General features: G+C 55.6%; 3 protein-coding genes and 1 long non-coding RNA gene across 4 annotated transcripts; all 4 read right to left on the bottom strand.

Moving 5' to 3' along the window:
- Positions 1-2,714: 2,714 nt before the first annotated feature.
- Positions 2,715-5,836, bottom strand: LOC135977991 (formin-2-like). The gene is made up of 3 exons (XM_065579114.1): positions 5,747-5,836; positions 5,448-5,600; positions 2,715-4,555 (listed from the first exon to the last, which is right to left on the bottom strand). The coding sequence occupies exons 2-3, from the start codon at positions 5,535-5,537 to the stop codon at positions 4,067-4,069; spliced, it is 579 nt and encodes a 192-aa protein (XP_065435186.1). The 5' UTR covers positions 5,538-5,600; positions 5,747-5,836; the 3' UTR covers positions 2,715-4,066.
- A 3,787-nt stretch (positions 5,837-9,623) lies between these two features.
- On the bottom strand, positions 9,624-64,954 carry LOC135977999 (trichohyalin-like). The gene is made up of 7 exons (XM_065579121.1): positions 64,212-64,954; positions 63,810-64,022; positions 30,990-31,070; positions 30,580-30,792; positions 16,824-16,913; positions 11,424-16,634; positions 9,624-10,138 (listed from the first exon to the last, which is right to left on the bottom strand). Exons 1-6 carry the CDS (start codon positions 64,299-64,301, stop codon positions 16,245-16,247), a joined length of 1,077 nt encoding a protein of 358 aa, XP_065435193.1. The 5' UTR covers positions 64,302-64,954; the 3' UTR covers positions 9,624-10,138; positions 11,424-16,244.
- Positions 46,476-49,342, bottom strand: LOC135977993 (uncharacterized). Its single transcript, XR_010595429.1, has 3 exons — positions 48,539-49,342; positions 47,892-48,063; positions 46,476-47,738 (listed from the first exon to the last, which is right to left on the bottom strand). It is a non-coding gene; the product is annotated as an uncharacterized LOC135977993 (long non-coding RNA).
- Positions 51,292-53,325, bottom strand: LOC135977992 (formin-2-like). Its single transcript, XM_065579116.1, has 3 exons — positions 53,222-53,325; positions 52,923-53,075; positions 51,292-52,000 (listed from the first exon to the last, which is right to left on the bottom strand). The coding sequence occupies exons 2-3, from the start codon at positions 53,010-53,012 to the stop codon at positions 51,512-51,514; spliced, it is 579 nt and encodes a 192-aa protein (XP_065435188.1). The 5' UTR covers positions 53,013-53,075; positions 53,222-53,325; the 3' UTR covers positions 51,292-51,511.
- Positions 64,955-69,032: the final 4,078 nt, after the last annotated feature.

Raw genomic sequence — 69,032 nt, 5'->3', positions numbered from 1 at the left:
GGTGTTCAGTCAGCTTCGTGTTCCTGCTGCTGTCTTACGCAGGGCCAGGGGGCCAGTGAGCTTTCCTGGGACTCCTCCAATAGGACCTCAGGAGTGGAGCCTCAAACTGGGGCTGAACTTCATGGGTCCGAGGTAAGCAATTTTCAGCAGGCTTCCAGGTGGAGGGTTGGAGTGTGGCTGCTCCCATGAACCCTGCAGACCCGGGTTGGAGACCCCTGGGTCGTGACAGTGAGTGATCTCTCCCTGCTCAAACCTCCTGCAGCAGGAAACAGTCTCCAGGATCCTGGACACTGCCTCTGAGAATAAAATGAGGATATCATGATGAGAAATAGTGCTCTGTACCAGGGCTGGGATCCAGGGACAGGGAAAGCTCCCAGACAGGCTATGCATCGGGGATGCCATTTCTCCCCCAAGAGACCCACACGCCCCAAGAAGTAAATGGCTCTTACCTCCATGAGGGACTGGGGTCTTCCATCTAAGCCTCTTTGAGAGCCGGCATTGCTGGGACGAGGTGACCTGTCCCCACTGCTCCCTGACGTGGCTCAGCTACAGGAAGCGCCCGTCTGGGAGGCTGTGCCAGATCCCAGGGCCTGAAAGACAGCTGGAAGGAGGCTCCTATTCCTGTGACACCCAGAGACCCCATAGAAGGGCCAAGGGGAGAATAAAGGGCAGAAGGTGAAGCTAGCCCTGAGCCTCTGTCCCACCCCCACCTCCTCAAAAGTGGAGCTTTCCGAGCCCCAGTGGGGCTGTGGCCCTGACACAAGGGCTTTTCTGCACCATATGGGGCAGGGAGAGCTCTGCCTGGGCGCAGCGGGAATGAGCGGGGGTAGACCAAGGATAGGGAGGAGGGGAGTGGGTGCAAGGGAAAGAGGTCCTGCCCCATATGAAGGAATTTGGGGGGCAGAGGGAAGAACCCTGCTCCACAGAGAGGGGAGAAAGTTTCTGTGAGTGCCAGGAGGCTCCATTTCCCCTTCTCACTCTCCCAATCAGAGGAAGAGGGCCACTCCAGCTGGCCCAGTCTGGTCCTGACCAGAGTCTGCAGGGTAGCAGTGGGCCCACAATAGGGCTGGGCGGTTTTGACAGGGTTGGGACTCACCAGCATCGCGCCTCCCGCTGGTCGCTCTGGGAATGAGCTCAGTCCATGGGGAACGCCCTCTGCTGGCAGCGTCCCATCCGTCTCTTGTCCTCCCTTGGCATCTGGAGCCGCGTTGCTCACCGCTTGACACTGCCTCCAGCAGTGCCCACTAGTCCATCCTCACCCCATTCCAGGGGCAGGGGTTAGCAACAGGCCTTGCACCTGCCTTGATGGCCAACTGCAACCCCCAAAGTCTAGCCCCTTGTGTCAAGGGCCGGTTACAATTTGTCTCGGCCATCGGATGGCCAGATGCAGTACTGTCCAGCCCGAGATGCTGGTCTCCTGCTCTGGAGACAGACCTTCCCCCATGAAATTCTGGGGGACACTACCTGCTGCTCTCCTGGGCAGCCATTATATAGGGCCTAGCCTAGCCCTGATTGGCTGGCTCTAATCTCGGCCCTGATTGGCTCTCAGTAGGCCCTTCCCTGATTGGAAGACGGCTTGCACAGCCATTCTGGCCTACTCTAGTTCCCTCTCACATGGGGGTGGGGCAGCCGTCCCACCACAAACCCTCCCCCTTAAAAAATGCTCACGGGGGAGGGGAGGAAAGGGGTCCCTATAACCCCAGCTTCCTTCGTAGTGGGGCCTGCAGGGCATCCCTTTCCTCTCACAGGCCCGCCAAAGTCTGGAGTCAGCAGCTTCCCAGCTATAGGGTCTGGGTTCGCACTGTTGAACGCCCTGGTCCTACGTGGGTTCCTACTTCTGTTTGGGTTCCCACATGGGCCCTCCTGGCTCCTATGTGGGTTCCCTCATTTCGGTGGGGCCTCTCTGCCCCAGCCCCTTTCTCTCTAGGGGCCTCCGTCTTCACCACCTCTTCTCTGTGGCTAGTCTCTGACCGAGCCCTTGTCTCAGACACTCCCCCTTTCTGCCTCAGGGGGCAGTGCCTCTTTAGATGTCCCCGTTGGTGGCAGTGGAAGCACTTTCTGGGTCTTCCCCCGCCACATCCCTACTCCTGCTTGTTTGGGCCCTAGCCCTTCCTTCTGGGCTGGCCTGGGCCTTGGGAGTCCTGTAGGGGCACTCTCTCTTCAGGTGCCCTGGCTCCCCACAGACCCAACAAGCTGGGGGCCGCCCTGTTACTCTCACAGGGGGTGCCTTTTCTAGGTGGGGTCTCTCTGCCCCATCCCAGGAGGGACACTCCCTCCTTTAGTGTCCCTGTCACCTACAGGCGAAGCAGTTCAGCGTTCCTGGCCTCTCGCCCTCGGTGACGGATCTCTTGTTTGGTCTGGGTGCCGACCTCCCCAGCAGCCAGAACAACTCCCTCTGCTGTTCGGCAAGCCGAGCCACCCAGGCCCTCCAATAGAAGTCTCTTTTCTCCACCATTTTGGACTCTCCATGTGGCACAATCTGCCTAGTCCGCTTGATGGTGTCCTTCTTCAGGCCACTTCCCTCCAGCAGTGCCCCCTAATCCATCCTCATCTCCTTCCGGCGGGGAGGAGGAAGCAGGTTAGCAACAGTCCTTGCACATGCCTCAGCGGCCAACCAAAACCCCCAAAGTCTAGCCCTTGTCTCAAGGGAGGTTGCAGTTTGACTCAATGACCACATGGCCAGGTGCAGTACAAGAGGGAACAGGGGGACCCAGGCCCACCAACTATCCTGGGTCCAAACCCAGGGATCCTCTAGTGGCAGTCTCCCTGCTCTCCCCTTGTCCAACTGTCCCTGGGCCACTTCTCCTCTTGGCCCTCTAGGCCCTTTCTATCAGGGCCCGCAGTCTGGCAGGTCTTGGGCCGGAGCTGTAGTATGCTCCCTTCAGCCTGCCCAGCACTGCTCTTTTGGAGATGCTGGTCTACTGCTCTGAAGACAGACCTTCTCCCATCAAGGTCTGGGGGATACTGCCTGCTGCTCGCCTGGGCAGCCTTTATATAGGGCCTAGCTTAGTCCTGATTGGCTGGCTCTAATCTCGGCCCTGATTGGCTCTCAGTTGGCCCTTCTCTGATTGGCTACCAGCCTCTGCAGCCGCTCTGGCCTACTCTAGCGCCCTCTTGCATGGGGGTGGAGCAGCCGCCCCACCTCAGCGATCAGCTGTCGCAACCAGGCTGTGGCCTGGGCTGCGGGGCTGGCTCCAGGCACCAGCGGAGGAAGCACATGCCTGGGGCGGCATTCCGTCCATTCTTGGGGCAGCACAGGCCGGGCGACTTTTTTGTTTTTTGCACTTCAGCAGTTCGGGTGGCGGCAGTCCGAGCTTTGTTGTTGTTGGTTTTTTTTCTGCTTCGGCAGTTCGGGTGGCAGCAGTCCAAGTGGTTGGGAGTTTTTTGGTTTTCTTTTTGCTCACTTTGGCAGTCCAAGCGCTGTTGTATTTTTTTTTTTTTTGCTTGGGGCAGCAAAAATGGTAGAGCCGGCGCTGCTGGGCTGAGGTCGCTCAAGTGGTCAGCCCCTCAACACACTGTATCGGGGGTGGCTCAGGTCTGGGCGGGGCCCAAGCACCCCACAAACAACCAGACTTCAAGGGCGGGCCCTGGCCTGGGTGGGGACCCGGTGGCCAGCCAACAAACAGTTCCTGTCCTGGCCTAGAGCCCCCTTGCACCGTGTAGGGGGTCAGCCACCCGGGGTGGAGTGGCAGGGGGACGCGGTCCCACCCTCCTCCCCCGCGTCCCAGCCCAAGGCGCTGGCAGGGGCAGGATTGGTTGCCCCTGCGTCGGCGGGGATCCAGCCGCAACACGCCGACTGAGCCGCGCCGGGCTCTGCAGCCAGCAGCTCCCGGGCTGCCCCTGGGCTACTTCCTGCCTCCCCGGGGTTTGGTATCTGCGGCCTCCAGGCCTCTTCCGGCTCCTTGGGGTAAACCGCAGCGGGTACTCCGGGCCAGTCCTCGTCCATGTCTGGGGTTAGGGTTAGGGGACTCTGGAGAACAGGCCAAGTGTCCTCCTCTGTTGCGGGCTGTCCCCCAACTGTGGTGAAGGGCCGGCCTTTTATATTTCCGACCCCACGCCCCGGTCCTTATGGCGAGGGGGGCGGGGCGATATAGGCTCCGCCCTCCAAGGGGCGTGTAGGGCAGCCCTCGCTCTCCCGCTCGGAGGGAGGCCGCTCAGTTGCAACAGCGTCTACCAGAGGCCCCGGTGGCCAGCCAACAGGCGAGGGGGGTGGGGCGATATAGGCTCTGCCGTCCAAGGGGCGTGTAGAGGGGCCCTCGCTCTCCTGCTCGGAGGGAGGCCGCTCAGTTGCAACAGCGTCTACCAGAGGCCTCGGTGGCCAGCCAACAGGCAAGGTGGGTGGGGTGATATAGGCTCTGCCCTCCAAGGGGCGTGTAGAGGGGCCCTCGCTCTCCTGCTCGGAGGGAGGCCACTCAGTCTCACTACACTCCCCGTTTAGAGGGAGTAGGAGTTGCTGGTGGCCTTGGAGGCAGAATTCCTGCAGCGCCTCCGGCACTTGGCGCAAGTGCCGGATGATGTGAAGTTGATTCATTATGTTGGCCGTGACGACCTCCTGCTGCAAGGGAACGAGGACCTGTCAGAGACTCAGATGCCCCCGTGGAATCAGGGGGAATTAAGGGCACCTGGGACCAGCAGCAATTCCACCCAGCACCCGCGCACCTCTGAGGGATGAAGTCCCCCTCCTGACCCCCAGAATGGAGTCTTGTTTTCCTTTTAAGGGACCTCCAGTGCCAACAACCTCCTTGTAGGGGGAGCTCCTGCCACCTCCCACCCAGTGCCCCTGACAGCTGTTCCACCTCCAATCCACAGCTCAAGTTCTCTGACCCCTCTCCTCCACCCCCACCCAGGTTGGGCAGGGAGGGGGCTCTAGCGGGGCAGAGGGATTCTGGCAGCAGTGAAGTGGGATGTGGGCAGCTTGAGACCTTTCCCCAAGTCATCCCAGCCACTGAGGCTGTGAATGGGGCAGATCAGCAGCCCCTGCTGACTGAATCCTCCCGTTCTCTCTAGAGCGAGTCCAGCCCTGCCGGCAGCAGGACGAGCTTCCCCCGCCCATGTGCCTCAGAACTGCCCGCTCAGTCGCCATCACCCCTCAGTCCTTGGCCTCCCAGGCTGCCAGTGATGGGAACAACTCTGGGTGGTGGCACGGGTGACAGGAGAGGCACGCAGAAGGCACGTAGAGGACTCTGCTGCCCTTCCCAAGAACAGAAGTCCGTGCTGAGGCAATGCTTGTCAATCATTAGCCTTGCTAACGAGCTGGGCTGGAGCTGCTCCGGGAACAAGCTGGCTCCCTCCTGCTCATGGAGGTGAATTCATCTCCCTTCCCAGGAGCACCTGCTCTCACTCTCATTCCCCACCGGTCGCCTTGCTGCCAGGCCGGCGAATGGCCAGAGGATGGGAATGAGGCCTGGGCCCCGCCCCAATCTCCTGAGTCTAATGCAGCTGCTCACCTTGCTCCCCATCAGCTGCTCGGCTTGCCCCAGGAGGGAGTAAGTGAGGAGCAGCCCAGCCTGGCTGACACGCAGCTGGGGGTCGTGCATGGCCAGCACTGTTGTCTGCAGGAAGAAGCTTCTCTGCCCCTCCGAGAACAATTTGGCAAAAACCTGAAACCAACCAGATGTGAGGCTTCAGCAGATTGCCCTGAACCAGGCTCCAAATCCTGGCCTAGAACGGCAACTCTGTTGCGTGGCTCCAGGAGGCAGTCACCTGCCCTGCAGAGCTGTGCCATGCCCTGGCAGAGCGTCCTTACCTCCCCCACCCTGGCTGTGTTCTTATAGCCGAGGAGCCTGTTGTCCTGGTGCCAGTCCCAGCACCAAAGGTATTCGACCTCATGGATGTTCAGGTCTGGGAAAGAGAGAGACACATACACATTGGTCATTCTGGTTGCAGGGCTTGTGTCCTTCCAATCCCATATGTGGCTGCACAGTGGGCAGAGCCCAACAGAACTGCGGGGGTAGTGGAGAACACAGAAAGAGATAGAGAGAGACTGATCCGCCAGCCGGGGTCACTCGGAGAGAAATTGGCTGGGGTCCCAGTCTCACTCGTCTAGCCGGGTTCCTTACCCGTCTGGCGCAGCAGGAGCTGGTAGAGCCGGTAAACCCCCTCCCTGGCCTGCTGGCTGATGTCCTCGTCTGGGTCACCTACGAACAGAGCCAGCTGTGCCACGTGGTGGCCCATCCTGGGGAATTCGGCTGAGTTCTAATGGAAGGGAGAGGGAGAGGGGACTCCATCAGCATTTTCCTGTCAGCTCCCAGTCCCCGCCTGGGCCAGGACTCTCCTTCCCCTCAACCCCTCTGCAGGAGATGCTAGAGGACAGGAGCTAGAGCTGGATCCTTAGTTATCTCTGCCCGCAAGGGAGCCCGGAGAACAGGGATGTGGGCAGGGCCCTCCAGGAGGATTTGCTTCCCCAGCTGCTCCAGGATGACAAGAAGGCAAGAACCTGGAGCATGGTCTCCTTACAAGCGAGAGTCGCCACTTAACCAGGACAAGAAGAACTTGTCTCAAGCCAGGCTCATTCTCTGCTCTGACTCTGCCTCCCCAAGAGGAACACTCCTAGCCCACAGCCCCTGCAGCAGCAGATCCTCCAGCCCGTTGGATCCAGCCCACCTACGCCTGGAGTCAGGAAGCTGGGCTCAGAGGCCACTTACGTCAAAGTCAGGGAGGGAGATGACGGACGTGAGCAGGGCTGCGCTGCTCCTGATGGCCCTGGCTCTCTCTCGTGGCACCCTGGACACGGTCCAGTAGTTAATGTGCTGTGGGGAAAGGAGGCAGCTCAGGATTGATGAGGGGGTGCATGTGTAGTGCTAATGGCCCCCCCCCATCCCAAGGGGGCTGAGACATTGCATGCGGTGAGGGTGGAATATCAGATTCATTGACTGCAGAGCTTTAGAAGGGGACTCTTGCCCCCAGGACGATGCTTGTATCCTGCAGGTCACAACTTGTCATTGTCTCTCTAGATTGGGACAATGCTCAGTGTTGGGGCTGGTCCCATCCTCCCTGAACACCTGATTCCTGAACAGCTCCCCAGGAAGGAGACAGACCCCTCCCCCCTCCCTGGCTCTCAAGTCCTTGGCTGGGTGAAGGGACTGAGTGTGAGCACAATCCCCCCAGGAATCTCGGGGCCCGTCAGAGACAAGGGCTGATTCTCTGGGGCCCTCCTGTTTCTCCAGGAATGAGGCTGTGGCTCTTCTCTGAGGACCATCTTCTGGATCTCCCAGGAGGGGTTCAGACTCTCACTCCTCAAGCCAGCCGGGGGCCCTGTGGTCAGTGCTCAACACAAGCAGGCAGAGCTCTGGCTTGAAGTCCCAGCTCCTTCCTCTGTCCTTCAAGGAGGAAAGGCCTGACCCTGCATTGCACTGACTGCCCTGACCAAGGATGGCCACTGGGGGCCCAGCTAGGAGGACAGACTGGAAAATGGATCTAAGAGTTAAGGTAAAATTGCCCCCACCCTCTCACCAGACTCACCTGCAAGATGTAGTGGAGCTTGTCCGTGTCTGGGGTCTTTGCCAGCAGGTTCCCCAGCATGGCGTCCAGGAGGTCTGGTATGACCCTATGCAGATCCTGCAAAGCAAGGGAGAGCCATGGGTCAGAGTTAGGGAAAGTGGGGCTACACCTGCCACAGGATGGGAAGAGGGGTCTCTGGGAAGCACTGGTGAGACCCCCAAACACATATCCTGGCCTCTCTCATTCACATCCCACTGCAGGCAATTAGCAAGGATTCGGGCAGGATAACAGCTGGCTGATCTACCTGGACTTGGTTGATGTCCGTCTGCGTGCCCAGGGTGAAGACGGCGTGCAGAGTGGCTCGGAGGAGGTGGGTCTCCAGCTCCGGCTCCAGGGCAGGTGTTATGGTGCTGGCAAGAGAGAGGAGCCGGTATTAGACTGTGCAGTGCGGGGGTGGGACTGGCACCAACACGGACGTGAAACTGCAGGGAAATAGGCAGAGGCTGGCGAGAATGGAAACTGAGGCACTGAGCCAGGGAATGATAAGGCCAAGGTTTCCCAGACCGACAGTGGCAGGGCAGGAATGGCGCCTGTTCCCTGGACCCTGCTGCCTCTCCTGTATCTGATCCTGGGAGTCAGCCTCTCCCCAAAGCCATTGCAATGTGACTGGAGTGAAAAGAAAAGAGCAGCCAGGAGAGGGAGTGACCCTTCCTGCCACCTCTGCCAGAGGAGCCCCCCTTGAGGGGTGAGCTGGGAGTGGGAGGGGCAGTGACTCCCAGCCATGGGCCTGAGCAGCACCGGGGTTAGGAGAACCGGGCGGGAGGGTCTCGGTACCTGAGGTTGGCCACAGCAATGAGGGAGTTGGCCAGGACGGCGTCAGGTGGAGAGTTAGGAGGAATCTCCTCAATGAGCTCCTGTGAGACGCAAAGGAGACAAAGGAGCGGGTGAGATTCGGGCCTCACTGACACTCCCCAAGGAGGAGATTACACAGCCAGCAGGATCCCCCCAGCTGCCTCCCGCTCCTCCGATTCCTGCCCACTAGTTCTCCCGTCTCCTCTCCCCAATCTTCAGCCCCAGCAATCCCTGCCCTCAGCTGCCCTCCAGCACCAGCCATCCCCCAACCCTCGGCCCGGGGAGACCCCTGCCCCTCCCATGTCTCTGTCCACCCTCCAGCTCCCGGGCGCCGTGTCTTACTCACCACAATCCTCTCCACCACAGCCGCCTTCGAGCAGTGTGGCTCCATTGTGTAGTCCCCTCTCTGCTGGGCAGCGAGGCACGCGGGGTAGATGGCGTGCAGGAACTCGAGCTGCTGCGCCTCGTCCTGCGCCCACCAGGAGTGGGGTTAGGGGAGAGAGAGCCAGTTAGCCAGGGACCTCCCTGCCCCAGCCACACCAGCTGCAGGACATAGGCCTGAATGGGGGATAGTGGGGACCTGCCTATTGTTCAAATCACCCACGACTCCTCCACAATCAGGGTCAGGAACTGGGACAGTGCCTGTGGGGGGAGGAGACCCCGGCTGGTGTGTGACAAACACCCCCATCTTGGGGGTCCCAGATCATGAAGGAGAAAGGTCCCCATTAGAGCCAAGACCTTCTGCAGGGGGTCGGGATGCTGGGAAGGAGCAGGAGAATCTCAGTTCCAGCACAGCTGGGGAACGTTTGTACCTTTTCTCGGGCATGGAGCTGCTCTCGGATGTTCATGAGAGCAGCCTCCTCTGTTACCAAGTCTACCCGGTCTTCTTTCTCCTCGTCGTCCTCGGAGTCCCTGGCGGACGCTGCACCAGGGAGAGAAGGGGACAAGGTGACTGCTGCTGCCACTCGGGGGAAGGACAGGGGCATGGTGGGACAATGTGTCCCCTTCCCACCTCCGGGACATAGGGCAGATTGGGCCCCACACTCCCCCCTCTCAGTGATGGCATCAGCCCCCAACTCCTTCAGGAGCCCATAGCAAAGAGATCCTCCCCACTGTCCTGGACTCCCTTGGAGGTGCCTCCCCCCAGCCCCGCCCAATGGAGCACCAAGGACCAAAGTGGCAGCATCTAGTGTCCGTGGAGTTCACATGGCTCAGGCCAGACACCTGGGCTGGAGACCCGCCCCCATAGCACTGCTTGAGGGCCTGGGCCCAGGGTGTTCACAGCCCCCTCCTCACCCCTCCCCGAGCCCAGCCTGGATCCTCACCTAGAACAAAGCAGAAGCGTCCGTCGGCCACGCTGCTAGCCGAGTCGCAGGCGCTGCTGCTGTCGGATAGGGAGCGGCCCGAGCTGCTGGGGCTGGCAGAGGGATCCTCCACCTCCTGCCCTGAGGAGGCTGGAAGGTCCTCACTGACCGGGCAGGGCGATGGCCCCTGTTGGAAGTTGGGGCTGGGCGCCTGGGGCCGCTGCTGCCCACACAACAACAAGCCCCAGAGCCACCCTGCCCGGTTCCGCCCCTGGGCTGGGTCCTGCCTGCCCAGCCGCAGCCTGGCCCAGCTCCATTTTGGCCTGGGAGGTGATGCTCCCACCTCGGCGCCTGTGCCGGGAGTGGGTTTCCTCCGCCAGAAGGCTGGGCGCTTCCACCTCCTGGCGCGGCCGGAAGCTTCTTCCCCTCCAGCGGGGACGGAGAGGCCGCTTCGCTCCTGGGGAAGATGTTGTCTGCTTCCCTCAGGCTCTGGGGCCACCTGCACAGCCTTCTTCCCGAACATCCTCAGGAGCCTGGCCATCCTGGAACCCAGGGGGAAGCAGGCATGAGTCTGGGGTCAAGGCAGCCTCTCACTAACCAGCCTGTTTGGTCCCTCCCCATCCCTGCCCCAGCCAGAGCAGCTCCTGCTCCCCCCACAGGGGTGCAGGGAGGGCAAGCTACCCGCACTGGCAGGAGTTCATTGTATGATCTGCTCCCCCTCAACGCTCCCCCTCGTCATCGCTGGGGCTGCAAGAACTGGGGAGTCTCGTCCTTTTCGAACACTGGGGTCAGTCACAAAGACACTGGTCACTTTGGACAAGCAGCTCCCTCCTGCCACCCCAGACCACACTCACACCCCCCCACCCTCCGCCCAGGCTAGAGAAGGAACAGAACCCAGGCAGGGCAGGCTTTAGGCCGATTTGCCCGATTCCCCAGAATTGGGCCCCGTGCATAAGAGGGCCTCTCGCACTCACCCCAGCGGCATTCGTCTTCGGGGGCCCCGCTCCCCTGGCCAGAGCGCCGGCCGGAGCGCGGCAGCCCCGCGGCCCCACTCTCCCGGCTGGAGCTCCGGCGGAGCGTGGCAGCCCCGTGGCCCCGCGACCCAGGCCGGAGCGCGGCAGCCCTGTGACCCCGTGACCCCGGCTGGAGCTCCGGCGGAGCACGGCAGCTCCGCGAGCCCGGCTGGAGCTCCGGCCAGAACATGGCTGCCCCATGGCCCTGCGACCCTGGCTGCAGCTCCGGCCAGCCCCGTGGCCCCGCAGCCCCAGCCGGACCGCAACAGCCCTGCAGCTCCACGACCCCGGCCAGACCGCCGGCCGGACCGCGGCAAGCCCCGTGGCGCTGCATTCCTGGCCAGAGCGCCGTCCAGAGTGTGGCAGCCCCGCGGGGCCACCTCCCCCAGCCAGCAATCCGAAGTGCCGCCCCAGGAATCGGGCCCCGCACTTGCTAAACCTGGCCCTGAACCCAGGAGTCTGGACTTCTCCTGGGAAACCATTCCCCACTTCAAAGTCCCTAGGCATAGCAAGGCCAGGGCCCCCTCGGTTCCCATTGATTTCCATGCTCAGCAGCTCACTGGGTCTGGCCCAGCTCACAGACTCTCAGCCTGGGGAACAGTCTCCCACAAGGGAAGGGCTGGGAGCCCCATTGCTGGGACCTTGCCAAACACACTGGAGACGGCTCTGGAGAAGCCCTTTCCCGGTCTGAGAGCGAGGGGGTCCTGGGGGCTGTTTGCAAATCCAATCTCCTTTGGGAGAGATTCTCTCCCCCTCTTTCTGCCTCTCCCCAGACAGACAGGGGACGCCCCCGAGGAACCCTAATGCCACTCACTTGCTCTGGTGACGGAGAGATGGTTGGAGGATGTTCAGGGTCGTCCCTCGCCCTTCTCCTCACTCTCCAAGCCCAAGGCAGGCTGGAGAGGGTGGTGGTGAGCTGAGGAGGTCCCTGCCCAGGAAGCAGGCAGGGTGATGGCACGGGGCGATCGGCTGGCTGTGAAAACAAGAGTCTGTCTTATTGCCAAGGGACAGAGAAACTCGGCCAGCAGCAGGGGGTGCAGAACACCGCCCTAGTGCAGGGGTGACAGCGCCTCTGGGATCCCGACATCCCTGCACTTTACACACCTTCCTGGAGCCTCCCAACCCCCCTGGGCTGTCGGGACTGCGACCCCAACCCCACTGATGAGAACCAGGCCTGGGAGGGGAAGCTACTGGCACAGGGTCACACCAAGTGTCAGAAGAATGGATGGGACCCAGCAGGCCTTCTTTCCAGGCCCCTTCGCTAACCACTGCTGCACACTCCCTCCCACAGCTGGCAATTACAACCAGGCCCCCATGTCCACTCCCCCGGCTTTGAGAGGGAGTGTGCTCCGCTGGAGTGACTGGACCAGGGGACTGAGAACCAGGACTCCAGAGTTCCATTGCTGGGTTTCCTGTTGGTTCCACTGCTGGTTGTTTTCCTTTTCCTGTGGGACTTTGGGCAAGTTGCTCCCCCGTCTCTGGCTCTGTCCCCAGCAGTCAAACGGGGATTTCATACTTTCCCACTATTGGAAAGTGCTGGGAGAATTGCTCGGCCAAGAACCACGCCGGCCCCGGCCCCCGGTGCAGCATCGCGCTGGCCCCCGGCCAAGCACCGCGCCAGCCCCCGGCACGGCTCCCTGCCGAGCACCGCGCCAGGCCCCAGCCAAGTGTCCACACCGCCGGCCCAGCACCGCGCCGGCCCCCCGGCCCCGCGCCCCCGGCACGGCCCCTGGCGCAGCACCGCACTGGCCCCCGGCCGTGCACCGCGCCAGCCCCCGGCACGGCTCCCTGCCGAGCACCGCGCCAGCCCCCAGCCAAGTGTCCACACCGCTGGCCCAGCACCGCGCCGGCCCCTGGCCGAGCACCGTGCCGGCCCACGGCCCGGCCCACGGCCCAGCACCGCGCCGGCACCGGCCCCCGGCCCCCGGACAAGTGCCTGCGCACCCGGCCCCAGCTCCGGCCGAACACCACGCCGGCCCCCCGGCCAAGTGCCCCCGCCCCCGGCCGAGCACCGCACCGGTCCCCCGGCCAGCACTGCACCGGCCCCCGGCCAGCACCGCACCGGCCCCCGGCCGAGCACCGCGCCAGCCCCCGGCACGGCTCCCGGCCGAGCACCACACCAGCCCCCGGCATGGCTCCCGGCTGAGCACCGCGCCAGCCCCCAGCCAAGTGTCTGCACCGTCGGCCCAGCACCGCGCCGGCCCCCGGCCCCGCGCCCCCGGCACGGCCCCCAGCCCAGCACCGCGCCGGCACCGGCCCCCGGCCCAGCACCGTACAAGCCCCCGGCCGAGCCCTGCGCTGGCCCCCGCCCAGCACCGTGCCGGCCCCCGGCTGAGCACCACACCGGCCCCTGGCGTGGCCCCCGGCCTAGCACCGCACCGGCCCCTGGCCAAGTGCCCGAACCGCCGGCATAGCTCCGCGCCGGCCCCCGGCCGAGCACCGCGCCGGCCCCCGCCCGGCTCCCGGCCGAGCACCACGCTGGCCCCCAGCCAAGTGCTCGCACCGCCGGCCCAGCTCCGCGCCGGCCCCCGGCCGAGCACTGCGCCGGCCCCCGGCCCGGCCCCCGGTGCAGCACCGCGCCGTCCCCTGTCCAGCACCATGCCGGCCCCGGCCCCTGGCTGAGCACCACACCGGCTACTGGCCCGGCCCCCGGCCGAGCACCACGCCAGCCTCCGGCCAAGTGCCCGCACTGCCGGCCCAGCACCGCGCCGGCCCCCGGCCAAGTGCCCGCACCGCCAGCCCAGCACTGCGCCGGCCCCCGGCCGAGCACTGCGCCGGCCTCTGGCCCGGCACCCGGCCCAGCACCGCACTGGCCCCCGGCCGAGCACCGCACCGGCCCCGGCCCCCGGCTGAGCACCGCCCCCGGCCCCGGCCCTCATCCGAGCACCGCGCCAGCCCCCGGCCAAGTGCCCGTACCGCTGGCCCAGCACCGCGCCAGCCCCCGGCCCCGCGCCCCCGGCCCCAGCCCCTGCCGAGCACCGCGCCTAGACAGCAAGGCGGTGGCAGAGCCAGAAAGAGAAGCCACCAGTCCTGACTCCTGTTCTAATGGACAACAAACAGCCCAGAAGCACGGCAGAGGGGAAAGTAAACCAGTCCGGTCCGGTACAGCGGAGCGGCAAGAGCCAGTACGCCATGCCGGACTGGACCGGCTTCCGCGGCGGAGATTTAAAGGGCCCAGGGCTCCAGCCGCTGTGGGGAGCCCTGGGCCCTTTAAAGCGCCGCTGGAGCTCCGGCAGCCGGTCTCCCGCGGTGATTTAAAGGGCCCAGAGCTCCGCGGTGGCTGGAGCCCCGGGCCCTTTAATTCGCCCTTGAACCCCGCGGCTCCCAGCCGCCTCTGCAACTGGTAGCTCCGGGGTGATTTAAAGGCCCTGGGGCTCCCAGCCACAGCCGGAGCCCCTGGGCCTTTAAATCTTGAAAGGCCCCGCCTCTTCCGGTTGAGGCTACACCCCCGCTCAGGACTCCGGCGTAATGGTAAATCCTTTAAGTTCCTTTCACCCCTGGGCAGGGATAGAGCCCTGGAATCAAGATGGTGGGGAAATTTCATTGAAACCGTTTCTGTCAGAAAATCCCATTCAGACTAAACCAGTTTGTTTCTTGAACTCATAACAAGTGGGATGAAAGTTCTTTGCAAAAAGATTTTCTTGCAAAACAAAAGCATCTCCTGTTTGTCACAGTGTGTTAAATTGTCTCCTCGCACACCAAGAGGAGACACTTAGATCTCGAAAATTAGATAAGATGCTTCAGTCTGAGCTAAGTAGTTGCTGCTCTTATCAATTTCAAAATAAAAAAATACAAATAAAATCAACTATTTCAGCTATTCTATTATGTCACACTCTGATCTGAGTAAATGTGATAGGACACCTCATATTATGCACTCCTCCTAGTGACACTCTCCAATGGATCTCCATCCTCCACCCACTGTGAGGTAAGTAGGAGCGGATCATTATTATCCCTACTTGAAAGAGGGAGAAGCTAAGGTTGAGAAAGGAGAATTGACTTGTCTTAGGTCACACAGCCAGTCAGTGGCAGAGTTGGGAATAGGACCCAAGAGCCCTGATTTTCAAACTAACCATCGGATCTTGAATTTGCGTGCAGGAGGTCAGCGCCTGACAGGGAAGGCCAAGCTTCAGAGCAGAGCGTGGGCCCCGCCCGCTGGCGCCATGGTAACCCCTGACTAAGGCGCCACTTTTGGAAAATGTGCTGAGGGGAAGTGGCTGCTTCCCCTGCACCGCCCTTAGCTACGCTACTGGTGGGGATCACTGCCGGGGCACTATTTCAGCCCCACATTTTCGGGTGGACCTCCCACCGTGGGAGCTGCAGAGCACTCCCCCGCGACACACAAACACACACACCCTGGTGTTGGGGAGGGGAACAGGGGAAAGGACAAAAGAAGCAAGAGAAGAAAAGAAAGGAGGGAGGGCTGGAGGAAAAGGTGAAACAAAAAAGACAAACCCCAATGTCCCCAATGATTCTAAGGGACAAAATCCCAGGTGCGGAATAAAATTCTGCCTCATTAGGCTCGTGTTTTCCATGCCTAGAATTCAACTCTCACCCGATGGATCAGACTGAACAGGTTTCAAACCTCGAGGAGGCTCTTACCTTCTACACAGGGACGTCTGCTTTCTAGTACAAATCACTAAAAGGGAAGGAGAAAACTCAACAGAGGTTCCTCCTGCCGCTCACGTACGTGAACTCGAATGTTCTCTCAGTCCTCAAAGAGAGACCTCGAGACAGAGACTTGCTGAAGCAAAGCCACAGGAGTCTCTGAGGTTTCCCGGGCCACTCGCCTCTGTCCTGCCTGGCTGATGTCAGCATCTCTCTGTGAGGTCACCACCTTTGACCAATAGTCTGAGGTCCTGCAAAAGGCCTTTGTGATGTCACTGCCACGCCCCTCCCTTGCTGTGCTAATGTCCTGCCCCTGGCCAGGCACCTGGGAGCTTTGAGCTACTCCCTGTGGATCACCCCACTCAAGGCGTGTTCATTCTAGGAAGCAAGCCGACTAGACAGTAAAACCTCAGACGCTGCTCCCAATGCTACACTCAGTTTTTCAGAAATTAGTAGACTTGATGGCCAGAAGAGACCATTAGAGCATGTAATCTGACCCCCTGCATGTCACAGGCCTCCTGTATGACACCATAGCTACTTTGGGGGCAAACACATTCCAGAAAGGCATCTAGTCTTCATTAAATGACAGCAAGAGAGGGCGAATTCACCACTTTCCTTGGTAGCTTGTTCCTGTGGTGAATCATTCTCGCTGTTGCAGGGGGTGCAGCAGGGGCTGGCTGCAGGCAGCGGGTGCCGGGCTGGCTGCAGGCAGGGGCTGGCTGGAGATGGGCTGGTGGGGGCAGGGGGTGCGGGGCTGGAGGCAGGGCAGGGGGTGCAGCAGGGGCTGGCTGCAGGTAGGGCAGGGGCCCCCCTGCTTCTACCACCTTGGCCCTTTAAATAGCTGCCGGAGCCCTGGGGAAGCTGCGGGGCTCTCGCGGCTATTTAGAGGACCGAGGCAGCAGAGGTAGCTGGAGCCCCGGCACTTTAAATAGCCCCCGGAGCCCCCTGCTACCCCAGGGCTCTGGTCCAACCACTAGACCCCCCCCATAAGCGCCACAGCTCCCTCTTCTCCTCCACTGGGTACATAAAACTACAAGTCCCAGAATCTCTTGCTTCCCCCGTCCCATCTCCTGAAGGGGCAGCCAATGGGCCGGAGCCGTTTGCTGATTGGCAGGTGCGCGGGCCAGTGGGGGGGAGCCCGTGCCCGGCGCGAGTTGGCAGCTGGCGATGGCCCAATGTACAGGCCCAACCACTCGGCCTTCTTCACTTTAAAGCGCTGCCCGTAGGCCGACAGGAACTCGTCCATCTGCTTGTCCAGCTCCTGCTTCAGCTCCTCCAGGGCCGCCTGTTTCTGGGGGTCCTCGCCCCGCAGCTCCCCCCGGCAGCGCTCCAGCAGCTCCTGGCGTTTCCCCTCCTGGCGTCGCTTCATCTCCAGGGGCTTCACTCTCAGACAGCTGCTCATGCTCTGGTGGCCACGGTCCTGCCGGGAGGGGGGCGAGATCGTCCATGAGGGACGGGAACTAGCATTACCCAGCCACAGGGGGAACTTCTGCCTCACACACCTGTAGCCCCCTCAACTCCAACCTACAGCCCCCTGCTAGCCCAGCCCTGCCCCCCGTCAGTCCTGTCGGTGCCCCTCACTCCCAACCCGCAGCCCCTCTGCACTCACCAGCTGCTGCACAAATTGTTCATATTCCCTCCTGGCAGCTTCTACTGCTTTTCTGTTTGCCTTCTCTCTCATCTCTGCCATCTCCGCCATCTGTGGTGGGAGAGGGAAAAGGGTAGGGGTGGGGATGGGATCCCCTCTGAACTGGGAGCCCCCCTTCCCCCACTCACCACCTTCTCCTAATTCCTCCAGGACCCTGCTTGCTGCTGTCACCCCCCCACTGGTGCCCCACTGGTGCCCCCTTTGTGGTGCCCCCTCCTGGCCCCCTAGTGCAATTGGCCAATGGCGGGTGGACCTGGGCTGAGAATGAACTGAAAACTGTCGGACTGGGATTTGGGCTTTCAGACCTCCCTAACCCCTTTGTATTGTTTTCAAATCAGTGGGGAAATGAGGGGAATCACCCAAAATTGTCCCCTCTACACATACGGACTGTATCAGGGGAGGAGAAAATCTTTAAAACAAACACAAAATATGAAAATCAATTTTTCTCCTACTTGTTGAAAATGAAAGCCAATGAAATTTCTCACTGAGCGATGCAGGGGGTAGCTCGGGGCGCAGGGGCCAGGACCGGGTTATTTATTGACTGACGTCGATGGGGTCGGGGCTGGATTCTGATCTCGGTGACCCCGCTGTAAATCAATCAACCTATGTGTCCTTTTGGACACTCACCTTCTCCCCATTCTTCCCAATACACCACCTCTATCTAATCTTATCTATCTATCTATCTATCCCCACACACCCCCTCTATCTATCGATCTATCTATCTATCCCCACACACCCCCTCTATCTATCTATCCCCACACACCTCATCATCTATCTATCTATCCATCCATCTATCCCCCTACACTCCCTCATATCTATCTATCTATCTATCCCCACACAACCTTCTTATCTATTGTGGAAGCAGAGAAAGAACTGACAGGAAGGGGATTGCACTGCATGACAGTTTGTTAGCAAGAGTTAGGCTAACTGTAACTTTAATAACGTGAGATTTGTAGACGCGAGGATTGTGTGAGGCGAGTGGGAAAGAACTGTGTGAGAAGTTGTTGCGACCTTGTGTAGATAATGTGTAGAAAATATTGTATGTAGACTAGAGTTAAAACAAGTGAGAAAAATAAGATATTAAAATGGCCTATGTATAAACAAAATGCAGCTGTTGCTTATTATTGTTTGTAATGAAAGGTATAAAGGTTTGCTGTAATTGTTTACCTGTAGAGAGACCTGTTTAGCTCTTTCCCTCTATGCAATTGTTAAAGAAAATAAAGTATCTGACTTGCTATACCCAAACAAAAAGTGAGAACTCTGTTATTCTCCGACAATTCTCCGACAATCGCCAGCTGAGCGGCGAACAGCAGAGGCTAACAGCGGGAGTTTGCCTGGGAGCTGTCCGAGAGGAGGTATGCTAAGTGCTGCATTGGGGGGGGTGTTGGTGGGCCTTGAGTGGGCCTGACTGGTATATAAGGGCAGTCAGCAGCGAACCAGCTGAGCGGCGAACAGCAGAGGCTAACAGCGGGAGTTTGCCTGGGAGCTGTCCAAGAGGAGGTACGCTAAGTGCTGCATTAGGGGGGCTGTGTTGGTGGGCCTCGAGTGGGCCTGACTGGTATATAAGGGCAGTCAGCAGCGAACCAGCTGAGCGGCGAACAGCAGAGGCTAACAGCGGGAGTTTGCCTGGGAGCTGTCCAAGAGGAGGTACGCTAAGTGCTGCATTAGGGGGGCTGTGTTGGTGAGTATCTGAGTGCCTGCTGCTGGGACAGTTGGTCAGTTTGACCGTGTGCTTGATTGCTTGCTTGTTTGTTTGAAAAGTGTGAATTGGGAGTGCTTTGTTCCAGGTGGGCCTTGAGTGGGCCTGACTGGTATATAAGGGCAGTCAGCAGCGAACCAGCTGAGCGGCGAACAGCAGAGGCTAACAGCGGGAGTTTGCCTGGGATTTCGTGTGGGGAGAGCGCACTGAGGCTTCCATCTGCAGGTTTCTCTGAGTAGTTCCCGCAACAGTTGAGGAAGCTCTTACGAGGACGGTGATATGGAAGGTGAGCGATCAGCTGTTGTAACCTGCACAGGTTGTGCCATGTTTGTCTTTCTTCCACAGGACAGAAGCGACTTTGTCTGTACAAAGTGCAAGCTGGTCTCCATGTTGGAAGAGAAGGTTCGAGGGCTGGAGAAACGAGTGTCGACTCTGTGTTGCATAAGGGAAAATGAAGATTTCCTGGACAGACGTCAGGAGATACTTCTACGGCCACAATGTTCTGAAGATTCAGAGCAGGCGCAGCAGGGACAGAAGGATTGTGAGGAGGTTTGGCAGCATGTGACCTCCAGAAGGAGAAAGAGGAGCGTCCATGCACCAGCAATGGAGATACAGGTGAGCAATCGTTTCCATGTTCTCTCTACAGGTACTAATGCGGAGAGTGGACTAGATGACCCATCTGAGGGAAGGGAGCAGAAGGAGACTCCACCAATTGGAAGGCAAAAGATGCACTGTCCTAGGGATGGGGGTTCCACGACCACCACTCCCAAGAGGAGGAGGAGGGTGGTGGTGGTCGGGGATTCCCTCCTCAGGGGGGACTGAGTCATCTATCTGCCGCCCCGACCGGGAAAACCGAGAGGTCTGCTGCTTGCCAGGAGCTAGGATACACGATGTGACTGAGAGACTGCCGAGACTCATGAAGCCCTCGGATCGCTACCCCTTCCTGCTTCTCCACGTGGGCACCAATGATACTGCCAAGAATGACCTTGAGCGGATCACTGCAGACTACGTGGCTCTGGGAAGAAGGATAAAGGATTTGAGGCACAAGTGGTGTTCTCGTCCATCCTCCCTGTGCAAGGAAAAGGCCGGGGTAGAGACCGTCGAATCGTGGAAGTCAACGAATGGCTACGCAGGTGGTGTCGGAGAGAAGGCTTTGATTCTTCGACCATGGGATGGTGTTCCAAGAAGAAGGAGTGCTAGGCAGAGACGGGCTCCCCCTCTCCACGAAGAGAGGGAAGAGCATCTTCACCAGCAGGCTGGCTAACCTAGTGAGGAGGGCTTTAAACTAGGTTCACCGGGGGAAGGAGACCAAAGCCCTGAGGTAAGTGGGGAAATGGGATCCTGGGAGGAAGCACAAGCAGGAGAGCGCAGGGGAGGACTCCTGTCTCATGCTGAGAAAGAGGGACGATCAAGGAGTTATCTTAAGTGCCTATACACAAATGCAAGAAGCCTGGGAAACAAGCAGGGAGAACTGGAAGTCCTGGCACAGTCAGGGAACTATGATGTGATTGGAATAACAGAGACTTGGTGGGACAACTCACATGACTGGAGTACTGTCATGGATGGATATAAACTGTTCAGGAAGGACAGGCAGGGCAGAAAAGGTGGGGGAGTTGCGTTGTATATAAGAGAGGAGTATGACTGCTCAGAGCTCCGGTATGAAACTACAGAAAAACCTGAGAGTCTCTGGATAAAGTTGAGAAGTGGGAGCAACAAGGGTGATGTCGTGGTTGTAGTCTGCTATAGACCACCAGACCAGGGGGATGAGGTGGATGAGGCTTTCTTCTGGCAACTAGCAGAAGTTGCTAGATCGCAGGCCCTGGTTCTCATGGGAGACTTTAATCACCCTGATATCCGCTGGGAGAGCAATACAGCGGTGCACAGGCAATCCAGGAAATTTTTGGAAAGTGTAGGGGACAATTTCCTGGTGCAAGTGCTGGAGGAACCAACTAGGGGCAAAGCTTTTCTTGACCTGCTGCTCACAAACAGGGAAGAACTAGTAGGGGAAGCAAAAGTGGATGGGAACCTGGGAGGCAGTGACCATGAGATGGTCGAGTTCAGGATCCTGACACAAGGAAGAAAGGAGAGCAGCAGAATACGGACCCTGGACTTCAGAAAAGCAGACTTTGACTCCCTCAGGGAACAGATGGGCAGGATCCCCTGGGAGAATAACATGAAGGGCAAAGGGGTCCAGGGAGAGCTGGCTGTATTTTAAAGAATCCTTATTGAGGTTGCAGGAACAAACCATCCCGATGTGTAGAAAGAATAGTAAATATGGCAGGCGACCAGCTTGGCTAAACAGTGAAATCCTTGCTGATCTTAAACGCAAAAAAGAAGCTTACAAGAAGTGGAAGATTGGACAAATGACCAGGGAGGAGTATAAAAATATTGCTCAGGCGTGCAGGAGTGAAATCAGGAAGGCCAAATCACACTTGGAGTTGCAGTTAGCAAGAGATGTTAAGAGTAACAAGAAGGGTTTCTTCAGGTATGTTAGCAACAAGAAGAAAATCAAGGAAAGTGTGGGCCCCTTACTGAATAAGGGAGGCAACCTAGTGACCGAGGATGTGGAAAAAGCTAATGTACTCAATGATTTTTTTGCCTCTGTCTTCACGCACAAGGTCAGCTCCCAGATTGCTGCACTGGGCAGTACAGCATGGGGAGAAGGTGACCAACCCTCTGTGGAGAAAGAAGTGTTTCGGGACTATTTAGAAAAACTGGACGTGCACAAGTCCATGGGGCCGGATGCGCTGCATCCGAGGGTGCTAAAGGAGTTGGCGGGTGAGATTGCAGAGCCATTAGCCATTATTTTTGAAAACTCATGGCGATCGGGGGAGGTCCCAGATGACTGGAAAAAGGCTAATGTAGTGCCCATCTTTAAAAAAGGGAAGAAGGAGGATCCGGGGAACTACAGGCCAGTCAGCCTCACCTCAGTCCCTGGAAAAATCATGGAGCAGGTCCTCAAGGAATCAATTATGAAACATTTAGAGGAGAGGAAAGTGATCAGGAACAGTCAGCATGGATTCACGAAGGGGAAGTCGTGCCTGACTAACCTAATTGCCTTCTATGATGAGATAACTGGCTCTGTGGATGAGGGGAAAGCAGTGGATGTGTTATTCCTTGACTTTAGCAAAGCTTTTGATACGGTTTCCCACAGTATTCTTGCCGCCAAGTTAAAGAAGTATGGGCTGGATGAATGGACTGTAAGGTGGATAGAAAGCTGGCTAGATCGTCGGGCTCAACGGGTAGTGATCAATGGCTCCATGTCTAGTTGGCAGCCGGTTTCAAGTGGAGTGCCCCAAGGGTCGGTCCTGGGGCCGGTTTTGTTTAATATCTTTATTAATGATCTGGAGGATGGTGTGGACTGCACTCTCAGCAAGTTTGCAGATGACACTAAACTAGGAGGCATGGTAGATACACTAGAGGGTAGGGATCGGATACAGAGGGACCTAGACAAATTAGAGGATTGGGCTGAAAAAAACCTGATGAGGTTCAACAAGGACAATTGCAGAGTCCTGCACTTAGGACGGAAGAATCCCATGCACTGCTACAGACTAGGGACCGAATGGCTAGGTAGCAGTTCTGCAGAAAAGGACCTAGGGGACACAGTGGACGAGAAGCTAGATATGAGTCAACAGTGTGCTCTTGTTGCCAAGAAGGCTAACGGCATTTTGGGCTGTATAAGTAGGGGCATTGCCAGCAGATCGAGGAACGTGATCGTTCCCCTTTATTCGACATTGGTGAGGCCTCATCTGGAATACTGTGTCCAGTTTTGGGCCCCACACTACAAGAAGGATGTGGAAAAATTGGAAAGAGTCCAGCGGAGGGCAACAAAAATGATTAGGGGTCTGGAGCACATGACTTATGAGGAGAGGCTGAGGGAACTGGGATTGTTTAGTCTCCAGAAAAGAAGAATGAGGGGGGATTTGATAGCAGCCTTCAACTACCTGAAGGGGGGTTCCAAAGAGGATGGAGCTCGGCTGTTCTCAGTGGTGGCAGACGACAGAACAAGGAGCAATGGTCTCAAGTTGCAGTGGGGGAGGTCCAGGTTGGAAATCAGGAAAAACTATTTCACTAGGAGGGTGGTGAAACACTGGAATGCGTTACCTAGGGAGGTGGTGGAGTCTCCTTCCTTGGAGGTTTTTAAGGCCCGGCTTGACAAAGCCCTGGCTGGGATGATTTAGCTGGGAATTGGTCCTGCTTTGAGTAGGGGGTTGGACTAGATGACCTCTTGAGGTCCCTTCCAACTCTGATATTCTATGATTCTATGAATTTGGGGGCTCGTCCGGGATGACAACGCCTGCAGAGGTACCGGCAGCTGCTACGGATCGTTCCCCTTCGAACCCCATGGCGCCACAATAGAGGTAAGAGACCTTTTAAAATCTCTATTGGGGTGTCAAGGAAGGACTGTCCGTGGAGCCGTCTGTCCCTGTTGGGCTCACGCCATCCGAACTTATTGACTGTGCAGCAAGATCTGATGCAGAGCGGTTCTGGGGCATTGTTTTGCCGCCCCCAATAAGGTAGTTGTATGTGGTTCTGGGACCTGTTAGTTTGGCCGACCCCATATGCATATAAAAAATGCATAGGTATGCACCTGTGCTGAGGGGTTGTTACCGCCTCAAGAGGGGTTGTTACCGCCTCATAGTGTATTGAGTCTGGACATAAGGTACAGATGCATCGTGGTATTTGGAAATAGAGGCCTTGGGTGTGTGTGTGTGTGTGTGTGTGTGTGTGTGTGTGTGTGTGTGTGTGTGTAAACACCAGTGCGAATTGAGAGTTACCAGAAGATGCCCAGAGTACTCTGCGAAGTCTTTTGGCTCGTGACCAGAACTACTCTAACACAAGCCCGGTAACTAGAGGATCTTTTAGGAGATCTGACTCACGGTGGGCTGACTCGGCCTGGCATCGTCCGGCAAGGAAGCTACCTGGGTCTAGGAGTGTGTGAACCCATCTTCCCTCCCCTTTCCTCTCTGTGTGAGCCACTGACAGTCTGATCATCTCGCTGGATGCAAAGAGAATGAGCGGCGCCGTCTCTCTGAGACTAGCCGACGCTCTTTGCTGAAGGGAGGTGTAGGAGGGTTGTGGTCATCCTCGTTAGCCTCTCCTGTGAGAGTATTCTATAGGGAGTTGTGACAATGCGGTTCTGGCGGGACCCAACCGAGAGTGCCAACTCAGGACAAATTGCTCAAACAGGGCAGTTACAGCCCAAGGCCGGGGTTCTTCCACCTCTAAGGCAAACCAAACCAGCCAGACTAAAACTTCGGTCTCATCCCACTGGCTAACCGCAAGTCTCACAAGCAATCTCCTTAGACACTCCAGTTTCCCAGTATTACCACCAGTGCCACTCGTTATGGGGACAAATGGTTATGAAAACCAATACCCCAGTAAAAGAAAAAGGTTCTCCTGATCCCAAAGGACCAAGCCCCAGACCCAGGTCAATATACAAATCAGATCTTACCCACAAATCACGCTGTTGCCAATCCTTTAGAATCTAAAATCTAAAGGTTTATTCATAAAAGGAAAAAGACAGAGATGAGAGTTAGAATTGGTTAAATGGAATCAATTACATACAGTAATGGCAAAGTTCTTGGTTCAGGCTTGCAGCAGCGATGGAATAAACTGCAGGTTCAAATCAAGTCTCTGGAATACATCCCCAGCCGGGATGGGTCCTCAGTCCTTTGTTCAGAGCTTCAGTTTGTAGCAAAGTTCCTCCAGAAGTAAGAAGCAGGATTGAAGACCAGATGGAGATGAGGCATCAGCCTTATATAGTCTCTTCCAGGTGTAAGAACACCTCTTTGTTCTTACTGTGGAAAATTACAGCAAAATGGAGTCTGGAGTCACATGGGCCAGTCCCTGCATACTTTGCTGAGTTACAAGGCGTATCTGCCTTCTCTCAATGGGTCCATTGTATAGCTGATGGTCCTTAATGGGCCATCAAGCAGGCTAGGCAGAGCTAATCTCAGCTTGTCTGGGATGTCACCCAGAAGCATAGCATAAGTTTGCCATACAGACAGTATAGAGCCAATATTTATAACTTCAACTACAAAATTGATACACACATATAGACAGCATAATCATAACCAGTAAACCATAACCTTGTCCTAGGCACCCCATTTGACCCCCTTTATACAAGATTTGCGTGCCACTACAGGACCTTGGTTGCAACAATGATCTATACGGTCCCAGTTTATGTCAATAACGTCACACCCCCAACGCAAAATTGATGTAGGAAGGGATGACACAAACATCACTGACTGCATCCCAAGAGCTCCCCATCCTGGGTTCTGTCTCACTACAGCTAGTATTGGGGTAGGAGCCATACCAGTGTGTAACAGAAATGGTTTATCAAAATCATGTTCAACCACATGATTGAACCTCTTTACAAACTCAAGGTAAAACTTAGTTAGAACAATAGTGGATTGGATCTGCTCTGGCAGCATGGTTCCTGTATGTGTCATGTGATCTTGCCAAGAGCTAAAGAAAACAGCTACTTTATCCATACAAGCTCGGGCAAATGTTTGGAACCCAATTAACATCGAATAAATGCAGATATTAATGTTCTTCATAGTACAGGAATCTTGGCATTTAGCCATGAAAGCAATATGGTAGTGTGCCTCAGTCTTCCTTTTCATACAGCACATTAGGTCTGGAATGCCTTTTCCCTTGTGAAAAGTTCCCATATTGTTTATAGGCATTAACTGTGAAACCCCAGTGTAACAAGGCCTTTTAACATAACGTGTGTTCTCATGTATTCCTTTTAACATGTTCAAGGGATTCTCCAAAAGATTAGGCAGATTGTATATTTTTACAGTTTGTGGCAATAGCAACACATTCATTACAAAATTTAGCAATAACAACAAGTTCATTGCAAGTGTCCATCTACAATCATGTTTGTCATGCCACACCTTTGGCTCAATACCATTGGAGTTTGGGCATTTTAGGGTTAACCTGTGGCTTCCCTTTGCAAAATTCAGTTTTCTCTTTCCTCCTTGTCCTGCAGGATCAAACCCTGATTTCTCTTGCTTAACAGAATTCACTGGCTGATGGGGTGGGCCCTCTGTGCTAACAGCTATTACCAAGTCCTCCCTTTCCCAGCCAGGCAAGTAATTTGCACTACCCCAGACCACAGCCAGTCCACCAGTTTTCACATCCTTAACTGCTATCATTTCCAAGGCTGGACTCTGCCTTAAAGAGATACCACACAAATCCAAAGAGTCTGCGGGTGAGACTTTGCTCGCTCTCCCCCGCATCCTCAAGCATTCAGCCATAAAACTGCTCTGCTCTGACACATCAGTAACCAAATCTGTCCTCAAACCCTGAAGCACAAACTGCTCATTTAAAGAATCAGAAAGGAGACATTCCTGTTCCAACACCATTGTCTCCCCAACAGGTTGGCCCCACACAGGCACTTGGTTATAGGGCTGCCTCAATTCCTTAACAACTTTTACTTCCTCTGAGACCTTCTCAAAGCTACCCACACTGGATCTTTTAAAAGGAAAGTCAGTGGATCCATTCACAACAGACAATTTTTGGCTGCTAGGAACTGAAACTTCCTTGATTAAATCACTCTCACACCCTTCAGTTGCAGGGAACTGCTTGCACCGAATACCATGAGGATTCCTTTCTCCAGGAGCTTTTCTAAGCAGCAATTCACCCCTCACAGAAATTCTGCCCTTACCCTCTTCACCTAGGGCTTGCTCTAAAGGAACACTTTCCTGAGCAACAACAGACTCTGTCTGGGTCTTACTTACATTCAGGATCACCTTTGGCCCATCAGGCAGATCTCTACACAATCCCCTTTCAGGCGAACCCATAGACTTCCTTGATAAAAGGTTAGAAATATTTCCCTTCTCTTTGCCACACACAAGCTTAGGAATTTTTTCCTTTTTGCTACAAGTTGTTAAACTGTCCGTAGGTACCACAACCAAATTACCTTTCTGCTCTCCTTGTGCCCTGGCTAGGGTATCACCCTGATCAGACAGAGTTGTTACACCCTTCTCCAACCACACATGAGCAACAGGCCAAATACAAGCACCAGAATTGTCTGGTCTCTGGGATTTTGCTAAGACACTAACTGGATGCAACCTAGTTACGGTGCCATTCTCCCCAGCAGATGCAAACTTAGGACCATTCCCTTCCTGGGCTTTAGTTAAATCCAGAACCAACTCTGAGACAACTAAATTACTCTCAACCATCACAGGCCGAAAGGCACCTTCTGTCTGCTCCACAGACAAAAAAGAGTTGGCGACGCATTTTCCTTTACTAGACATACAGTTTGGGATTTCATTTCCCTTGTCCCAGCACACCCGGCTGTTCACAGACAACTGCTTGGAGACTGGGGTAGCTTCCTCCATAGGCAAGTCAATACCCCTGACAGACACAGGCACATTTCCTTCACTGTCACTATTCTTCGCACAGGAAACAGATAAGGTATAGGGACACTCATCTTCCACTCTCCTTGCCTTCCCAAACTGCTGACTAGATAAAGCCATCAGCTCACAAGACTGCCTAGGCTCATCCAAAATCTCCTTGTTCTCCTCTCCCTTCGCTTGATCTAATTCCAGGTTTACTTCTGAGACATTAGATAGACATTCAGAAACTTCATTCACAGCCAAACAGCTACTTTCCAAAGACAAACTTTTGGAGAAACCCTCCATAGGCATAACCTTAGGATCAATCCTCTCTTGTGCCTGGTTTGTATTAACTTGACTGACCATAGCTTTAATATCATTTCCAATCATAATATCCTTAGGGATTATGTCTTTTACTCCCACAACCATGGTGCCCTCCAATCCCTTCCATTTCAGGTGGATTTTAGCCAAAGGCACCCCGACAAAATACTTGGATAAGGCTACAACAGTTACATCTTCACCTGGCAAATAATCTTCCTTCCTGACAAGACTTGCTTTAACCAGAGTAATATCTGCTGCGGTGTCCCTCCATGCCATACACCTCACTCCATTCACTTCTGCACTGCTAATAAACTCTGCGTTATTTCCCCCATATTTAGCTTTAATGTGAGTTTTAAGGTCAAATTCTTCAGAGACCACAGAAACAGCATTTGCACACAGGGCACCAATGCTGGGCTCTGTGTGGCTTGCCTGTGAGTTTACAACAACAGGGTTAGCATTGGCTGTGGCATTTGGGGTTGCTGGTTTTGGGCTGCCCTTCAGTGTCGGGCAGTCTGGTCTCATGTGGCCCAGCATACCACAGCGATAGCATGTAACCTGTTCCGTCCTGGGATGTGAGTTCCTACCCTCTGGGCCCCCTTGAACTCTTTTAGAAGAGTCAGGTTTATTTTTAAATCCTTCCCTCCTCTTGAACTGGGGAGAATGGTGATCAGTTTTCCCCGGGGTTTTACACCCTTCTCGAGCCCTGTTTTGGGTATGGGCATCCGCAATCTCTGCTGCCCGTAGGACTGACTCAGGGTCCCTGTCACACACAGCTGCTCTCACATTGTCAGGCACAATGTCTAAGAACTGTTCCAAAGTTATTAAATCCAGCAGTTTTTCAAAACTCCCATGCGCCTTAGCTCCCATAACCCACTATGTCACAGGAGTGATCCTTAATTTCTGAGCCGCTAGCGCGGACAGGGCATCCTCCCTGTGTGTGTAATTAAAAAAATGGGTGGGGAACAGTCTAAGCATTTCCTCTCACCCCCTAAGGGTACCCCAGCTTATTTCATGTACGTACATTATGGTCCGAAAACCTGCAGGTATTTAGAGAATTGAAATCTTTACACGCGTGCAAATCTATCTAAACAATGGCCACTAGAAGGTACCTTCAATTTAAATAAACTTACATATCTCAGAAAAACCCTGGCTTCGCCAAAAGCCTCTGATACTCAGTGGGAGCAATTTGTCTATTGGTAAAAGAAAGCGACAAAGAGACTCCATGAGTCTCGGGTGCGGAGTCTAAAAGTGATATATTAAATATCACTAAGGCTAAAAAGGCATTGCAGTAAAATCTAGCAAGTTCAAAAATTCAGAATTTCCTAAATAACCAGCTAATGGCCATTCAAAATGATCTTGAGCATCAGGCTTGGCCCACTGCCCTTACAGACACATCAGAAGTACCATCTAATCTGTGGCCATAAAAACATACTTGGAGACTTTCTGGGTGAAAGTGCGGACGTTCTCAGTGCTCCTTCCAAGCATATGAACCGGTTAGGGGGGTGTGGGCTCCCACATACCGAATCCTGCCGGGTCCATGAAAAAAATGCATGTGGAATTGGGTAATTCACCAAAACATCTAAAAAATTAAACTACCTGGTATGCCCAATCAATTTTTAGTCAGTGCTCCTAAAATTACACCTGACATTTAAATAAAGTTAGAAAGTCAATGGACATTTTGGCCGTTAAAACCCCCACAGCTTCAGTGTATACGTAAACTAAAACCAAAAAAAGTTGTCACTGTTCATAATTACGTTTGCTAAAAAAATAAAAAACAAAAAACTACCCTAACAAAACATTTACTTTTCCAAGCTAATAATAACTGTGTGTATATTAATGCCACCACATTGCACGACATATATTTTAATCTCACTACCACTGCAGCAATCATATTATCTACTGGCCTGCAAATAAAGTTTTGCAAATAGCCCTTAAGTTCCAAAGACCCTTTAATTAAACTAGTTTAATACCAAAATCAATTTCAAAATTTGCTTTCACTGTTACCAAAGGTTCAAAAAATCTCTAAAGTACAAAAGCAAATTCACATGCTTCAAAATATATATCAAGTTAAAAAGTATGTCTTTCATACAGCTTATAAAATGTCCACCTTATGTACTAAATATAATATATTATGTTTTATAACTAAAAATGTACAACAACCCCATCATATTCTCGCTATAAAAATGTTATTGCTTGCATTGTTGTTAGCTAGTGTAAAAGTATGTTATTATTATTGTAGAAAACATAATAATAATAATACCTTTCATGTCCATGCTCATCATGCATTATCATTACATCCAATCAAACCCTCTAAGATTAAAGCATCCAATGTAAAATCTAAATTCCAAAACTTAATGCAAATAAAAATTGAAAAATATTGGTTGTACTAGTAGTACAAAAGTGGGGGTTGTGGAAGCAGAGAAAAAACTGACAGGAAGGGGATTGCAAAGCATGACAGTTTGTTAGCAAGAGTCAGGCTAACTGTAACCCTAATAACGTGAGATTTGTAGACGCGAGGATTGTGTGAGGCGAGTGGGAAAGAACTGTGTGAGAAGTTCTTGCGATCTTGTGTAGATAATGTGTAGAAAATATTGTATGTAGACTAGAGTCAAAACAAGTGAGAAAAATAAGATATCAAGATGGCCTATGTATAAACAAAATGCAGCTGTTGCTTATTATTGTCTGTAATGAAAGGTATAAAGGTTTGCTGTAACTGTTTACCACTAGAGAGACCTGTTTAGCTCTCTCCCTCTACGCAATTGTTAGAGAAAATAAAGTATCTGACTTGCTGTACCCAAACAAAAAGTGAGAACTCTGTTATTCTCCAACACTATCTATCTATCTATCTATCTATCTATCTATCTATCTATCTATCTATCTATCTATCGCCACACACCCCATCTATCTATCTATCTATCCCCACACGCCCCATCTATCTATCTATCAATCTACCTATCTATCCCCTTGCATACAGAGGTTCCCAGTGCTGAGTGCTGGGACAGACCCTTTACCCGAGTGAGGTGTGATGGTTCCTTCCCGCTGTGTGTCCCTCCACAGAAGGGGCTCCTGATCTGAACACCCTGCCCTGCTCTCCCGCTCATCCCCCTGACCTAGGGTGTTGGTGCCTGTCTTGCTCGAGGCCACCTACCATCCAAACTGGGGCCCACCCAGCTGCCGAACCCTCCCCCGCATCTGGCCAAAGCCCCCAGCCAGAACCCCAATGGCCACTGCTTCCTCCAGCTCCACTACAACTACACTCGCCCTGATGCCTACTCCGATAGCCGCACCCACCACTGCCAGGAACCACCCCCCGACCCATGGCCAGGCCCAACCACTCGGCCTTCTTCACTTTAAAGCGCTGCCCGTAGGCCGTCAGGAACTCGTCCATCTGCTTGTCCAGCTCCTCCTTCAGCTCCTCCAGGGCCGCCTGTTTCTGGGGGTCCTCACCCCGCAGCTCCCCCCGGCAGCGCTCCAGCAGCTCCTGGCGTTTCCCCTCCAGGCGTCGCTGCATTTCCGCAGGCTTCACACTCAGGCAGCGGCGCATGCTCTGGTGGCCACGGTCCTGTGGGGAGCGGGAGAGATTGGCCATTAGGGACGGGTTCTAGTGTTTCCCAGCCACAGGGGGCACCACTATGTCATGCACCCACAGCCCCTTCAATTCCGAACCACCACAGCCCCGTGCTATCCCATCCTTGCCCCTCCGCCCCCCCAGCTCTGCCGGTGACCCTCACTCCCGACCCGCAGCCCTTCTGTGATCACCAACAGCTGCACAAATTGTTCATATTTCCTCCTGGAGGCTTCTACTGCTTTTCTGTTTTCCTCCTCCATCATCGCTGCCATCTGTGGTGGGATGGGAAAAAGGGTGGGGGATGGGGATGGAACCATCTCTGAACTGGGAACCCCTCTCCCCCCACTCACCATTTCCACATTCCTCCAGGGCTCTGCTCGCTACTGTCATCTCCCCACTGCCCCCTGACCCCCCACATTCCCCCAGAGCCAGGGACAGCCCCCTAATGATTCATAGATTCATAGATTCATAGATTCTAGGACTGGAAGGGACCTCGAGAGGTCATCGAGTCCAGTCCCCTGCCCGCATGGCAGGACCAAATACTGTCTAGATCATCCCTGATAGACATTTATCTAACCTACTCTTAAATATCTCCAGAGATGGAGATTCCACCACCTCCCTAGGCAATTTATTCCAGTGTTTAACCACCCTAACAGTTAGGAACTTTTTCCTAATGTCCAACCTAGACCTCCCTTGCTGCAGTTTAAACCCATTGCTTCTGGTTCTATCCTTAGAGGCTAAGGTGAACAAGTTTTCTCCCTCCTCCTTATGACAGCCTTTTAAATACCTGAAAATTGCTATCATGTCCCCTCTCAGTCTTCTCTTTTCCAAACTAAACAAACCCAATTCTTTCAGCCTTCCTTCATAGGTCATGTTCTCAAGACCTTTAATCATTCTTGTTGCTCTTCTCTGGACCCGCTCCAATTTCTCCACATCTTTTTTAAAATGCGGTGCCCAGAACTGGACACAATACTCCAGCTGAGGCCTAACCAGAGCAGAGTAGAGCGGAAGAATGACTTCTCGTGTCTTGCTCACAACACACCTGTTAATACATCCCAGAATCATGTTTGCTTTTTTTGCAACAGCATCACACTGTTGACTCATATTTAGCTTGTGGTCCACTATAACCCCTAGATCCCTTTCTGCCGTACTCCTTCCTAGACAGTCTCTTCCCATTCTGTATGTGTGAAACTGATTTTTCCTTCCTAGGTGGAGCACTTTGCATTTGTCTTTGTTAAACTTCATCCTGTTTACCTCAGCCCATTTCTCCAATTTGTCCAGATCATTTTGAATTATGACCCTGTCCTCCAAAGCAGTTGCAATCCCTCCCAGTTTGGTATCATCCGCAAACTTAATAAGCGTACTTTCTATGCCAATATCTAAGTCGTTGATGAAGATATTGAACAGCGCCGGTCCCAAAACAGACCCCTGCGGTACCCCACTCGTTATGCCTTTCCAGCAGGATTGGGAACCATTAATAACAACTCTCTGAGTACGGTTATCCAGCCAGTTATGCACCCACCTTATAGTAGCCCCATCTAAATTGTATTTGCCTAGTTTATCGATAAGAATATCATGCGAGACTGTATCAAATGCCTTACTAAAGTCTAGGTATACCACATCCACAGCTTCACCCTTATCCACAAGGCTCGTTATCCTATCAAAGAAAGTTATCAGATTGGTTTGGCATGATTTGTTCTTCACAAATCCATGCTGGCTGTTCCCTATCACCTTACCACCTTCCAAGTGTTTGCAGATGATTTCCTTAATTACTTGCTCCATTATCTTCCCTGGCACAGAAGTTAAACTAACTGGTCTGTAGTTTCCTGGGTTGTTTTTATTTCCCTTTTTATAGATGGGCACTATATTTGCCCTTTTCCAGTCTTCTGGAATCTCTCCCGTCTCCCATGATTTTCCAAAGATAATAGCTAGAGGCTCAGATACCTCCTCTATTAGCTCCTTGAGTATTCTAGGATGCATTTCATCAGGCCCTGGTGACTTGCAGGCATCTAACTTTTCTAAGTGATTTTTAACTTGTTCTTTGTTTATTTTATCTGCTAAACCTACCCCCTTCCCATTAGCATTCACTATGTTAGGCATTCCTTCAGACTTCTCGGTGAAGACCGAAACAAAGAAGTCATTAAGCATCTCTGCCATTTCCAAGTTTCCTGTTACTGTTTCTCCCTCTTCACTAAGCAGTGGGCCTACCCTGTCTTTGGTTTTCCTCTTGCTTCTAATGTATTGATAAAAAGTCTTCTTGTTTCCCTTTATTCCCGTAGCTAGTTTGAGCTCATTTTGTGCCTTTGCCTTTCTAATCTTGCCCCTGCAAGTTGTTTGTGTGTTGTTTGCCTATATTCATCCTTTGTAATCTGTCCTAGTTTCCATTTTTTATATGACTCCTTTTTATTTTTTAGATCATGCAAGATCTCGTGGTTAAGCCAAGGTGGTCTTTTGCCACATTTTCTATCTTTCCTAACCAGCGGAATAGCTTGCTTTTGGGCCCTTAATAGTGTCCCTTTGAAAAACTGCCAACTCTCCTCAGTTGTTTTTCCCCTCAGTCTTGATTCCCATGGGACCTTACCTATCAGCTCTCTGAGCTTACCAAAATCTGCCTTCCTGAAATCCATTGTCTCTATTTTGCTGTTCTCCCTTCTACCCTTCCTTAGAATTGCAAACTCTATGATTTCATGATCACTTTCACCCAGGTTGCCTTCTACTTTCAAATTCTCAACGAGTTCCTCCCTATTTGTTAAAATCAAGTCTAGAACAGCTTCCCCCCAGTAGCTTTTTCAACCTTCTGGAATAAAAAGTTGTCTCCAATGCAGTCCAAGAATTTGTTGGATAGTCTGTGCCCCGCTGTGTTATTTTCCCAACATATATCCGGATAGTTGAAGTCCCCCAACATCACAGCAAGGGCCACATTAGCATCACCCCTGTGGAGGGGGCTGGTTCTCCGGCTGGGTCTCTGGGGGTTCCCTTATCTCTCAGGGGCTGGGGTCAGGGAGCCCCAATCAGGACATTTTGCAGGGGCTGTGGTGGTGCCCCCTCCTGGCCTACTGCAACTGGCTAATGGCAGGAGGATCTGGGGTGAGAATAAACTGAAACTGTTGGTTTGGGATTTGGGGGTGTTCTAACCTCCCTAACCTCTTAGGATTGTTTTAAAATCAGTGGGGAAATGAGAGGAAATGCCCCCAAATTGTCCCCTCTACACACGCACTGAATCAGGGGAGGAGAAAATATTTAAAACAAACATAAAGTATGAAAATCAATTTTTCTTCCACTTGTTGAAAATGAAAACCAAAAAAACTTGTGACCGAGGGATGCAGGGGGTGGCTCGGAGCACAGGATCTACGCCCATGTTATTTATCTACTGAGGTCGATGGGATCTGGGCTGGATTCTGATCTCGGTGACCCGGCTGTAAATCGGTCAACCTCTGTGTCCTTTTGTAATCTCGCAAAATTACCTGTTGTAAGTTTGTTTTTATCTATCCCCAAACATCCTCATATCTATCTATCCCCTGCATACAGAGGTTCCCAGTGCTGACGGCTGGGACAGACCCTTACCCAGAGTGAGGTGTGATGGTTTCTTCCCACTATCTGCCCCCCGCAGCAGGGGCTCCTAATCTGAACACCCTGCCCTCCTCTCCAGCTCATTCCCCTGACCTGGGGTATTGGTGCCTGTCTTGTTCTGGGCCATCTTCAGTCCAAACCAGGCCCACGGCCAGTGCCCAACCCCCCCAATCAGGCCAAAGACCCCGGCCCCAATCCCAATGGCCACTGCTTCCTGAGAGGGGAGAAGATGAGGGTCTCTTACCATCTGGCGTCCCTGCCCTGCTCCTGGTGAACTGAGTGCCAGGGTGGGGCAATAGATAGCACCGGGTGCCGCTCGCCCTCAGGGCTTCCAACACCAGGGGCTGCTCAGCAGAGACCTCCAGGTCCTGCGGGAGTCAAAGCAACATTTGTGGCCGTCAGCAGGGAATCAGACCCGCTTTGGAAACGTTCAGCTCCGCCCCAAAGTTTGCTGTTTCCATGAACACACGTGGTATCTGATCATTACCTGTGTGATTTCTCCAAGATACTCCTGCCCCGTGTCCGCGCTGTAGGCTCCAGAGAGCTGCCAGTCTCGCACCAACAGGTCCAGGTGCTGCAACAGAGAGCACAGGAGAAGGGTCACACTGGGGCTGGGGGCACAGAGAAGAGACCAGAGCTGGAGGCTGTTGTCCAACCCAGCCACGGACACTGAGACCCTGGACATGATGTGGGCGTGGAGGGAGAACAATGGACTGGCTGTTTCTTTGTCCAGCATCTGACACAATGGGGTCTGGGTCTAGGACGGGGGCTCTGAGGTGCTCTGGCAATAGAGACAGTAAATAGGAATAGTAAGAATCAGGTGGGATAACAGGACTGGTGGGGGGTGGAACAAGCATTATATCCTCATATGGGGGGTGATGGGAAACAAGGATCCACCTGGATTGGGGCCAGATTGCAGGTCCCTCCAACCTCCTTCGCAACCTGAATAAACATCTGAGATGCAGAAAGAGAAAGAGAAAGAGAGAGAGAGAGAGAGCGAGCAACATTTTTCCATCTTGAACAAACCATCCCCGCACATGTGACCAATCAAGATTGGCAATGCAAAATAAATGAGTGAAATAAATGCCACTGAAACTAAAGGGATCCCAGACAACATTCAGTGGAAACTGATCATTGAAGAGAGAAAAATTGACAAAATGAAGAGAGAAAACATCATTTCAAACAACAATAACTCAACACCAGTAATCAAAGATATAAAAGCAATAACTGAATTCAGAAAACCCAATAGTTGGTTCTAGAAAAGTAGTCACAGAAGACACAGAAAGCCAAAAATCAAACTCATCAGCCAACAATTGGAGACCAAAAAGAAATAATGAAAAGAAGAAAACTAGTCATTGGAATCAGAAAACCAATGATTGAAACCAGAAAAGCAGTGAAATAAATCACACAATCACTTAACAAAATCAACACACTAATAATTAATGCCAAAAACCAATGGTCAAAAATAGAAAACCAGCATTTATCAAAGTCAGAAAAACAGTAATCAAAGCAAGTTATGGGGAATTAACGTCTGAAAGCCAACAATAAAAAATAAGTATTTGAAATAAGAAAACCAGTAGTCAAAGAGTCAAAACCAGCAATGCAAGTCAGAAAACCAGATATCAAAGTCAAAATACTGTACCCCAAAGTGAAAGAGAGAAAACCAGTAATCAATATCAGAAAAGCAATAACTGAATGCAGAAGTCCAATCATCAAAGCCAGAAAAGTGGTCATGAAAATCAGAAAACCAATAGCCAAACCAGAAAACCAATAATTGAAGTATGAAAACCAGATCAAGGTCACAAAACCAAGTCAAAGTTAGAAAATGAATAGTCAAAGACAGAAACCAATAGCATAAAGAAGCAATAAGTGAACAGCAGAAATGAAAAAAAAGTTTAAACACTCCAAATATATCAAGAAAAATTAAAAGCCGGTAATCAGTAGAGAGACACTAATAAATGAAGCTCTGTAAACAAACACTGAAATCTTGTAACCAATAAACAAAAAGCAGAAAACCAATAATGAACCGCTCCCCTCAAACCAGTGAGATCAAAATCTGACAATCAAAGAATGAAACCCAATAAATGAAATGGGAGTGGTGATAACTAAAGCCACAAAACTGACAAGCATGGACCAAAACACAATGAACGAGAACTGAAAACCAAAGGCTGAAAATCATAGATCGAAACCTGAGAAACAATGAGTGGAACCCAAAAACGTGCAGAGAGAAACCCAAGAAATGCTAACATTTGGCTGTTCTTTGAAAGTGGAAATTGGCATGAAAACATGCTGATTTTGTCAGCTTTCCATTTGTCAACAAAACTTTTATTTTCCATCTCCCCACATGGTCACTATGAAATCAACTGACAACTAATGGTGGGTACGAAATAACAAACAGCTAATAGCCAGTAGTGACTCACAAATAATCAATAACTGGCAGCTATTAATGAATATAAAATAACCAATTATACAAGTTAGTTAATTGGCTAAGTGAAGTAAAAGGCCTAAAAGACAACCGGATGGCATTTCTCTTTGTCTGTCTGTATCGTGATCACTTTTTGAGACCACATCTGGCCCCTTCACCCCGCTCCCCACAGCACGGCACCCCCTGCAGAGCCCTCAGTCCCGTCCCCCGCAGCACGGCTCCCCCACCCAGTAGGAGCTGAGCAATATGCCCAACACGGAGAGCTTGATGCTGGTCTCCATGCGGCGCTTCAGGTCCAGGGAGCCCTAGGTGTCCACCAGGAAGACGGCCCCCTGCAGGGACAGATCCACCGGCCACAGCGAGGAGTTCCCTGCACTGATGCCACCCTTGCCCCTGCCCAGCCCTGGCTCCTCCGCTGCCCGGCTCCCTGGGGCCGGCCCTGGGCTGGAGACAGGCTCTGGGGGAGGAGGTTCAAGCTGTGAACACCCCCCACCCCCAACTCCATCCCAGTGTGTCTGTAGGGAACTACAGGGCTGGGACCTTATCCCCATCTGCCCATTTCTTTCCCCCCTCCTCCAGCCCCTCCCGTCCCCCTGCCCCTGCACAGGACTTTACCCGCTCCAGACTCCTCCATTCCCCTCCCCCGCACTACTCCAGACCCCTGCTCCCCTTAGAATCTTCCCCCCACCCACCAGGCTCCGGAGCCGGCGCAGCAGGCAGTTCATCAGGAAGGATTTTCCCCGGCGCTGCTCCCCGATGATGGACACCAGGCAGACGGGGGCGTCCCCCACCCCACCCTGCTCCAGGCAGAGGCTCAGGGCCTCCTCGTACAGGATCAGGCTGCCTTTGTCATCCAGACGAACCAGCTGCGCCGGGCGCCCCGGCTCTGGCTGAGCCCCCGGCCCCTGCTGCAGGGACAGAGCAGGGTCAGAGCTCGGACCCCATCCCAGAGCCAGCCAGTCCCTGCTTCTGGATGAGAGCCCCGTGCCCCATTCCCATCCCCTGAACCAACTAGTCCCTGCCCCTCAGATCAGATCCTCTTGAGCCATTTCCACCCGCCGTGAGCCATCCAGTCCCCTGCCCTCCAAATCAGAGGTTGTGCCCCCTAGAGAGGAAAGGCCCCGTGTCCCATTCCCCCCCCCCCCCCCGATCCAGCCAGTCCCCGCCCTGCGTCCCTTTCCCCTGATTCAGCCTGTCTGGTCTCACCAGCTCCATCTCTTCCCGCAGGGGCTCTGTGATTTTCTTCACCAGGGCTCTCAGCCACATGTCTGGGGTCATCCTGTCCCTGGAACAGGGAGTCCGGCACTCGGGGCACTGGTAGCCCTGGGCCGAGACCCCGCGCCAGTGAGCCACGAGGCAGCCCTGGCAGAAGTTGTGGCTGCACTCAATGGAGACGGGGTCGTCCAAGACATCCAGGCAGATGGAGCAGGTGACGTCCTCCCGGAGTTGATCCATCTCTCTAGACCCACTGAATGGGGGGAACCTACTGGGTCAGGACCTGGCACCCGGAGCAGTAGGGCTCTGCTGGAGGATGGCTGATCTCTAGCCCAGGTGTGTCCCTTCCTGGCAGCAGGAGTCTGGGGAGGAGCGAGAGAACATGGGAATATTTCTGTGAACAAGCTGTGTGACTCAGTTTACCTGCCCACTTTGTGTCCCTGTCCACCGGGCAGCACCAGAGCGAGAAGATGGATTCCAAGAAGTCATGGCGGAGATTGGTAGATTCCCAGGCCAGGAGGGAGCCAGGAGCTCCTGGATAACAGGCCAGAGAACTGCCCCCAGTTAATTCCTGTTTGAACGAGAGCAGATCTCTTAGAAACACATCCCACCTCGAGGGAGAATCCACCGCACTCCTTGGTACATTGTTCCCATGGTTAATTCCCCTCCCTGGTAAACGCAGATATCTTCTTTCCAGGCTGAAAGTGTCCAGCTTCAACTTCCAGCCGTGTGGTCACGTTAGAGCTTTCTCTGCTAGCCTGAAGAGCCCATTATTAAATATTTGATCCCCGTGTAGGTGCTTCTAGACTGGAGCAAGTCACCCTGGGAGGTGGGAGCTTCTCTTTGCTAAGCTAAACAGCTTGAGCTCCTGGGGTCTATCACTCCAGGCCACGTTTTGTAATCCTTTAACCATTCGCGTGGCCCCCCTTCTGCCCCCTCTCCAATATATTCACATCCTTCTTGGACTGCTCCGGAACTGGACACAGGACCCCAGCAGCGGTCGCACCAGCGCCAAATCCAGAGGTAAACTGACCTCTCTGCTCCTACGCACGATTCCCCTGTTTGGGCATCCTTAGCGCCTTTGACCACACTGTCGCACGGGGGCTCACGTCCAGCTGATTATCCCCAATGGCCCCCTGCACTCTGTCAGCGTCTCTGCGTCCCTGGAGAGACACCCACCCCTCCACCCCCCACCGGGCTGGGAGCATGGCCGACGCTCTTTGGCTGTATCACAGCACGTGTTGTTGGCTTGTGCCCAGCCTACCCTAGCGCTGGGGCTGTTGGTGACACTGGACTTTTCTCTGCTGCCTACGGCCTGGCAGACCCCATGTGCCAGGGGTTAATCACTGGCAGTGCCACGCCTGGCAGGGGCACAAGCCTCTGAGAGGAGTTTGATCTCAGTCAGACTCGCTGCCGAGGGCAGCTGGGGAGACACAGGGGCTCCTGGAGCCCGAGTCCGGGAGGCACCGAGCTCAGCCTTAGGAAAGGCCACGCTCAGGGCCTAACAAGGAAATAGCTTCCTTCCCATCATGCAGTGAGCTGGGTGCTGACTGGCCGAGCTTTCCTCCAGCTGGCATGAGAGCAAATTCACCCTCTCACCCCCACAGAGCCCTGGGCATTGGGTGGGGGAAACTGAGGCACAGAAAGGGGATAGAACATGCCCTGGCCCAACCCCACTCCCCTAACGCTGGGCTCTAGTCCTGGAGCACCAAAGTCTCCTCTTTTTCTGCTGGAGACTCCCCAGTTTCCCACCCTGGGATCCCTCCCAGCCACCGATGGGCCCCAAAGGGGACCGGCTCTATCTGTCCTACCATCAGTGATGTCTCCTGAGCAAGCACCAGGGCCGGCCCAATTCGTTTTTTCATCCTAAGTGGACACCCCTCTCCCCCCATCAAGATAGAAAATGGGAATTTTGTTTCCCTCCCTCTTTGGACGAAATCTATAAGGATTTCATCCTCCGAAAAGTTGCCAGATTCACAGGGCAGTTGGGGTTTTGCTGCAATCCCCAGCTGCTGGAGGCATGGGATTGCTGCGCTGTGATAAGGCAAAGCAGTGCGCATCACAGGCACAAACTAACCCACGGAAAGAGCCAGCCCCCTAAAAAAGAGGGGTTCTATATATTTGCTTGCTGGTCTTTGTGGCAAGGGCTGGAAAAGCGTCTCCAAAGACCAGCAAGCAAATATATAGAACCCCTCGTTTTTGTGTGTGTGTGGAGGGGGGGGGGTGAACATCTGAGGGGCCGGCTCTCCTTCCATAGATTAGCTTGTGCCTGTAAATGTCCCGATCGCGGCTAACGCAAAACAAGCCACTGTTCTGGGGGATTCCACAGGCCAAGGGTTTGCCCGGGTTTTAGCTGGTTGAACTGGTCAGAGTTTGACAGTGTTTCAAATCACGCCATGAGCCAGACCCAGCGTTGGGGGTAGATTAGCCGCTGTCTGAGCCTATCTTTCTGCTGGACAGAGGGCAAGGTCCGAACTGACCCTGTCCCACCCCGCCACCCCCAGCTGCAGGGAATTTCCGCCCCACAGAGAGCCAGGACTTATCATGTGACTTGGCAATGCCCTAGCACAGTTAGGGAGGGTGAAACATGGGGAACAAGCATGGATGATCCTGCCCCATGGGTGGGGAATAGACTGCGGGGGGACAATCCTGCAACCTGGGGGAATAGAGCAGAGGAGACGATCCTGCCCCTTGGCGGGGGAGGGGGGAGGGGGATAGAGTGGGGGGGACAATCTTGCTCCTTGGGGGGGTGTGACGTTATTGATATAATCTGGGACCATATAAATCATTATTGCAACCAAGGTCCTGTAGTGGCACGCAAATCTTGTATAAAGGGGGTCAAATGGGGTGTCTAAGACAAGGTTATGGTTTACTGGTTATGAATATGCTGTCTATATGTGTGTATCACTTTTGTAGTTGAAGTTATGAATATTGGCACTATACTGTCTGTATTTCAAATTTATGCTATGCTGCTGGGTGACATCCCAGACAAACTGGTGTTAGCTCTGCCTAGCCTGCTTGATGGCCCATTAAGGACCATCAGCTATACAGTGGACCCATTGAGAGAAGGCAGATATGCCTTGAGACTCAGCAAAGTATGCAGGGACTGGCCCATGTGACTCCAGACTCCATTTTGCTGTAATTTTCCACAGTAAGAACAAAGAGGTGTTCTTACACCTGGAAAAGACTATATAAGGCTGATGCCTCATCTCCATCTGGTCTTCAATCCTGCTTCTTACCTCTGGAGGAACTTTGCTACAAGCTGAAGCTTTGAACAAAGGACTGAGGACCCATCCCAGCGGGGGATGTATTCCAGAGACTTGATTTGAACCTGCAGTTTATTCCATCGCTGCTGCAAGCCTGAACCAAGAACTTTGCCATTACTGTATGTAATTGATTCCATTTAACCAATTCTAACTCTCATCTCTATCTTTTTCCTTTTATGAATAAACCTTTAGATTTTAGATTCTAAAGGATTGGCAACAGCGTGATTTGTGGGTAAGACTTGATTTGTATATTGACCTGGGTCTGGGGCTTGGTCCTTTGGGATCAGGAGAACCTTTTTCTTTTACTTTGGTATTGGTTTTCATAACCATTTGTCCCCATAACGAGTGGCACTGATGGGAATACTGGGAAACTGGAGTGTCTAAGGAGATTGCTTGTGAGACTTGCGGTTAGCCAGTGGGGTGAGACCGAAGTCCTCCTAGTCTGGCTGGTTTGGTTTGCCTTAGAGGTGGAAAAAACCCCAGCCTTGGGCTGTAACGGCCCTATTTGAGCAATTTGTCTTGAGTTGGCACTCTCAGTTGGGTTCCGCCAGAACCGCATTGTCACAGGGGGGATGGGCTAGATTGGGGCAAACACCCTCCACATGCCCTCCGCCTCTTGCTCTTAGCCGGCCAAATCTCCGCTTCTCTCTGTGCAGGCAAAATTTTGTCTGAGAAACAAAAGCGTAACTCCCTGTGTCTTATCCTTCCAGCAGCCCAGCTGGCGGGGGTTTGAAGGTGGGTGGGGCGGCCCTGCTCTCACATTGTAGTGCGAGGGGGTGGGAGGCAGAGTGCGTGTGGGAGGGGAGCACAGAGAGACCCAGAGAGATGGGGCCAGGCTGGAAAAGCAAGTGACAGAGACTGGAGGGTGCAGAGAATCTTCATTCCCCAGATCCCCCCACGGGCTCTTTGGAGCAGCAGGGTCTGGAAGTGGACGTGCTTTAAAAGGCACTGAAAGTGCCAGGAACTGTGATCAACTTGGGGGGCTGGACAGCTTGGCCAGAGATACACCCCCCTAGTGAATTTCTGGATGTGACCACTGCCTCTCCGTCCAGAAATGACATCCCAACTGCCTCTTCTCAGAAATGAGACATTTCTTAGAACTGAAAACAAAAACCCTTAGCAAATATTGAACTCTTTCCACTGCTGGGTAATGGTCACCTGGGGCTGAGATGCAGTCACCTCTGGGGTGGAACAGCTGAGGAACAGCAGCACAGCAACACTACATGGGGATGGCTCGCCCAGCGCTGAGATGCAGCTGTCTCTGGGGTGGCTTCTTCAGATAACATGATCTTATGAATGGGTCCTTTTGTCTTTGGAACTCACTGCCACATGAGCCCTGCTATGTATCCTGGAGCTCTTTGCTGAGGCTTTTTACTGCTTTTTACTCCTGTTTGATGGTCTCCTGTCTGGTATTTCCCAGGTTTTGGTTCTTTAGATTAAGGGTGAACCACTCAATAAGACTCATAGACGTTAAGGTCAGAAGGTCATCTAGTCTGACCTCCTGTACATTGAAGGCCACAGAACCTCACCACCCACTGCTGTAATAGACCCCGAACCTCTGGCTGAGTTACTGAAGTCCTCCAGTCATGGTTTAAGGACTTCAAGTTATAGAGAATCCACCATTGACACTAGTTTAAACCTGCAAGTGACCTGTGCTGCGTGCTGCAGAGGAAGGCGACCCCTCCCCTCAGGTCTCTGCCAATCTGACCTGAGGGAAATTCCTTCCTAGTCCCAAATATGGCGATCAGTTAGACCCTGAGCTTGTGGGGGAGACCCAGCAACCAGACACTTGAGAAAGAATTCTCTGTAGTAACTCAGAGCCCTCCCCATCTAGTGTCCCATCACCGCCTGTTGGAGATTTTTGCTGCTAGCAGTTACAGATTGGCTACATGCCATGGTGGGCAGTCTGGTCATCCCATCCCCTCCATAAACTTATCAAGCTCAGTCTTGAAGCCAGTTAGGTTTTTTGCCCTCACTGCTCCTCTTAGAAGGCTGTTCCAGAACAAACTAACTTCTGCCCCAGTCTGTAGTGGGCCTCACACAACAGCTATCGGGGGGGGGGGGGGGGGCGTGAGCTGGCCTCAGTCCATCTCAATGTGGTGCTAACTCTGAACCCTACTAATGGCAAGCCACTTCTCAACACCCCACATCTTCACTTTGGATCTCAGGCTGGGAGGCAGGAAGGCAGTGATCAGACAATGAAAAGTTACACAGCCAGCTGTGAATGCTGTTGGGTTTTCTCAGAGTGCATCACGGCCGTGACACCCTGCACTCTACATTGGGTTTGTTTCCTGTCTGACACGGGTGGAAATCGAAAGAAACATGGGAATGGCTCTTTCTGGGAAAGAAAAGATTTAGCAGATTTTATCTGCTGTCTAGGCATGCAGCCAGCATGAAGCCACTCAAAAAACACTGAGTTGCAGCTGATGCTGGGGTGGGACAGGTGGGTAACAGCTGCAGAGTCGCACTGAAGTTCTCAGTGGGGACCTTGCTGTCACCAAAGGCTGTTCCAGGGGAGCATCTCCTTTGGGCTTTTACTGCCATTGGCCATGATCCACTGACACTCTGGAACCCTGTATCCCTCAGTAGCACACAGTATTCGACACTGATATGATTATGAGATGTTTTGTATTATGCATGCCTTGTGAGGTGGGATGTAAAATGTCTGGATCTGTTGAACATTAATAACCTGTTGGATGGGATGTGCTGTCATTGTTTGGGAAGTTATGCTCTCTGTGCGTTTCTGAAATATGTTGTGAGGTTGGGAGACGCCCACAGCCAGCTTTACAGTAGAAACAAAGGAGGGCCAGAAAGGTGTTGATGGCCCATCAGGAAGAATCCACTCTCTGAGAGACTCCTTGGAGAGGGCACTTAGTCAGTGGGGTACTGCCTGACCAATGGGCTTGCCTGACCCCCATGACACAGCAACGATCTTTCTAGCAACTGAAAGAGAGTATAAAAGAGGGACAGAGACATCATAGAATGTCAGGGTTGGAAGAGACCTCAGGACGTCATTTAGTCCAACCCCCTGCTCAAAGCAGGACCAATCCCCAACTAAATCATCCCAGCCAGGGCGTTGTCAGGCCTGACCTTAAAAACCTCTAAGGATGGAGATTCCACCACCTCCCTAGGGAACCCATTCCAGTGCTTCACCACCCTCCTAGTGAAATAGTGTTTCCTAATATCCGAGCCTGGACTCTGTGACTGCATTAGTCGCCAACAGGGGAGTGTTGCAGGAGAGGACACAGAACATGTCTACAAATAACTTTTTCTGGACTGCTGAGGTGGGGGGAGAGGCCAGATTCCATCTGGCGCTGTAGGACTCTGAGGACGCTCTGGGATCGGGAGCGAAGTCTCTGGAGCCTCGGGAGGTGCAGGTTTGGAGACATGTGGGTCCTACCTAGTCCAAAGTAACCTGCCGTGCTCCCCCACCAGAGCCATGTTAACAGGCAACACTGCCTCTGTCTTTCCTTGGCCACATGTATCGTGTCCTTTATCTGGTGGCTAGTCCAGAAAAGGAGGACAAGCGCTCACTACTGCTGCCACCTGAGGGAGTTGCAATAGCCCCAGAATCTGGGACTTCAAGCCCCTAGACTGACCTCTTACCTTTATAGACACCCCCCTCGCCCATACACAGCTATTTTAAAGTTTAGCCTGATAGTAAAGAGACCCCTTTTCAACCCTTCACCACACAAGAGAAAGCCGGCAGCATTTGTCATTAACTATTTATTTCTCCTCTCCTGGCTCCCAAACTGCTTCTCCTCCCGACTGCCGCCAGCCACCTTCGAGTTCTCCCTCTTCTCTCCCCGGCTCTGCTCGCTGGATTGCAGCAGCTCAGCGGATGGTCCAGCTTTACTCTTTCACTTCCATTCTTCTTCCCTTCTTTGGGTGGCTGCATTTGCCATTGAGCAGGCTGATGGAAATACCTGAGTGCTCTGTCTAGGCCAGGGGTCTCCAACACGCGGCCTGCGGGGCTATTTCTCTAGGTAAGCGGCTCCAGGCCGCAGGCCAATGCCAGCCTTCACCCCAACCCCCTGCCGTGAGCCCCCTGCCTGCACCCCTACCCTCTGCCACACCTCGCACTCCCTCCTGCCCCCTGCACCCCAACCCCCTGCCTAGAGCCCCCTACTGCACCCCAACCCTCTGCCACACCTTGCACTGCCTCCTGCACCCCAACCCCCTGCCTAGAGCCCCCTACTGCACCCCAACCCTCTGCCACACCTGGCACTGCCTCCTGCACCCCAACCCCCTGCCTAGAGCCCCCTACTGCACCCCAACCCCCTACCTCACCCCTCCAACTCCCTGCCCTGAGCCCCCTGCCTGCACCTCAACCCCCTGCTGCACCCCAACTCCCTGCCCTCAACCTCCTGCCACATCCTACATCCTTCCTGCACCCCAACTTCCTATCCTGAGCCCCCTTCTGCATCCCCCACCCCCTGCCCTGAGCCCCCTGTCTGAACCCCAACCCTCTGCCACACACCACACTCCCTCCTGCACCCTGTACGCCAACCCCCTGCCCAGAGCCCCCTACTGCACCCCAACCCCCTACCTCACCTCTCCCTCTCCCTGCCCTGAGCCCCCTGCACCTCAACTCCTGCCCTAAGCCCCTGCCACACTCCTCCTGCCCCCTCTGGGGGCAGGACTGGGGGCAGCGAGGGGGGGGTGTGTGTCAGTGATGCGGCCCTCGGGCCAATGAACTAGTCCTCAGCCGGCCCTCGTGGTCATTTGAGTTTGAGACCCCTGGTCTAGGCTCACAGGCCCAGCAGCTAAAGCCAAGCGCTGCTGAAAGCAGGGGGAGATTAGCCTGGATTGGCAGGAGTTGAGGCTTGGCCCATAGGGACCCCAGGCACTGCCGCTGCTGCCACCTTCATGGTGAATCCTCCAACGCCTCGCCAAAGGGCTCTTCCCCATTCTGCAAAGTGGCCTCACGGGCTGAGTGTCTAGGAGAACAGAAACCCTTTGTTAGAGCCGGAGAGTCTGTTGCCACGGCTCCCTGAGGGTCACAGTCAAACACCTGCGAGTCTCTAGGAGGCTCTCAAGCAGTTCCCTGCTCAGGCACTTGGCACCCACTAGCAATGGTCTCTGACAGCGGCATAGCCAAGGGGAGCTCAGCAGATGCTCCCTTCTATGGCTTCCTGAGTGGGAGGGAGGTTGGTCTTGTCATTTAAGGCCTAGTGTCAAAGGCAGGGCTCCTGGGTTCTCGGACTTTGGAAGTGGGTGGAGTCTAGCGGTTGGAGCTGGACTGGTATCAGTCCCACGCTTCCTTCCTGCCTCTGTCAGGGACGTCGTGTGTGACCTTGCAGCCAGCGAACAGGGATAATACTGACCCACCTCAGAGGGGCTGGCAGGGGTCACCAGCGTCATGACTCAAGTTGGAACCAGTTGTGCTCTTGGTAGTGAAGGGCCCAGATTCAGTCCCCATGGATGCCCAGGGTGTCTGTATTGTGGCCCTGGTTTGACTCACCTAGCATTACGGGCTGTTTAGCCCGGCCCTGGCCAGGCGTGATGCATCTGCTCCTGGCCCTCTCATCACACACAAGAACATGGCCCACCAAGGACAATCCATCAGCTCCCATCTGGTGTTCAGCTCCAGGATGGATGGGGAGCCCTAGCCGGACCATAGAAAGACAGGGGGGTGTTCTTTGGTGGAAACTGCTGGAGCTTCAGCCTCTGCTCCCACCTCCACCCCCACGCTAAGGGCTTCAAAAGTGGTGCCTGACCCCAGGTAAACGAAGTAGCCGAGCTGAGGCCAGAGTGGGACTGATCCTAAGAAAAGAGCAGATTTCTCCTCTGCTCTAGGGAGATTCCCCTAGGAAAAGCAGCTGGGGTGGGGCGATACAAGCACTACCCCTCAGCCCATGAATAACGGGCAACTGGGACTTTGGGAGCCAAGGGACTGGTGTATCTTCCTGGAGATCAGAAAGGGGCAATGGAGAAGTTGTACCAAAGTCAATGTCATGGCTGGGTCAAGGGCAGCCAGACCTACTGGTCAGAGCCAGAGTCCACACTCACATGACAGGAGTGGAGAGTCAGCCAGGTCAGGATACTGGAAGATGAGCAGCAAAAGACAAACTTGCGATCACCACCACAACTCAGATGCCAGGAAATCAAGCCAGGGGAGCGGCAGCAGAACCAGGCAGCGCACAGTCCAGAACCGGGAGCAGGCCTGGTGTTCAGTCAGCTTCGTGTTCCTGCTGCTGTCTTACGTAGGGCCAGGGGGCCAGTGAGCTTTCCTGGGACTCCTCCAATAGGACCTCAGGAGTGGAGCCTCAAACTGGGGCTAAACTTCATGGGTCCGAGGTAAGCAATTTTCAGCAGGCTTCCAGGTGGAGGGTTGGAGTGTGGCTGCTCCCATGAACCCTGCAGACCCGGGTTGGAGACCCCTGGGTCGTGACAGTGAGTGATCTCTCCCTGCTCAAACCTCCTGCAGCAGGAAACAGTCTCCAGGATCCTGGACACTGCCTCTGAGAATAAAAGGAGGATATCATGATGAGAAATAGTGCTCTGTACCAGGGCTGGGATCCAGGGACAGGGAAAGCTCCCAGACAGGCTATGCATCGGGGATGCCATTTCTCCCCCAAGAGACCCACACGCCCCAAGAAGTAAATGGCTCTTACCTCCATGAGGGACTGGGGTCTTCCATCTAAGCCTCTTTGAGAGCCGGCATTGCTGGGACGAGGTGACCTGTCCCCACTGCTCCCTGACGTGGCTCAGCTACAGGAAGCGCCCGTCTGGGAGGCTGTGCCAGATCCCAGGGCCTGAAAGACAGCTGGAAGGAGGCTCCTATTCCTGTGACACCCAGAGACCCCATAGAAGGGCCAAGGGGAGAATAAAGGGCAGAAGGTGAAGCTAGCCCTGAGCCTCTGTCCCACCCCCACCTCCTCAAAAGTGGAGCTTTCCGAGCCCCAGTGGGGCTGTGGCCCTGACACAAGGGCTTTTCTGCACCATATGGGGCAGGGAGAGCTCTGCCTGGGCGTAGCGGGAATGAGCGGGGGTAGACCAAGGATAGGGAGGAGGGGAGTGGGTGCAAGGGAAAGAGGTCCTGCCCCATATGAAGGAATTTGGGGGGCAGAGGGAAGAACCCTGCTCCACAGAGAGGGGAGAGAGTTTCTGTGAGTGCCAGGAGGCTCCATTTCCCCTTCTCGCTCTCCCAATCAGAGGAAGAGGGCCACTCCAGCTGGCCCAGTCTGGTCCTGACCAGAGTCTGCAGGGTAGCAGTGGGCCCACAATAGGGCTGGGCGGTTTTGACAGGGTTGGGACTCACCAGCATGGCGCCTCCCGCTGGTCGCTCTGGGAATGAGCTCAGTCCATGGGGAACGCCCTCTGCTGGCAGCGTCCCATCCGTCTCTTGTCCTCCCTTGGCATCTGGAGCCGCGTTGCTCACCGCTTGACACTGCCTCCAGCAGTGCCCACTAGTCCATCCTCACCCCATTCCAGGGGCGGGGGTTAGCAACAGGCCTTGCACCTGCCTTGATGGCCAACTGCAACCCCCAAAGTCTAGCCCCTAGTCTCAAGGGCCGGTTACAATTTGTCTCGGCCATCGGATGGCCAGATGCAGTACTGCCCAGCCCGAGATGCTGGTCTCCTGCTCTGGAGACAGACCTTCCCCCATGAAATTCTGGGACACACTACCTGCTGCTCTCCTGGGCAGCCATTATATAGGGCCTAGCCTAGCCCTGATTGGCTGGCTCTAATCTCGGCCCTGATTGGCTCTCAGTAGGCCCTTCCCTGATTGGAAGACGGCTTGCACAGCCATTCTGGCCTACTCTAGTTCCCTCTCACATGGGGGTGGGGCAGCCGTCCCACCACAAACCCTCCCCCTTAAAAAATGCTCACGGGGGAGGGGAGGAAAGGGGTCCCTATCACCCCAGCTTCCTTCGTAGTGGGGCCTGCAGGGCATCCCTTTCCTCTCACAGGCCCGCCAAAGTCTGGAGTCAGCAGCTTCCCAGCTGTAGGGTCTGGGTTCGCACTGTTGAACGCCCTGGTCCTACGTGGGTTCCTACTTCTGTTTGGGTTCCCACATGGGCCCTCCTGGCTCCTATGTGGGTTCCCTCATTTCGGTGGGGCCTCTCTGCCCCAGCCCCTTTTTCTCTAGGGGCCTCCGTCTTCACCACCTCTTCTCTGTGGCTAGTCTCTGACCGAGCCCTTGTCTCAGACACTCCCCCTTTCTGCCTCAGGGGGCAGTGCCTCTTTAGATGTCCCCGTTGGTGGCAGTGGAAGCACTTTCTGGGTCTTCCCCCTGCCACATCCCTACTCCTGCTTGTTTGGGCCCTAGCCCTTCCTTCTGGGCTGGCCTGGGCCTTGGGAGTCCTGTAGGGGCACTCTCTCTTCAGGTGCCCTGGCTCCCCACAGACCCAACAAGCTGGGGGCCCCCCTGTTACTCTCACAGGGGGTGCCTTTTCTAGGTGGGGTCTCTCTGCCCCATCCCAGGAGGGACACTCCCTCCTTTAGTGTCCCTGTCACCTACAGGCGAAGCAGTTCAGCGTTCCTGGCCTCTCGCCCTCGGTGACGGATCTCTTGTTTGGTCTGGGTGCCGACCTCCCCAGCAGCCAGAACAACTCCCTCTGCTGTTCGGCAAGCCGAGCCACCCAGGCCCTCCAATAGAAGTCTCTTTTCTCCACCATTTTGGACTCTCCATGTGGCACAATCTGCCTAGTCCGCTTGATGGTGTCCTTCTTCAGGCCACTTCCCTCCAGCAGTGCCCCCTAATCCATCCTCATCTCCTTCCGACGGGGAGGAGGAAGCAGGTTAGCAACAGTCCTTGCACATGCCTCAGCGGCCAACCAAAACCCCCAAAGTCTAGCCCCTTGTCTCAAGGGAGGTTGCAGTTTGACTCAGCCACCACATGGCCAAGTGCAGTACAAGAGGGAACAGGGGGACCCAGGCCCACCAACTATCCTGGGTCCAAACCCAGGGATCCTCTAGTGGCAGTCTCCCTGCTCTCCCCTTGTCCAACTGTCCCTGGGCCACTTCTCCTCTTGGCCCTCTAGGCCCTTTCTATCAGGGCCCGCAGTCTGGCAGGTCTTGGGCCGGAGCTGTAGTATGCTCCCTTCAGCCTGCCCAGCACTGCTCTTTTGGAGATGCTGGTCTACTGCTCTGAAGACAGACCTTCTCCCATCAAGGTCTGGGGGATACTGCCTGCTGCTCGCCTGGGCAGCCTTTATATAGGGCCTAGCTTAGTCCTGATTGGCTGGCTCTAATCTCGGCCCTGATTGGCTCTCAGTTGGCCCTTCTCTGATTGGCTACCAGCCTCTGCAGCCGCTCTGGCCTACTCTAGCGCCCTCTTGCATGGGGGTGGAGCAGCCGCCCCACCTCAGCGATCAGCTGTCGCAACCAGGCTGTGGCCTGGGCTGCGGGGCTGGCTCCAGGCACCAGCGGAGGAAGCACATGCCTGGGGCGGCATTCCGTCCATTCTTGGGGCAGCACAGGCCGGGCGACTTTTTTGTTTTTTGCACTTCAGCAGTTCGGGTGGCGGCAGTCCGAGCTTTGTTGTTGTTGGTTTTTTTTCTGCTTTGGCAGTTCGGGTGGCAGCAGTCCAAGTGGTTGGGAGTTTTTTGGTTTTCTTTTTGCTCACTTTGGCAGTCCGAGCGCTGTTGTATTTTTTTTTTTTTTTGCTTGGGGCAGCAAAAATGGTAGAGCCGGCGCTGCTGGGCTGAGGTCGCTCAAGTGGTCAGCCCCTCAACACACTGTATCGGGGGTGGCTCAGGTCTGGGCGGGGCCCAAGCACCCCACAAACAACCAGACTTCAAGGGCGGGCCCTGGCCTGGGTGGGGACCCGGTGGCCAGCCAACAAACAGTTCCTGTCCTGGCCTAGAGCCCCCTTGCACCGTGTAGGGGGTCAGCCACCCGGGGTGGAGTGGCAGGGGGACGCGGTCCCACCCTCCTCCCCCGCGTCCCAGCCCAAGGCGCTGGCAGGGGCAGGATTGGTTGCCCCTGCGTCGGCGGGGATCCAGCCGCAACACGCCGACTGAGCCGCGCCGGGCTCTGCAGCCAGCAGCTCCCGGGATGCCCCTGGGCTACTTCCTGCCTCCCCGGGGTTTGGTATCTGCGGCCTCCAGGCCTCTTCCGGCTCCTTGGGGTAAACCGCAGCGGGTACTCCGGGCCAGTCCTCGTCCATGTCTGGGGTTAGGGTTAGGGGACTCTGGAGAACAGGCCAAGTGTCCTCCTCTGTTGCGGGCTGTCCCCCAACTGTGGTGAAGGGCCGGCCTTTTATATTTCCGACCCCACGCCCCGGTCCTTATGGCGAGGGGGGCGGGGCGATATAGGCTCCGCCCTCCAAGGGGCGTGTAGGGCAGCCCTCGCTCTCCCGCTCGGAGGGAGGCCGCTCAGTTGCAACAGCGTCTACCAGAGGCCCCGGTGGCCAGCCAACAGGCGAGGGGGGTGGGGCGATATAGGCTCTGCCGTCCAAGGGGCGTGTAGAGGGGCCCTCGCTCTCCTGCTCGGAGGGAGGCCGCTCAGTTGCAACAGCGTCTACCAGAGGCCCCGGTGGCCAGCCAACAGGCAAGGTGGGTGGGGTGATATAGGCTCTGCCCTCCAAGGGGCGTGTAGAGGGGCCCTCGCTCTCCTGCTCGGAGGGAGGCCACTCAGTCTCACTGCACTCCCCGTTTAGAGGGAGTAGGAGTTGCTGGTGGCCTTGGAGGCAGAATTCCTGCAGCGCCTCCGGCACTTGGCGCAAGTGCCGGATGATGTGAAGTTGATTCATTATGTTGGCCGTGACGACCTCCTGCTGCAAGGGAACGAGGACCTGTCAGAGACTCAGATGCCCCCGTGGAATCAGGGGGAATTAAGGGCACCTGGGACCAGCAGCAATTCCACCCAGCACCCACGCACCTCTGAGGGATGAAGTCCCCCTCCTGACCCCCAGAATGGAGTCTTGTTTTCCTTTTAAGGGACCTCCAGTGCCAACAACCTCCTTGTAGGGGGAGCTCCTGCCACCTCCCAGCCAGTGCCCCTGACAGCTGTTCCACCTCCAATCCACAGCTCAAGTTCTCTGACCCCTCTCCTCCACCCCCACCCAGGTTGGGCAGGGAGGGGGCTCTAGCGGGGCGGGGGGCGGAGGGATTCTGGCAGCAGTGAAGTGGGATGTGGGCAGCTTGAGACCTTTCCCCAAGTCATCCCAGCCACTGAGGCTGAAGCCGCAGGATGGCAGCCCTGGTGAATGGGGCAGATCAGCAGCCCCCGCTGACTGAATCCTCCAGTTCTCTCTAGAGCGAGTCCAGCCCTGCCGGCAGCAGGACGAGCTTCCCCCGCCCATGTGCCTCAGAACTGCCCGCTCAGTCGCCATCACCCCTCAGTCCTTGGCCTCCCAGGCTGCCAGTGATGGGAACAACTCTGGGTGGTGGCACGGGTGACAGGAGAGGCACGCAGAGGGCACGTAGAGGACTCTGCTGCCCTTCCCAAGAACAGAAGTCCGTGCTGAGGCAATGCTTGTCAATCATTAGCCTTGCTAACGAGCTGGGCTGGAGCTGCTCCGGGAACAAGCTGGCTCCCTCCTGCTCATGGAGGTGAATTCATCTCCCTTCCCAGGAGCACCTGCTCTCACTCTCATTCCCCACCGGTCGCCTTGCTGCCAGGCCGGCGAATGGCCAGAGGATGGGAATGAGGCCTGGGCCCCGCCCCAATCTCCTGAGTCTAATGCAGCTGCTCACCTTGCTCCCCATCAGCTGCTCGGCTTGCCCCAGGAGGGAGTAAGTGAGGAGCAGCCCAGCCTGGCTGACACGCAGCTGGGGGTCGTGCATGGCCAGCACTGTTGTCTGCAGGAAGAAGCTTCTCTGCCCCTCCGAGAACAATTTGGCAAAAACCTGAAACCAACCAGATGTGAGGCTTCAGCAGATTGCCCTGAACCAGGCTCCAAATCCTGGCCTAGAACGGCAACTCTGTTGCGTGGCTCCAGGAGGCAGTCACCTGCCCTGCAGAGCTGTGCCATGCCCTGGCAGAGCGTCCTTACCTCCCCCACCCTGGCTGTGTTCTTATAGCCGAGGAGCCTGTTGTCCTGGTGCCAGTCCCAGCACCAAAGGTATTCGACCTCATGGATGTTCAGGTCTGGGAAAGAGAGAGACACATACACATTGGTCATTCTGGTTGCAGGGCTTGTGTCCTTCCAATCCCATATGTGGCTGCACAGTGGGCAGAGCCCAACAGAACTGCGGGGGTAGTGGAGAACACAGAAAGAGATAGAGAGAGACTGATCCGCCAGCCGGGGTCACTCGGAGAGAAATTGGCTGGGGTCCCAGTCTCACTCGTCTAGCCGGGTTCCTTACCCGTCTGGCGGAGCAGGAGCTGGTAGAGCCGGTAAACCCCCTCCCTGGCCTGCTGGCTGATGTCCTCGTCTGGGTCACCTACGAACAGAGCCAGCTGTGCCACGTGGTGGCCCATCCTGGGGAATTCGGCTGAGTTCTAATGGAAGGGAGAGGGAGAGGGGACTCCATCAGCATTTTCCTGTCAGCTCCCAGTCCCCGCCTGGGCCAGGACTCTCCTTCCCCTCAACCCCTCTGCAGGAGATGCTAGAGGACAGGAGCTAGAGCTGGATCCTTAGTTATCTCTGCCCACAAGGGAGCCCGGAGAACAGGGATGTGGGCAGGGCCCTCCAGGAGGATTTGCTTCCCCAGCTGCTCCAGGATGACAAGAAGGCAAGAACCTGGAGCATGGTCTCCTTACAAGCGAGAGTCTTCACTTAACCAGGACAAGAAGAACTTGTCTCAAGCCAGGCTCATTCTCTGCTCTGACTCTGCCTCCCCAAGAGGAACACTCCTAGCCCACAGCCCCTGCAGCAGCAGATCCTCCAGCCCGTTGGATCCAGCCCACCTACGCCTGGAGTCAGGAAGCTGGGCTCAGAGGCCACTTACGTCAAAGTCAGGGAGGGAGATGACGGACGTGAGCAGGGCTGCGCTGCTCCTGATGGCCCTGGCTCTCTCTCGTGGCACCCTGGACACGGTCCAGTAGTTAATGTGCTGTGGGGAAAGGAGGCAGCTCAGGATTGATGGGGGGGTGCATGTGTAGTGCTAATGGCCCCCCCCATCCCAAGGGGGCTGAGACATTGCATGCGGTGAGGGTGGAATATCAGATTCATTGACTGCAGAGCTTTAGAAGGGGACTCTTGCCCCCAGGACGATGCTTGTATCCTGCAGGTCACAACTTGTCATTGTCTCTCTAGATTGGGACAATGCTCAGTGTTGGGGCTGGTCCCATCCTCCCTGAACACCTGATTCCTGAACAGCTCCCCAGGAAGGAGACAGACCCCTCCCCCCTCCCTGGCTCTCAAGTCCTTGGCTGGGTGAAGGGACTGAGTGTGAGCACAATCCCCCCAGGAATCTCGGGGCCCGTCAGAGACAAGGGCTGATTCTCTGGGGCCCTCCTGTTTCTCCAGGAATGAGGCTGTGGCTCTTCTCTGAGGACCATCTTCTAGATCTCCCAGGAGGGGTTCAGACTCTCACTCCTCAAGCCAGCCGGGGGCCCTGTGGTCAGTGCTCAACACAAGCAGGCAGAGCTCTGGCTTGAAGTCCCAGCTCCTTCCTCTGTCCTTCAAGGAGGAAAGGCCTGACCCTGCATTGCACTGACTGCCCTGACCAAGGATGGCCACTGGGGGCCCAGCTAGGAGGACAGACTGGAAAATGGATCTAAGAGTTAAGGTAAAATTGCCCCCACCCTCTCACCAGACTCACCTGCAAGATGTAGTGGAGCTTGTCCGTGTCTGGGGTCTTTGCCAGCAGGTTCCCCAGCATGGCGTCCAGGAGGTCTGGTATGACCCTATGCAGATCCTGCAAAGCAAGGGAGAGCCATGGGTCAGAGTTAGGGAAAGTGGGGCTACACCTGCCACAGGATGGGAAGAGGGGTCTCTGGGAAGCACTGGTGAGACCCCCAAACACATTTCCTGGCCTCTCTCATTCACATCCCACTGCAGGCAATTAGCAAGGATTCGGGCAGGATAACAGCTGGCTGATCTACCTGGACTTGGTTGATGTCCGTCTGCGTGCCCAGGGTGAAGACGGCGTGCAGAGTGGCTCGGAGGAGGTGGGTCTCCAGCTCCGGCTCCAGGGCAGGTGTTATGGTGCTGGCAAGAGAGAGGAGCCGGTATTAGACTGTGCAGTGCGGGGGTGGGACTGGCACCAACACGGACGTGAAACTGCAGGGAAATAGGCAGAGGCTGGCGAGAATGGCAACTGAGGCACTGAGCCAGGGAATGATAAGGCCAAGGTTTCCCAGACCGACAGTGGCAGGGCAGGAATGGCGCCTGTTCCCTGGACCCTGCTGCCTCTCCTGTATCTGATCCTGGGAGTCAGCCTCTCCCCAAAGCCATTGCAATGTGACTGGAGTGAAAAGAAAAGAGCAGCCAGGAGAGGGAGTGACCCTTCCTGCCACCTCTGCCAGAGGAGCCCCCCTTGAGGGGTGAGCTGGGAGTGGGAGGGGCAGTGACTCCCAGCCATGGGCCTGAGCAGCACCGGGGTTAGGAGAACCGGGCGGGAGGGTCGCGGTACCTGAGGTTGGCCACAGCAATGAGGGAGTTGGCCAGGACGGCGTCAGGTGGAGAGTTAGGAGGAATCTCCTCAATGAGCTCCTGTGAGACGCAAAGGAGACAAAGGAGCGGGTGAGATTCGGGCCTCACTGACACTCCCCAAGGAGGAGATTACACAGCCAGCAGGATCCCCCCAGCTGCCTCCCGCTCCTCCGATTCCTGCCCACTAGTTCTCCCGTCTCCTCTCCCCAATCTTCAGCCCCAGCAATCCCTGCCCTCAGCTGCCCTCCAGCACCAGCCATCCCCCAACCCTCGGCCCGGGGAGACCCCTGCCCCTCCCATGTCTCTGTCCACCCTCCAGCTCCCGGGCGCCGTGTCTTACTCACCACAATCCTCTCCACCACAGCCGCCTTCGAGCAGTGTGGCTCCATTGTGTAGTCCCCTCTCTGCTGGGCAGCGAGGCACGCGGGGTAGATGGCGTGCAGGAACTCGAGCTGCTGCGCCTCGTCCTGCGCCCACCAGGAGTGGGGTTAGGGGAGAGAGAGCCAGTTAGCCAGGGACCTCCCTGCCCCAGCCACACCAGCTGCAGGACATAGGCCTGAATGGGGGATAGTGGGGACCTGCCTATTGTTCAAATCACCCACGACTCCTCCACAATCAGGGTCAGGAACTGGGACAGTGCCTGTGGGGGGAGGAGACCCCGGCTGGTGTGTGACAAACACCCCCATCTTGGGGGTCCCAGATCATGAAGGAGAAAGGTCCCCATTAGAGCCAAGACCTTCTGCAGGGGGTCGGGATGCTGGGAAGGAGCAGGACAATCTCAGTTCCAGCACAGCTGGGGAACGTTTGTACCTTTTCTCGGGCATGGAGCTGCTCTCGGATGTTCATGAGAGCAGCCTCCTCTGTTACCAAGTCTACCCGGTCTTCTTTCTCCTCGTCGTCCTCGGAGTCCCTGGCGGACGCTGCACCAGGGAGAGAAGGGGACAAGGTGACTGCTGCTGCCACTCGGGGGAAGGACAGGGGCATGGTGGGACAATGTGTCCCCTTCCCACCTCCGGGACATAGGGCAGATTGGGCCCCACACTCCCCCCTCTCAGTGATGGCATCAGCCCCCAACTCCTTCAGGAGCCCATAGCAAAGAGATCCTCCCCACTGTCCTGGACTCCCTTGGAGGTGCCTCCCCCCAGCCCCGCCCAATGGAGCACCAAGGACCAAAGTGGCAGCATCTAGTGTCCGTGGAGTTCACATGGCTCAGGCCAGACACCTGGGCTGGAGACCCGCCCCCATAGCACTGCTTGAGGGCCTGGGCCCAGGGTGTTCACAGCCCCCTCCTCACCCCTCCCCGAGCCCAGCCTGGATCCTCACCTAGAACAAAGCAGAAGCGTCCGTCGGCCACGCTGCTAGCCGAGTCGCAGGCGCTGCTGCTGTCGGATGGGGAGCGGCCCGAGCTGCTGGGGCTGGCAGAGGGATCCTCCACCTCCTGCCCTGAGGAGGCTGGAAGGTCCTCACTGACCGGGCAGGGCGATGGCCCCTGTTGGAAGTTGGGGCTGGGCGCCTGGGGCCGCTGCTGCCCACACAACAACAAGCCCCAGAGCCACCCTGCCCGGTTCCGCCCCTGGGCTGGGTCCTGCCTGCCCAGCCGCAGCCTGGCCCAGCTCCATTTTGGCCTGGGAGGTGATGCTCCCACCTCGGCGCCTGTGCCGGGAGTGGGTTTCCTCCGCCAGAAGGCTGGGCGCTTCCACCTCCTGGCGCGGCCGGAAGCTTCTTCCCCTCCAGCGGGGACGGAGAGGCCGCTTCGCTCCTGGGGAAGATGTTGTCTGCTTCCCTCAGGCTCTGGGGCCACCTGCACAGCCTTCTTCCCGAACATCCTCAGGAGCCTGGCCATCCTGGAACCCAGGGGGAAGCAGGCATGAGTCTGGGGTCAAGGCAGCCTCTCACTAACCAGCCTGTTTGGTCCCTCCCCATCCCTGCCCCAGCCAGAGCAGCTCCTGCTCCCCCCACAGGGGTGCAGGGAGGGCAAGCTACCCGCATTGGCAGGAGTTCATTGTATGATCTGCTCCCCCTCAACGCTCCCCCTCGTCATCGCTGGGGCTGCAAGAACTGGGGAGTCTCGTCCTTTTCGAACACTGGGGTCAGTCACAAAGACACTGGTCACTTTGGACAAGCAGCTCCCTCCTGCCACCCCAGACCACACTCACACCCCCCCACCCTCCGCCCAGGCTAGAGAAGGAACAGAACCCAGGCAGGGCAGGCTTTAGGCCGATTTGCCCGATTCCCCAGAATTGGGCCCCGTGCATAAGAGGGCCTCTCGCACTCACCCCAGCGGCATTCGTCTTCGGGGGCCCCGCTCCCCTGGCCAGAGCGCCGGCCGGAGCGCGGCAGCCCCGCGGCCCCACTCTCCCGGCTGGAGCTCCGGCGGAGCGTGGCAGCCCCGTGGCCCCGCGACCCAGGCCGGAGCGCGGCAGCCCTGTGACCCCGTGACCCCGGCTGGAGCTCCGGCGGAGCACGGCAGCTCCGCGAGCCCGGCAGGAGCTCCGGCCAGAACATGGCTGCCCCATGGCCCTGCGACCCTGGCTGCAGCTCCGGCCAGCCCCGTGGCCCCGCAGCCCCAGCCGGACCGCAACAGCCCTGCAGCTCCACGACCCCGGCCAGACCGCCGGCCGGACCGCGGCAAGCCCCGTGGCGCTGCATTCCTGGCCAGAGCGCCGTCCAGAGTGTGGCAGCCCCGCGGGGCCACCTCCCCCAGCCAGCAATCCGAAGTGCCGCCCCAGGAATCGGGCCCCGCACTTGCTAAACCCGGCCCTGAACCCAGGAGTCTGGACTTCTCCTGGGAAACCATTCCCCACTTCAAAGTCCCTAGGCATAGCAAGGCCAGGGCCCCCTCGGTTCCCATTGATTTCCATGCTCAGCAGCTCACTGGGTCTGGCCCAGCTCACAGACTCTCAGCCTGGGGAACAGTCTCCCACAAGGGAAGGGCTGGGAGCCCCATTGCTGGGACCTTGCCAAACACACTGGAGACGGCTCTGGAGAAGCCCTTTCCCGGTCTGAGAGCGAGGGGGTCCTGGGGGCTGTTTGCAAATCCAATCTCCTTTGGGAGAGATTCTCTCCCCCTCTTTCTGCCTCTCCCCAGACAGACAGGGGACGCCCCCGAGGAACCCTAATGCCACTCACTTGCTCTGGTGACGGAGAGATGGTTGGAGGATGTTCAGGGTCGTCCCTCGCCCTTCTCCTCTCTCTCCAAGCCCAAGGCAGGCTGGAGAGGGTGGTGGTGAGCTGAGGAGGTCCCTGCCCAGGAAGCAGGCAGGGTGATGGCACGGGGCGATCGGCTGGCTGTGAAAACAAGAGTCTGTCTTATTGCCAAGGGACAGAGAAACTCGGCCAGCAGCAGGGGGTGCAGAACACCGCCCTAGTGCAGGGGTGACAGCGCCTCTGGGATCCCGACATCCCTGCACTTTACACACCTTCCTGGAGCCTCCCAACCCCCCTGGGCTGTCGGGACTGCGACCCCAACCCCACTGATGAGAACCAGGCCTGGGAGGGGAAGCTACTGGCACAGGGTCACACCAAGTGTCAGAAGAATGGATGGGACCCAGCAGGCCTTCTTTCCAGGCCCCTTCGCTAACCACTGCTGCACACTCCCTCCCACAGCTGGCAATTACAACCAGGCCCCCATGTCCACTCCCCCGGCTTTGAGAGGGAGTGTGCTCCGCTGGAGTGACTGGACCAGGGGACTGAGAACCAGGACTCCAGAGTTCCATTGCTGGGTTTCCTGTTGGTTCCACTGCTGGTTGTTTTCCTTTTCCTGTGGGACTTTGGGCAAGTTGCTCCCCCGTCTCTGGCTCTGTCCCCAGCAGTCAAACGGGGATTTCATACTTTCCCACTATTGGAAAGTGCTGGGAGAATTGCTCGGCCAAGAACCACGCCGGCCCCGGCCCCCGGTGCAGCATCGCGCTGGCCCCCGGCCAAGCACCGCGCCAGCCCCCGGCATGGCTCCCTGCCGAGCACCGCGCCAGGCCCCAGCCAAGTGTCCACACCGCCGGCCCAGCACCGCGCCGGCCCCCCGGCCCCGCGCCCCCGGCACGGCCCCCGGCGCAGCACCGCACTGGCCCCCGGCCGTGCACCGCGCCAGCCCCCGGCACGGCTCCCTGCCGAGCACAGCGCCAGCCCCCAGCCAAGTGTCCACACCGCTGGCCCAGCACCGCGCCGGCCCCTGGCCGAGCACCGTGCCGGCCCACGGCCCGGCCCACGGCCCAGCACCGCGCCGGCACCGGCCCCCGGCCCCCAGACAAGTGCCTGCGCACCCAGCCCCAGCTCCGGCCGAACACCACGCCGGCCCCCCGGCCAAGTGCCCCCGCCCCCGGCCGAGCACCGCACCGGTCCCCCGGCCAGCACCGCACCGGCCCCCGGCCGAGCACCGCGCCAGCCCCCGGCACGGCTCCCGGCCGAGCACCACACCGGCCCCCGGCATGGCTCCCGGCTGAGCACCGCGCCAGCCCCCAGCCAAGTGTCTGCACCGTCGGCCCAGCACCGCGCCGGCCCCCGGCCCCGCGCCCCCGGCACGGCCCCCAGCCCAGCACCGCGCCGGCACCGGCCCAGCACCGCACCGGCCCCTGGCCAAGTGCCCGCGCCCCCGGCCCGGCCCCCGGCCGAGCACCGTGCTGGCCCCCAGCCAAGTGCCCGAACCGCCGGCATAGCTCCGCGCCGGCCCCCGGCCGAGCACCGCGCCGGCCCCCGCCCGGCTCGCAGCCGAGCACCGCGCTGGCCCCCAGCCAAGTGCCCGGCCCCCGGTGCAGCACCGCGCCGTCCCCTGTCCAGCACCATGCCGGCCCCGGCCCCTGGCTGAGCATCACACCGGCTACTGGCCCGGCCCCCGGACCAGCACCGCGCCGGCCTCCGGCCCCCGGCCGAGCACCACGCCAGCCTCCGGCCAAGTGCCCGCACCGCCGGCCCAGCACCGCGCCGGCCCCCGGCCAAGTGCCCGCACCGCCAGCCCAGCACTGCGCCGGCCCCCGGCCGAGCACTGCGCCGGCCTCTGGCCCGGCACCCGGCCCAGCACCGCACTGGCCCCCGGCCGAGCACCGCACCGGCCCCGGCCCCCGGCTGAGCACCGCGCCGGCCCCCGGCCCGGCCCCCGGCCCAGCACTGCGCCGGCCCCGGGCCCCGGCCCAGCACCGCCCCCGGCCCCGGCCCTCATCCGAGCACCGCGCCAGCCCCCGGCCAAGTGCCCGTACCGCTGGCCCAGCACCGCGCCAGCCCCCGGCCCCGCGCCCCCGGCCCCAGCCCCTGCCGAGCACCGCGCATAGACAGCAAGGCGGTGGCAGAGCCAGAAAGAGAAGCCACCAGTCCTGACTCCTGTTCTAATGGACAACAAACCGCCCAGAAGCACGGCAGAGGGGAAAGTAAACCAGTCCGGTCCGGTACAGCGGAGCGGCAAGAGCCAGTACGCCATGCCGGACTGGACCGGCTTCCGCGGCGGAGATTTAAAGGGCCCAGGGCTCCAGCCGCTGTGGGGAGCCCTGGGTCCTTTAAAGCGCCGCTGGAGCTCCGGCAGCCGGTCTCCCGCGGTGATTTAAAGGGCCCAGAGCTCCGCGGCTCCCAGCCGCCTCTGCAACTGGTAGCTCCGGGGTGATTTAAAGGCCCTGGGGCTCCCAGCCACAGCCGGAGCCCCTGGGCCTTTAAATCTTGAAAGGCCCCGCCTCTTCCGGTTGAGGCTACACCCCCGCTCAGGACTCCGGCGTAATGGTAAATCCTTTAAGTTCCTTTCACCCCTGGGCAGGGATAGAGCCCTGGAATCAAGATGGTGGGGAAATTTCATTGAAACCGTTTCTGTCAGAAAATCCCATTCAGACTAAACCAGTTTGTTTCTTGAACTCATAACAAGTGGGATGAAAGTTCTTTGCAAAAAGATTTTCTTGCAAAACAAAAGCATCTCCTGTTTGTCACAGTGTGTTAAATTGTCTCCTCGCACACCAAGAGGAGACACTTAGATCTCGAAAATTAGATAAGATGCTTCAGTCTGAGCTAAGTAGTTGCTGCTCTTATCAATTTCAAAATAAAAAAATACAAATAAAATCAACTATTTCAGCTATTCTATTATGTCACACTCTGATCTGAGTAAATGTGATAGGACACCTCATATTATGCACTCCTCCTAGTGACACTCTCCAATGGATCTCCATCCTCCACCCACTGTGAGGTAAGTAGGAGCGGATCATTATTATCCCTACTTGAAAGAGGGAGAAGCTAAGGTTGAGAAAGGAGAATTGACTTGTCTTAGGTCACACAGCCAGTCAGTGGCAGAGTTGGGAATAGGACCCAAGAGCCCTGATTTTCAAACTAACCATCGGATCTTGAATTTGCGTGCAGGAGGTCAGCGCCTGACAGGGAAGGCCAAGCTTCAGAGCAGAGCGTGGGCCCCGCCCGCTGGCGCCATGGTAACCCCTGACTAAGGCGCCACTTTTGGAAAATGTGCTGAGGGGAAGTGGCTGCTTCCCCTGCACCGCCCTTAGCTACGCTACTGGTGGGGATCACTGCCGGGGCACTATTTCAGCCCCACATTTTCGGGTGGACCTCCCACCGTGGGAGCTGCAGAGCACTCCCCCGCGACACACAAACACACACACCCTGGTGTTGGGGAGGGGAACAGGGGAAAGGACAAAAGAAGCAAGAGAAGAAAAGAAAGGAGGGAGGGCTGGAGGAAAAGGTGAAACAAAAAGGACAAACCCCAATGTCCCCAGTGATTCTAAGGGACAAAATCCCAGGTGCGGAATAAAATTCTGCCTCCTTAGGCTCGTGTTTTCCATGCCTAGAATTCAACTCTCACCCGATGGATCAGACTGAACAGGTTTCAAACCTCGAGGAGGCTCTTACCTTCTACACAGGGACGTCTGCTTTCTAGTACAAATCACTAAAAGGGAAGGAGAAAACTCAACAGAGGTTCCTCCTGCCGCTCACGTACGTGAACTCGAATGTTCTCTCAGTCCTCAAAGAGAGACCTCGAGACAGAGACTTGCTGAAGCAAAGCCACAGGAGTCTCTGAGGTTTCCCGGGCCACTCGCCTCTGTCCTGCCTGGCTGATGTCAGCATCTCTCTGTGAGGTCACCACCTTTGACCAATAGTCTGAGGTCCTGCAAAAGGCCTTTGTGATGTCACTGCCACGCCCCTCCCTTGCTGTGCTAATGTCCTGCCCCTGGCCAGGCACCTGGGAGCTTTGAGCTACTCCCTGTGGATCACCCCACTCAAGGCGTGTTCATTCTAGGAAGCAAGCCGACTAGACAGTAAAACCTCAGACGCTGCTCCCAATGCTACACTCAGTTTTTCAGAAATTAGTAGACTTGATGGCCAGAAGAGACCATTAGAGCATGTAATCTGACCCCCTGCATGTCACAGGCCTCCTGTATGACACCATAGCTACTTTGGGGGCAAACACATTCCAGAAAGGCATCTAGTCTTCATTAAATGACAGCAAGAGAGGGCGAATTCACCACTTTCCTTGGTAGCTTGTTCCTGTGGTGAATCATTCTCGCTGTTGCAGGGGGTGCAGCAGGGGCTGGCTGCAGGCAGCGGGTGCCGGGCTGGCTGCAGGCAGGGGCTGGCTGGAGATGGGCTGGTGGGGGCAGGGGGTGCGGGGCTGGAGGCAGGGCAGGGGGTGCAGCAGGGGCTGGCTGCAGGTAGGGCAGGGGCCCCCCTGCTTCTACCACCTTGGCCCTTTAAATAGCTGCCGGAGCCCTGGGGAAGCTGCGGGGCTCTCGCGGCTATTTAGAGGACCGAGGCAGCAGAGGTAGCTGGAGCCCCGGCACTTTAAATAGCCCCCGGAGCCCCCTGCTACCCCAGGGCTCTGGTCCAACCACTAGACCCCCCCCATAAGCGCCACAGCTCCCCCTTCTCCTCCACTGGGTACATAAAACTACAAGTCCCAGAATCTCTTGCTTCCCCCGTCCCATCTCCTGAAGGGGCAGCCAATGGGCCGGAGCCGTTTGCTGATTGGCAGGTGCGCGTGCCAGTGGGGGGGAGCCCGTGCCCGGCGCGAGTTGGCAGCTGGCGATGGCCCAATGTACAGGCCCAACCACTCGGCCTTCTTCACTTTAAAGCGCTGCCCGTAGGCCGACAGGAACTCGTCCATCTGCTTGTCCAGCTCCTGCTTCAGCTCCTCCAAGGCCGCCTGTTTCTGGGGGTCCTCGCCCCGCAGCTCCCCCCGGCAGCGCTCCAGCAGCTCCTGGCGTTTCCCCTCCTGGCGTCGCTTCATCTCCAGGGGCTTCACTCTCAGACAGCTGCTCATGCTCTGGTGGCCACGGTCCTGCCGGGAGGGGGGCGAGATCGTCCATGAGGGACGGGAACTAGCATTACCCAGCCACAGGGGGAACTTCTGCCTCACACACCTGTAGCCCCCTCAACTCCAACCTACAGCCCCCTGCTAGCCCAGCCCTGCCCCCCGTCAGTCCTGTCGGTGCCCCTCACTCCCGACCCGCAGCCCCTCTGCACTCACCAGCTGCTGCACAAATTGTTCATATTCCCTCCTGGCAGCTTCTACTGCTTTTCTGTTTGCCTTCTCTCTCATCTCTGCCATCTCCGCCATCTGTGGTGGGAGAGGGAAAAGGGTAGGGGTGGGGATGGGATCCCCTCTGAACTGGGAGCCCCCCTTCCCCCACTCACCACCTTCTCCTAATTCCTCCAGGACCCTGCTTGCTGCTGTCACCCCCCCACTGGTGCCCCACTGGTGCCCCCTTTGTGGTGCCCCCTCCTGGCCCCCTAGTGCAATTGGCCAATGGCGGGTGGACCTGGGCTGAGAATGAACTGAAAACTGTCGGACTGGGATTTGGGCTTTCAGACCTCCCTAACCCCTTTGTATTGTTTTCAAATCAGTGGGGAAATGAGGGGAATCACCCAAAATTGTCCCCTCTACACATACGGACTGTATCAGGGGAGGAGAAAATCTTTAAAACAAACACAAAATATGAAAATCAATTTTTCTCCTACTTGTTGAAAATGAAAGCCAATGAAATTTGTCACTGAGCGATGCAGGGGGTAGCTCGGGGCGCAGGGGCCAGGACCGGGTTATTTATTGACTGACGTCGATGGGGTCAGGGCTGGATTCTGATCTCGGTGACCCCGCTGTAAATCAATCAACCTATGTGTCCTTTTGGACACTCACCTTCTCCCCATTCTTCCTAATACACCACCTCTATCTAATCTATCTATCTATCTATCCCCACACACCCCCTCTATCTATCGATCTATCTATCTATCTATCCCCACACACCCCCTCTATCTATCTATCCCCACACACCTCATCATCTATCTATCTATCCATCCATCTATCTTGAGTGGATCACTGCAGACTACGTGGCTCTGGGAAGAAGGATAAAGGATTTGAGGCACAAGTGGTGTTCTCGTCCATCCTCCCTGTGCAAGGAAAAGGCCGGGGTAGAGACCGTCGAATCGTGGAAGTCAACGAATGGCTACGCAGGTGGTGTCGGAGAGAAGGCTTTGATTCTTCGACCATGGGATGGTGTTCCAAGAAGAAGGAGTGCTAGGCAGAGATGGGCTCCCCCTCTCCACGAAGAGAGGGAAGAGCATCTTCACCAGCAGGCTGGCTAACCTAGTGAGGAGGGCTTTAAACTAGGTTCACCGGGGGAAGGAGACCAAAGCCCTGAGGTAAGTGGGGAAATGGGATCCTGGGAGGAAGCACAAGCAGGAGAGCGCAGGGGAGGACTCCTGTCTCATGCTGAGAAAGAGGGACGATCAAGGAGTTATCTTAAGTGCCTATACACAAATGCAAGAAGCCTGGGAAACAAGCAGGGAGAACTGGAAGTCCTGGCACAGTCAGGGAACTATGATGTGATTGGAATAACAGAGACTTGGTGGGACAACTCACATGACTGGAGTACTGTCATGGATGGATATAAACTGTTCAGGAAGGACAGGCAGGGCAGAAAAGGTGGGGGAGTTGCGTTGTATATAAGAGAGGAGTATGACTGCTCAGAGCTCCGGTATGAAACTACAGAAAAACCTGAGAGTCTCTGGATAAAGTTGAGAAGTGGGAGCAACAAGGGTGATGTCGTGGTTGGAGTCTGCTATAGACCACCAGACCAGGGGGATGAGGTGGATGAGGCTTTCTTCTGGCAACTAGCAGAAGTTGCTAGATCGCAGGCCCTGGTTCTCATGGGAGACTTTAATCACCCTGATATCCGCTGGGAGAGCAATACAGCGGTGCACAGGCAATCCAGGAAATTTTTGGAAAGTGTAGGGGACAATTTCCTGGTGCAAGTGCTGGAGGAACCAACTAGGGGCAAAGCTTTTCTTGACCTGCTGCTCACAAACAGGGAAGAACTAGTAGGGGAAGCAAAAGTGGATGGGAACCTGGGAGGCAGTGACCATGAGATGGTCGAGTTCAGGATCCTGACACAAGGAAGAAAGGAGAGCAGCAGAATACGGACCCTGGACTTCAGAAAAGCAGACTTTGACTCCCTCAGGGAACAGATGGGCAGGATCCCCTGGGAGAATAACATGAAGGGCAAAGGGGTCCAGGGAGAGCTGGCTGTATTTTAAAGAATCCTTATTGAGGTTGCAGGAACAAACCATCCCGATGTGTAGAAAGAATAGTAAATATGGCAGGCGACCAGCTTGGCTAAACAGTGAAATCCTTGCTGATCTTAAACGCAAAAAAGAAGCTTACAAGAAGTGGAAGATTGGACAAATGACCAGGGAGGAGTATAAAAATATTGCTCAGGCGTGCAGGAGTGAAATCAGGAAGGCCAAATCACACTTGGAGTTGCAGTTAGCAAGAGATGTTAAGAGTAACAAGAAGGGTTTCTTCAGGTATGTTAGCAACAAGAAGAAAATCAAGGAAAGTGTGGGCCCCTTACTGAATAAGGGAGGCAACCTAGTGACCGAGGATGTGGAAAAAGCTAATGTACTCAATGATTTTTTTGCCTCTGTCTTCACGCACAAGGTCAGCTCCCAGATTGCTGCACTGGGCAGTACAGCATGGGGAGAAGGTGACCAACCCTCTGTGGAGAAAGAAGTGTTTCGGGACTATTTAGAAAAACTGGACTTGCACAAGTCCATGGGGCCGGATGCGCTGCATCCGAGGGTGCTAAAGGAGTTGGCGGGTGAGATTGCAGAGCCATTAGCCATTATTTTTGAAAACTCATGGCGATCGGGGGAGGTCCCAGATGACTGGAAAAAGGCTAATGTAGTGCCCATCTTTAAAAAAGGGAAGAAGGAGGATCCGGGGAACTACAGGCCAGTCAGCCTCACCTCAGTCCCTGGAAAAATCATGGAGCAGGTCCTCAAGGAATCAATTATGAAACATTTAGAGGAGAGGAAAGTGATCAGGAACAGTCAGCATGGATTCACGAAGGGGAAGTCGTGCCTGACTAACCTAATTGCCTTCTATGATGAGATAACTGGCTCTGTGGATGAGGGGAAAGCAGTGGATGTGTTATTCCTTGACTTTAGCAAAGCTTTTGATACGGTCTCCCACAGTATTCTTGCCGCCAAGTTAAAGAAGTATGGGCTGGATGAATGGACTGTAAGGTGGATAGAAAGCTGGCTAGATCGTCGGGCTCAACGGGTAGTGATCAATGGCTCCATGTCTAGTTGGCAGCCGGTTTCAAGTGGAGTGCCCCAAGGGTCGGTCCTGGGGCCGGTTTTGTTTAATATCTTTATTAATGATCTGGAGGATGGTGTGGACTGCACTCTCAGCAAGTTTGCAGATGACACTAAACTAGGAGGCATGGTAGATACACTAGAGGGTAGGGATCGGATACAGAGGGACCTAGACAAATTAGAGGATTGGGCTGAAAAAAACCTGATGAGGTTCAACAAGGACAAGTGCAGAGTCCTGCACTTAGGACGGAAGAATCCCATGCACTGCTACAGACTAGGGACCGAATGGCTAGGTAGCAGTTCTGCAGAAAAGGACCTAGGGGACACAGTGGACGAGAAGCTAGATATGAGTCAACAGTGTGCTCTTGTTGCCAAGAAGGCTAACGGCATTTTGGGCTGTATAAGTAGGGGCATTGCCAGCAGATCGAGGAACGTGATCGTTCCCCTTTATTCGACATTGGTGAGGCCTCATCTGGAATACTGTGTCCAGTTTTGGGCCCCACACTACAAGAAGGATGTGGAAAAATTGGAAAGAGTCCAGCGGAGGGCAACAAAAATGATTAGGGGTCTGGAGCACATGACTTATGAGGAGAGGCTGAGGGAACTGGGATTGTTTAGTCTCCAGAAAAGAAGAATGAGGGGGGATTTGATAGCAGCCTTCAACTACCTGAAGGGGGGTTCCAAAGAGGATGGAGCTCGGCTGTTCTCAGTGGTGGCAGACGACAGAACAAGGAGCAATGGTCTCAAGTTGCAGTGGGGGAGGTCCAGGTTGGAAATCAGGAAAAACTATTTCACTAGGAGGGTGGTGAAACACTGGAATGCGTTACCTATGGAGGTGGTGGAGTCTCCTTCCTTGGAGGTTTTTAAGGCCCGGCTTGACAAAGCCCTGGCTGGGATGATTTAGCTGGGAATTGGTCCTGCTTTGAGCAGGGGGTTGGACTAGATGACCTCTTGAGGTCCCTTCCAACTCTGATATTCTATGATTCTATGAATTTGGGGGCTCGTCCGGGATGACAACGCCTGCAGAGGTACCGGCAGCTGCTACGGATCGTTCCCCTTCGAACCCCATGGCGCCACAATAGAGGTAAGAGACCTTTTAAAATCTCTATTGGGGTGTCAAGGAAGGACTGTCCGTGGAGCCGTCTGTCCCTGTTGGGCTCACGCCATCCAAACTTATTGACTGTGCAGCAAGATCTGATGCAGAGCGGTTCTGGGGCATTGTTTTGCCGCCCCCAATAAGGTAGTTGTATGTGGTTCTGGGACCTGTTAGTTTGGCCGCCCCCATATGCATATAAAAAATGCATAGGTATGCACCTGTGCTGAGGGGTTGTTACCGCCTCAAGAGGGGTTGTTACCGCCTCATAGTGTATTGAGTCTGGACATAAGGTACAGATGCATCGTGGTATTTGGAAATAGAGGCCTTGGGTGTGTGTGTGTGTGTGTGTGTGTGTGTGTGTGTGTGTGTGTAAACACCAGTGCGAATTGAGAGTTACCAGAAGATGCCCAGAGTACTCTGCGAAGTCTTTTGGCTCGTGACCAGAACTACTCTAACACAAGCCCGGTAACTAGAGGATCTTTTAGGAGATCTGACTCACGGTGGGCTGACTCGGCCTGGCATCGTCCGGCAAGGAAGCTACCTGGGTCTAGGAGTGTGTGAACCCATCTTCCCTCCCCTTTCCTCTCTGTGTGAGCCACT

This window comes from Chrysemys picta, unplaced genomic scaffold (assembly GCF_011386835.1).
Source record: "Chrysemys picta bellii isolate R12L10 unplaced genomic scaffold, ASM1138683v2 scaf94, whole genome shotgun sequence".
Taxonomy (NCBI): domain Eukaryota; kingdom Metazoa; phylum Chordata; order Testudines; family Emydidae; genus Chrysemys; species Chrysemys picta.
The sequence above is the reverse complement of the archived record's forward strand: the minus strand, read 5'-3'. Positions and strand labels throughout refer to the sequence as shown.

Bases quoted from the DNA above. Each gene is read 5' to 3' on its own strand.
- LOC135977991 (XM_065579114.1), bottom strand. From the start codon at position 5,537: ATGCACGACCCCCAGCTGCGTGTCAGCCAGGCTGGGCTGCTCCTCACT. The intron at 4,556-5,447 runs GTGAGCAGCTGC...GTTCCCTTGCAG, and splicing joins AGCAGCTGATGGGGAGCAAG to CAGGAGGTCGTCACGGCCAA.
- LOC135977992 (XM_065579116.1), bottom strand. From the start codon at position 53,012: ATGCACGACCCCCAGCTGCGTGTCAGCCAGGCTGGGCTGCTCCTCACT. The intron at 52,001-52,922 runs GTGAGCAGCTGC...GTTCCCTTGCAG, and splicing joins AGCAGCTGATGGGGAGCAAG to CAGGAGGTCGTCACGGCCAA.
- LOC135977999 (XM_065579121.1), bottom strand. From the start codon at position 64,301: ATGGCGGAGATGGCAGAGATGAGAGAGAAGGCAAACAGAAAAGCAGTA. The intron at 30,793-30,989 runs GTGATCACAGAA...CGCTCCCCACAG, and splicing joins AACAATTTGTGCAGCTGTTG to GACCGTGGCCACCAGAGCAT. The intron at 16,914-30,579 runs GTGAAGAAGGCC...CTCCCACCACAG, and splicing joins CCTACGGGCAGCGCTTTAAA to ATGGCGGAGATGGCAGAGAT.